The following is a 72,089-nucleotide window of genomic DNA, read 5'->3' as shown; positions in this document are numbered from 1 at the left end:
TAAAATTTAAGGTGAGTCTAGAACTAAGCCTGGGAAGCCAGGAGGCCAGGGTTAGGAGGGAAGGCTCAGGACTACTAGAGATGGAATGTCTTCCACAAGTATCAGCAAGGAGGCCAGTGTCACTGAGTCATAGAATATATAGAGGGTATTAAATTAAAAAAAGACTGGGAAAGTAGAAAGGGACCAGGTTGTGAAGGGCTTTAAATGTCAAATATAGGATTTAATATTTGATCCTGGAGGTAATAGGGAGGCACAGCAGTTGGGGGATGGAGTAGGGTGACATAGTTATACCTGCAATTAATGTAGCATCTATAGATCCTAGACTAGAATATTCCTACAAGCTAAGAACCATAAAACTATGCATCCCCTTTGATCCAGCAATACTAATGCTAAGTCTGTATCCCAAAAAGTTTTTAAAAGGGGGAGGGGAGGACCTATTTGTACAAAAATATTTATAGTAGCTCTCTTTCTGGTGACAAAGAATTGAAAATCAAGAGGATATCTATCAAATGGGTAATGACTAAACAAGTTGTAGGATATGATTGTGATTGAATACTGTTATGAAATGATGAGCAAGATGATTTCAGAAAAACCTGGAAAGACTTACATGAACAGATGCAAAGTGAAGTGAGCAGAACCAGGAGAACACTGTACACAGTAAAAGCAATATTATGTAATGATCAACTGTGAATGACTTAGTTAGTCTTAGCCATACAATGATCTAAGACAATTCCAAAGGACTCATGATAAAAAATGCTATCCACCTCCAGAAGAAGAACTGATGAAATCAGAATGCACATCAAAGGATACTGTTTTTCCATTCTGTGTGTATGTGTTTTCTTGGACCACATGACTATTATGGAAATGCTTTGCATGATTGCACATGTATAACCTATATCAAAATGCTTACCATCTCAGGAAAAGAGGATGGAAGGGAGGAAGGGAGAGAATTTAGAACTCAAAATTTTTTTTTAAAACCTATGTCAAAATTTGTTTGCACTCATAATTGGGAAAAATGAAATATTATTTTAAAAAATCAACTGAACTCTATGTAATTGTGTTCCCCAAGATGTTTGCCCCTGGAGAAAAATTGAGAAAAGAACACTACCATTCCCATACATACCCCGCCTTGGGGCACTATAGATGTAAAATATTACATCTACTATCAAACTCAGTTGATACGTTGGTTGGTTTTGCTGAACTGGTTTTTCCCCCTTTTAAAATTCTTTACTACAAGAGATGAAGAGGGGAGAGTGATACGTTCAGAAATGAAAAACTAGAAGCTGTCAATTAAAAAAATAATTTAAACATAGGAAGTGGCAAGGGGAACAATTGTCATCCTGAACCTGATACTGCCAACAAAGTAGAAATAATGGAAATCTGAAGGAGAAGGGGAGAAAGAGAGGCTGACTACTTAGAACTCATGATAAAGAGATGGTAGGAATAGTCTGGCATGTACCCCAGACTTTGGGAGCTTTGATTTCAAATGGATCAGTAAAAAGAAAGATTTGATCTGATGGCCTAAAATCCTTCAAGGGAAATTGGTACAGATTAGATGGAAAGCTCTCAAGGATGAAATTCTGATGATACGAATAGTAACAAGTCTGAGAAGACAAGGTGGAAATAGACTAAAGAGAAAGGTGTGGATGCTTGGCAAATTACCAATCAACTTAGATTTTTAAAAGATGCATGGAAGATGGAAGCAAGGGAAGGTCATTGCAGATCAATGCAAAGGCAGGAGTTGGAATCAGTTGGATCCAGGGTTGCCATTTACTAACCTGTGTGACCTTGAGTCTCAGCAGTTTCCTTTGTGAAGTGAAAGGGTTGGATTACATTGCCTCTAAGATTTCTCCTGCCTCTAACTCTAATCTATAATCTGATCATGGTCCAGCCCTGTAAAAATAGTGTCCAAAGAACAGCTCTAAATGTGCTGGTAAGCACAGCAAAAAGGGATTTTTAAAAATTGTGGTGGGGGTGGGTGGGGTAAAGAGGGATATCAGCAGAGGAAGGGGATGGGGACTCAGAGTGTCTGATATGATAGAAATAGACTACAGTGGAGTTCCTCCGTTCTCAGGTCTTATCTTACTGCAGAGAAGAATGATATATGGATTGAAAAGGATAAAATATCTGATAAGTGACTGAAATCCCAAATAAATCAGAAGATAGTAAGAAAGCTCTTTACTGCTCCGAATGAATTCAAGTCATGGAAATAGCCAGACCCAAATAAAGTACAACCCAATTTGTTGGGAAAAGTGACAGATATCTTTGCTGAGATATGGTCTTTGAAATATGGTGGAGGATAGGATCAGTACCATGGTATGGGAGAAAGGCAAATGTCCTTCTGATGCAAAAGTTCAATCAATGGACTGGGGACCCCTCATTAATTCCAAAACGAAAATAAAAAGGATGGGACAATCTCCATTTCTAAAATTCTGTAATACTGTGTGTGTTTTTGGTTTCTCCTGTATGCAACACTGGGTAGCCATATAATTTTCCATCTTTTTAAACACAGTGTATCAATGCAGAAATGTTACAAATTGCTTTTAATGTCCTACAAATAAAAACGTATTATTGTGGAACCTCCTGTCATCCCTTGTTATAGTGCTCATCCTCTGCTCCATCCAGACAAATTTAATTACAGTCCCCAGATGACTTGCCTACTGCTTTATGAATTTTTATGCATCACAAAAGGAAATCACTTTGACTTACCCGTTACTATGATGTTCTGATGATCATAAATGGGGCCAGAACTTGTTGAGAACTGCCTGGAGGTCAGAAGACTTGGAGGAGGGGGTCTTCTCCCTACTCCTCCTCTGGCCCCAAGCATCCAGACCCTATCTGGGAAAGCTGGGGAGGCAGGAATGCCCATCACTATGAGGCACCCCTCCCTGTGATCCTCCTCCCTTGCTTTTTAACCCTGATCCTTAAATTTACAGACTGTTTAACTGTTCATATGGCTTGGGTAAGATGGCAGTTATTCAGTTAATAAACATATATTAAGTGTTTACTATGTGCTGGGCACTATGCAAAGAAAAGATTAAAAAAACAGCCCCTCCCTGTCCTCAAGACTCTGTGCCCCCTTTGGGTTTTTTATTTGTTTGATTTTTAGCAAAGATACTGAAATGGTTTGCCATTTTCTTCTCCAGCTCATTTTTCAGATGAGGAAACTCAATCAGAGTTAAATAACCCAGAGTCACACCACTAGTAAGTTTCTGAGGCCAGATTTGAACTCACAGAGATGAATCTTCTTAATGCTAGGCCCAGCATTCTATCCGCTGGACTAGCTAGCTGCCCACTGATGAGTATTAACGAATACTATTAATGATAAATACTATAGATAATAATAATGAAGCAGATAATAAAGCAAATCAGAATAATATATTCTCTGTAATCCCAGGATAACAGCTTCACATGATCTAATATTCTGTCATCTGTCTTTATGGAAAGCACAAAAAGGAACATTAAAAAACACTATTCATGGATCTTATAAAATTGTAATTCAAAATATTGCCCTCTATGTCCTTTTCACACTAAAAGACCCATATGATGCATTTGTCTTTCTCTTGTCAGAAAATGACAGCTATGTAACTCAATATTTCTCCTTATTTTCTTTAACTGCCAAAATCATCAGTGCCCAATGTTGTACATAGCTGTAATATTCCATTTATCTAGTAGGTATAAGACTATAACAGGGCGTTGGCACATGCCCAGAGTACCTAAAATGGAGGCAACCATGTGGAAGATGGCAGGGACCTGCTTCTAGGAGACGTGGTCCTTTCTCCTCTGCCAGGTCTCTCTTGGGCATCTCTATTTTAGGTGATCTGGGCATGTGCCAAAGCCCTATTTCTTATACTAGCATTGATTCCAGCTGTTTCCTTCAGATGGTCTCTGTACTGTTTCATCCTTAAATATTTAATTTTGCACTGTGTTTTAACTTGTAAGCTGCCTCAAGTCCTCTTGAAAGTAGGCAGGATATAAATCTTATATAAATAAATAGTCAATGGTTTTTTGGATTTTACTTTTGGTTTGATACTGAATCCTTAAGAAGAAAATGATTAAACAGCGCTTCTGTGTGGGGTAGGTAGGATGGAAATGTTTGAACAGTATGAAAGGATAAAAATGACTTTGAATTTGGCCTGAAGTAATGTTGATACCTTGGGTACTTTTTCCAGTAATTTTTTTCCTCTTCTGGATAATTAAATACTGTGATGCCCTATTAGAAGTTGGGATATTTTATTCTCTGGGTGTTGGTAGGAGTGAAGAGTGGAGGATAAAAGGAGAAGTTTTTACCTGTTAATGATTCCAAATAGATTAAACAATATTCTTCCACCTAATGAAGCAGAGTTCAAAAAGAACTAAGCTGTTTTTGTAGTCTCTCAAGGTCATAAGTCTACATCTCCAAGTGATCAGTGATAACTTTTTCATATGTTTAAAGCTGCCTTCTGTCTGTATTAAAATTTCATGAAATCATCAATCTAGAGCTGGAGAGGGGAGGTTGAGATTTTATTTATCTATTTGGGAGAAAGGTATTTGGGATCACTTTACCTGTATATAAAAATGTTCTGGCACAGAGTAGGTACTTAATAAATGTTTTTTTTCCTTCCTTCCTATCTGTGATTTCATTTAGCATTAGGGAGTTTCCAGTACAGACACTCCCTCTGTTGTTGCAGATCATCAAATTGTCAGTAACTTAACATTTTTGATATTAGTCTAGGACATTAAGAAGTTAAATGACTTGCTTATGACTTCCTTCAAGTCCCAGTCAACATCTTACCTTCTAGTAGAAATCTTTCCCAATCCTCCTTAATGTTAGTCCTTGGCCTTTTTTGAGGATGCCCAGTTTATCTTGTCTATAGATAAACATAGCTCTTTGCATGTCATATCCCCCATTAGATTGTCCATCCTTGAGGGCAGGGTCTGTCTCTTTTCTTTGTATCCCCAACACTGACAGAAGAGAAAGTGGCGGTTAAGGTGACTGCTTTGTTTTAACTTACCTGGAACCTGCTGCTTTCTATCTCTTCTGTAGGGTGCTAGCTACTTCAGCTAGGCTGGCTTTGCTTGCCCCGCTGGTGACATTTGAATGGCTAAGATGACATGAAATAGTGACAAATATAAAGTCTAAAAATTAAGTTAAAAGAAGCAACATCACAAGTATAAGTGGAGTAAAGAAATCAAAGAAAAAAGGAAAGGACCCATATATACAAAAATATTTGTAACAGGTCTGTTTCTTGGTAGCAAAGAACTGGGATCTAAGGGGTTGTCCATCAACTGGGGACTGGTTGAATAAATTACAGTATTCCAACATGATGTAATACTATTGTGCTGTAAAAAATGATGGATGGTTTCAGAGAAAAGTAAGATGCTTTACATGAATTAATGCAGAGTGATGTGAGCAGAAACAGGAGAACAATATATATTGAAACAATATACTGAGTTTTGCTGATAAAGTTATTATTGATTGTGAGCCTATATCCTTTGCCTTCTTTTACTGTTTTCCAATCTCTTTACTTCTTTAAAGTGGTGGCTGCCAAATCTTGTGTGATCCTGACTGTGGTTTCTCAGTACTTGCATTTTTTTATAATTTCTTGAAATATGATGTCTAGGATCCTTTTTTTTTAGTCCTAACTTTCAGATGGTTCAATTATTCTTAAATGATTTCCCTTCAATCTGTTTCCCTGGACAGTTGGATTTTTTGGTTTGTTTGTTTTGTTTTTGCCTATGAGATACCTTCCATTTCTTCTATTTTTCACTCTTCTGATTTTCTTTGAATATTCCTTCTTTCATGGAGTCATCTATTTTGACAATTCTGATTTTTATGGAGTTTGTTGCTAGGGTAGGTTTTTGTACCTCTCATGCTGTCAACTCCCTTTCCAATTCTTTCTTCTGTAGAATTCAATTATTTTCTAATTTTTTTCTTTTAATACTCTCATTTCACTTGTTAAAAAAAAAAACAAAACATTTTAAATGAAAAAAATCACTCTTGCTTCTAGGTTTATGCCTTGAAATGTCCCTTTCAGTATAATAGCTTTTAAAATGGGATGCATTTTGTTGGTTTGTTTGTTTTCTCATTTTTTCAGCCATTTCCTGACTAGATTTGTATTAGGGCCAGCCAGGCTCTTTGCCCTCCTGAAGAGAATGACTGAGCTATGATTAGTCTTACTTTATGTCCTCTTGGCTCTCATTATTGCTTTCTCAGGGTACAGGACATTGTACTCCAGGATCTCAGACATAGCTAAGGTTAAGGTCCTATAAGTTTTTAGTATGCCCTCAGTAGTATGATCCAGGGAGAAGACTGAGCACTGCCCTCCTGGTTTGAGTTGTTTAAGTTCCTGACTGGGTTTATTATCCCCATTTTACAGATGAGAAAACTGAGGCTGAGAAGCTAATTGATTTGTCCAGGGTCACACAGATAATAAATATCTGAGACAGGATTTGAAAATTCTGTCTTTAACCTTTTAGACTCAGTTTTTCCTCCATTGTAAAATGGGAATAATAAAAGTAGCTACTTCACCAAGTTGTTTGTGAGAATCATTGAGACAGCCTATGTGAAGCACTTTAAAAACCTTTAAGCTCAATATAATTCTGGCTATTATTGTTATTAATTAAGGGGGAATACAATAGCTAGTTTCAAATATTTGAAAACCAATATTGTGGAAGAGGTATTAGCCTCCCTCACTTTGCTCCAGAGGGCAGAACCACAAATGATGGGGAGGAGCTGTAAAGAGGCAACTTTAAGTGAGGGAACAACTTTCTGACAAGTAGAATTTCCCAAAATGGAAGGGACTTCCCCCATCAGGTAGTGGATTTCCCATTTAGGATTCTGCAAGCCAGGGCTCAGAGGACCATTTATCCATTGTGGTGTAGAAGGGGCAAAGGAAGGGAAGAGAAGAAGCATTTTAAAAAATAAATTATTTATTCCATTAAATATTTCCCAATTACATGTAAAACACTTTAACAATTTATTTTCAAAAATTTTGAGTTCCAAATTCTCTCCCTTTCTCCTGCCTGCCCTTTGACCACCTCTTAAGACAGCAAGCAATATTATGTTAATGATACTTGTGAATTCATGCAAAACATACTTCCATATTAGTCATGATACAAAAGAAAACACACACACACACACACACACATGAAACCTCAAGAAAAATAAAGTTGGTTTTTTTTAAAGTATGCTTTAATCTGCATTTAAATTTCGTCAGTTCTCACCCTGGAGATGGATGGCATTGTTCATCATAGGTCCTTTGGAATTGTCTTGGTTCATTGTTTTGACCAGAGTAGCTAAGTCTGGGAATAATCATCCATACAGCACCTACTATGTGCCAGCACTATGCCAAGCACTTTTTATAATATTTACAAATATTGTCTCATTTGATTTACAAATATTATTTCATTTGGCATAGAGGGGGTTCTTTTTCCAGCATTGGTTATACTAAATGGCCACTGAATTCTCTTTCACTTCTGAAAATTCTGTAATTCCCAGTGCTAACAAAACAGGTCAGTGTTAGAATGAGAGAGAAGAACTGCGGACTGGGGGCAAGGATACCCAGCAAAGCATCCCAAAGAGGGCCTGGACTGTCAGGAGAATCAGGAGGGGTAAGTGTTACTACATAGCCCCAGGGCTTCCCATCATAATCCTGTCTCTAAACTTTATAAAAGAATGGGAAAAGGGAGACAGAACATCATAGGGCAGGAACAGTTACCAAACCTGACTGAAGGGGCCAGTCCAATTTTGCTGAGAAACAGAGCTTGTGGAATAGGAAACTAGGTAAATGCTGTCACCTGTAAAGAGAAGATAGTATTTTGCCTGCTGGAAGGCAGGAGGCTGGACCATAGGATTCTTCCGTTATGGTTTTTCAAGCTCTAAGTTCCATGATTCTGATTCCACTGGCCTGAACAATGATTTTTCTCTTCCTCAAAACCAACCTTTTGTTTTGTTTTTGGTTGATTGACGCATTTTACTTGTATGCATGTTTTACATCCTCAGAAAAGAGAATGCCAGGATTTTTCCTTCTGAGTATTTTCTTTCGCCTTGATTCCTTTCACAAGGTTGTAAGCACAATGAGATCCAGCTGATGGGATGGTAGACTGCTGCAACACTTTTCCAAATCTTTCAAATACAAACCAAATCTGGACCTGAAGATTCCTCTCTTGTTTAATCTGGTCCTGCAGTTCACAACGATTTTTCCTGCTCTATGGCCTTTTACAATCTCAAATTTGCCAGTATAGGCATGATTCATCATCACCGTTAAGAAACGGACAACTCAAGCGTGAGAACCCAAACTTTTCCTAGCTTCTCTCAAATTGTCGATTTTGGGGGGGATCATCAGCTAGGACATGCTGTGGCGACTTGGAAAGATGACGAGCGAAATGTTAAAACACATCATGACTTTTGTGTGTTTGACAAAAGTACACAGGAACACTGCAAAGCTCCCACTTGTAACTTGTGGATCTGTTTATTCAGGTCTAGGTGTCCTTTCAAAGTCACAGCTGGGGAAATGGGGAATACTTGCAGATGTCAGAGAATGTGAAGAATTAAGAATCAAGATGATTGTGGGCTCTGAGAGGGGCTGTGAGTCCTTTTCAAGTGTTTCTTGTTGTTCTTTTAAACATTAATTTTCATTTATAAGAATGCCCTGTTGTGAGAGGCTAAGAGAGCAGCATTCTCAAAGCTTTCCCTCAGGTCAGTTTAAGGATCTCAGTCTGTCATCAAACCAAGCCCTGGGATGGGAAACCTCCCTGCCCCATCCTTCTTCCTCTCAATGCTCCAGCAACTGTGCCACTAATAACTGTAAATAAAGACCACTGGGGATTGCTTTTCTGTCTGACCCTTTAACCTGAAATAAAAATAAAGCTAGAAGAATTTAATCCTGACTTGGGCCTCCTTCACGGACCTCCTTCTTCCCTTACCTGTTGACAGTTACCTGCCAGGCTCTCCCTGTTACCTTTGATTTCAAGGCAATGGTATTTCCACACTTAGCAGAGGTTTGGCTCCTAATCCTCTCTGAAGCTTAAGTCAATTTCTAGGGTAACCTGAGACACATTTCTCACTTCCATATGATGTCATTGCCTGTTAACACATGCCAAAATTACCACCAAACTATAGTTTAACATAGGTAGGCAGCAGATTATCTTTTAACTAAGTTTAAAAAAAAAGATTTTCCAAAACCAGGAAAAAAAACACATTGACACTCTTGGAGTATGTATGTATGTATGTATGTATGTATATGTGTGTGTGCGTGCTCACATATGTATATATGTATATACATATTATAAACTCATAAAAGTTATTACTATGTGATTCTGTCAATTTTTCTGCTCCCTTCCCCAACATAGATTTCAATTTCTCTGCAACAATTTGATAAGGTTGTTATGGCCAAAAATTTGATGTCAGTACAGCTAAACTGAGGCTCATCCTCAAACAGTAGACATATTGCTGGAAAAGCCAGATTCAATAAACTCCCATTCATCACATAGAAAACTCTGTGTGGGGGTTTTTTAAGTCCTTTACAACCTGGACCCTTCCCATCTTTTTGGTCTTTTTATATCATTTTCCTTTCCCCCACTTCTCTGATTTGTGGCACTGGTCTTCTTGCTGTTCCACAAGATACTCCATCTCCTGACTGAACACCCTCACTGGCAGTCCCTCATGCCTACAATTCTCTGTCTTCTCCACCCCTAGGCTTGCCTAGATTCTGTCAAGTCTCACTTTCTACAAAAACCTTTTCCCAGGCTCCCTTCCCTTGGAGATTATCTCCGGTTTATCCTCTGGAAATCTCATTGGTACATAATGGTTTGGATATTGTCTCCCATGTTAGATTGGAAACTCCTTGAGGGCAGGGATTGTCTTTTGTCTTTGCACCTGGAAAATGCTAGTTGGCTTATTTAAAATTGTGGTGATCCATCCACTCAGGTAATGATTGGTTACAGTGGCAAAACTCATGGAGGAGCATCTCATTGGGCATCCCATCCCATAGCACTTGTCTCCAGAGCAAATTTTCCCGGTCCCATTGAAAAGGACACAGTCTAACTTGGGTCTATGAGTAATTATTAGTCTATAAACCAATTTTTAAAAAAAGGTCAACCCTTTAGAGGTGACTGAATATGGTATATAAACGAGTACATAGACATGGATGTTGTTTGTCAAGTATCTACTTTAAAAGTTGGTCATCCTCTCGTGGTGCCATGGGACCAGCATTAAGTCATAGAGTTAACCCTCACTGGTTGTGCTTCATGGATATCCAACTGGCTGATGCAAGTAATGGGGACCATATATTAGAGGCAGTTGTGTCCTCATTGCCACGCTGCTCCTCCATAGCACCATTCAGATATGAAACAGAGTCCTCCAGGTACAGCTCATTCAAGACCATTGAATAATAAATAACCTCACCCCATAACCACCTGACAGTCAGCACATTCAATGTGTAACTTTCAAAACTATCCAGTGGGTCTATAACTCTTTCCAGAGAGCCAAATTCGTAAGTTACTTTATGTTTACAAAGCCCTTTCCATACATAGTTTCTTTTCATCCTCACAACATCCTTATCTCTGATTTGACTATTTTCAGTCATGGATTTAGAGCTGGGAGAAACCTTAAAAATCAACTAACATTTAAGTATCCACTGCATGCCAGACACTGTGTCAGTTCTCCCATTTTGTGGCTGTCCACTTGTTTCAGTCATGTCTGACTCTTCATGATCCTATTTGGTGTTTTCTTGGCAGAGATACCAAGAGGAGTGGTTTGCCATTTTTCTTCTCCAGTTCATTTTACAGATGAACTAAGGCAAACAGGGTTAAAAGATTTGCTCAGTCACTCAGCTAGTAAATATGTGAAGCTGAATTGAACTCAGAAGGATGTTTCCCTGATTCCAAGCCTAAGTGCTCCACCAACTGTGCCATCTGGCTGCCCTCTCCCATTTTACAGATGAGTAAACTGAGGTCCAAAGAGGCTCAAAGCAAGGTCATATTGTTAGAAATAATCAAGAATTCTATCTGGCCAAGAGTGAATTTAGAAAAAAAAAAAAAGAGGTTGGTTTTTTTTCCCTACATCTAAAATGACAGGGAACTTGTCCTCCAAACAGAGCTTGCCCCAAATTATGTTACACAAATCTTGTATAATTCATCCAGATTCAAATCTCGAGCCTTGAACCCCATTAATTAGCATTCCAGGATTCACTAAATCTCACCCCTTGATTAAATCTCCATTTACTTTATTCTTTAAAGAAATACTCTTAGTCCCTTCCCCTTTACTCTATAGCAGATAGCATGATAAAGGAGTTTCAGTTGCTAAGAGAGCGGACAAAAGCGTGAGTTTGAGGAATCCAACCCAGGTTATAAAGGATAAAGGTGGGTTTTTATGGCTCTCGCCTTATCCTAGGTGGATGAGAACTGACCAGTCTGTGGTTCTGGGTACGCAGAAAGAGGCCTTTTAGATTTGTTAATTTTCAGGCAGCCAAGCTCCCCCACTGCTCTCTATACAAGCATGACATGAGCCATTGGTATGAATGATCATTTTATATAATTTCTGTGGAAACAAAGTTTAACCATACCTTACAACATAGGTAGTGAGTAGCAGGGTTGGGAAAAGAACCCAGTACCTCTGCCTCCAAATCAATTGACATTCTCACTTCACCGTGCTAAGGAAAAAAAATGATTCTGAGAAATGAAGTGACTGGTCCAGATTCATGAAGTGAGTAAAGAGGAGCTAGAACATGAAGGGAAAGCATCTTTTGATTACAAGTTCAGTGTTCTTATTCTCTTTGGAGAACACTACAAACATCCATAAAGTTCAAGTAGTATAGTTTGAATACTGCAACTGCCTACTCAAACTAATTGTGCAGCCGATCATGCAGCCTTCTTGGATAATCTGCTTGAGGAAAATGTGATGTAGTGGAAAGAGAAGGCTGTAGGGCTCAAAAGAACTGGGTTCGAATCCTATTTCTACCTCTTAATGAGTAAATGAATGAAAAAGCATTCGTTAAGAGCCTGTTAGGTGATTAGCAATTCAATGAGTGCTAAAGTCTGGGACACAAATACAAAAAGCAAAGACAAAGCCCGTGGGGAATTTGTATTCTAATAAAGAAGACCACATAAAGACAGGAGGGAGTATTTTAAGATGGAAAGTAATGGGACTTTTAAGTAGGGGAGTGAATTGGAGCAACCCAGCTGGGAATAATATCTGAGTTAATTCAATCTTGGATTGTTCCTGAACTGAACATGGAAAGGTGGGAGGGGGAAAGAAGAGAAAAGAGCAGCTATGGAAAAGGTGGTTCACTCCCAGGAGTGGGATATGTGGCTGGGGGCTTTGCTGAAAACAGTAGTCTGGGAGGGGCAATCACTAGTCCAGAGAGTAAGGCTTTGTGGCCACGGGCAAACAATTTAATCTTTTGAGACTTTAATTTCTTCATCAGTAAAGAGAGAGAGAGAGGGGGAGAGGGAGAGGAAGAGGGAGAGAGGGAGAGGGAGAGGGAGACAGAGAGAGGGACAGAGAGATGGAGACAGAGACAGAGACAGAGAGAGAGGATTGAACTGGACTGCTTTGAAGGTCACCACAATTTCAGATTCTTGGATTTAGTCCAGAGATAGGGGAGTCACTGCCCCCATTCAACCTCTGAGTCTTTTCTCATCTGCAAAATGGTGACAACAGGACCATCTGCAGCCCAGCATTCTTGTGAGACAGTATTTGTAAAGCCCTTTGCAAATCTTAAAGTATTGTAAAAATGTTCCCCCTTCTTTCATTGTGAGGCAGCTCTCATTATTAGAAATAGTCCCTAACATGAAGCTGAAAACCTGCCTAGCGGTCATCCACCCCTTCATGATGAGCAGGTAGTCCTACAAAATGAGCGCATTAGCCTATGTTCCCTTTCAATTCCAACACTGCATAAATTAAATGAGATAGCACAGGTAAAGTGCTTGGCCAGCCTTAAATGAAACAATTCTATTGAAAAACAATTAATTTTAGGAGGCAAAAATTTCTCTATAACTGACTTGGGGAGGAGAGGCTTCAAGTCTACACTGGGGGGAAAACCAGTTTTTTAAAAAATTAATGTTTTTTCAATTAACCAGAGTCAACCTTCAGAAAAATCAGCTCCACAAATACAAAAGCAGGGATGTAGGGTTAGCTCATAATTTGTCTGACAAGAGGTCTTAGGCATTTTAAGAGGACTGCAAGTCAACAGTGTGATGTTAAATCAGTCAGTCAATGAGCATTTATTAAGCCCCAGCAACATGCCAAGGACTGTGCTAAGCACTGGAAAAACAAGAAAAAAGAAAGACTGTCTCTGCCCTCAAGGAACTTATATTCTAATGAAAGAAAACAACACATAAAAGGAATTGGAAAAGAGTAGTACATGGACTGGCACCACCGACAGAAGCCTGAAGAGGAAAGAACATATGGCTGACCTGGACATCCTCCTTAAATAGAGCTTCTGGGAGGAACCAGCCAATGAGAGGAAGAGGCTGCAGGCCCAGGAGCGCAGGGGTCTTTCAATGTGTGAATTATTCCTTCAATTCCTGCTCACTATTCATTCTCCATTTCTCCTCTGCCCTTTGACTAAACTCCTGAAAACGCCATCTGCACTAAGTGCCTCCATTTTTTCTCCTCTCAATCTCTCTTAGCCCCTTACTATCTAGCTTTCATCCTTTTTATTCCACCAAAACTGCTCTCTCCAAACTTACCAGTCATCTCTTAGTTGACCACTCTAATGGCCTTTTCTCCATCCTCATCCTTCTTGACCTCTCTGTAGCCTCTGACACTGTTGATCACTCTCTCCTCTTTGATATTCTCCTGCCTCTAGGTTTTTAGGACATCCCTCTCTCCTGGTTCTCCTCCTACCTGTCTGATTTCTCCTTCTCTGTCTCTCTTGCTGGGTCCTGTTCCACATCACACCCTCTAACCCTAGATGTCCCTCAAGGTTCTGTCCTGGGCCCTCTTCTCTTCTCCCTCTATACTACTTCACTTGGTGATCTCATCAGCTCCCATGAATTTAATTAACTATTTTATGCAAATGATTCTCAAATCTACCTTTCCCTGCCCCAGTCTCTCTGCTGACCTCTAATCTTTCATCTCTAACAGTATTGGACATCTCAAACCATACATCCAGTACACATCTTAAACTCAAAATGTCCAAAACAGAACTCATCTTTTCTCCTAGACCGTAAAACCACTCCCACCTGCCCTCTCACTGTGGAGGGAAATATCTTCCTCCCATCCCTCAGGCTCACAACCTGGAGTTCATCTTGGACTCCTCACTATCTCATTCCCATAGCCAGTCTGTTGCCAAGGCCAACCAATTTCACTTCTTCAGCATCTCTCAAACACATTCTGACCCTGCCACGCCACTCTCCTCATAGGTCCAAATCACTGCACACCTGGATTGTTCTAGTGGCCTGCTGGCGAGTCTGCGTCTCCCCACTTTAGTCTATCCTCCATTCAGCCACAAATGATTTTTCTAAATCACAGATCTGAGCATGTCATCCCCTCATGTTACTATCCCCCCACCTCAATAAATTCTAGTAGTTTCCTATTGCCTCCAGGATCACATACAAAATCCTCCATTTGATTTCCAAAGCTCTCTCCTATCTTTCCAGTCACTTGCCAAACCCTTTTCAGGGCTGGTCAATGCACCTTCAGTGTCCAGCTATCACCCCACTCTCACCTATAGCTCCAAGAAGCTGTAGCATAAGCAGCAGCCACACTCTAGTAAAACCATCTCAGTAGACAGGCTAAACCTGGTTGAGGGCAACCAATAAACCTCAATCTCATCGGTGAGTTATGGGGATGTCTACCCAGAGCATGTGAAGACTTACCCCAGCAGAATGGGCTGAGGAGAGCACTGTTTCAACAGCCATGAATGAGGCTGAAATAGGTGCTGTGGAGAGCTTAGAGCTTGGTTAAACAATGAAGATGCCAAGGTCATCTACTTCTTGTGGGGTCATCTATAGTTGTCTCAATTTTTGTCCTGCCACTGGACTTTGGTGACTGGAAAAGAGAGTGAGGCTCACCATTTCCCACAACTCTAATTCACTTAAATCCAGTTCTCACAAGTCAAGACACCCCCGTTATCCACTATTTTACCCCAATATTGTGATGTCATTGGTCTTTGAAAACATCTCACTCTTTGATCCAATGACACTGTTAAACAAGACATTCCATCTCTCAGTTCTGGGCACTTTCTCTGAATGTCTCCCACTCCTGGAATGCTTTCTCCCTTGTTCACTCCAACTATTGACCTCCCTGGCTCTCTTTAAGTCCCAACTGAAATCCTATCTCATGAAGGGAAGCCTTCCCTAATCCCTCTTAATTCCAGTGCCTTCCCTCTATTAATTATTTCCTATCTATCCTATATTTTCCATGCTTTGTCTTCCCCATTAATACAAGCTCCTTGAGGGTAGGGACTTTTACCTTTTTTTGCATTCCTGGCACTTAGCTCAGTGGCTATACAGGCAGGTCAATTAAAAGCACATTTGTGGGATAGGAGACTGGAAAGGATTAGGAGGATCATAGACCTAGAGAAGGAAGGAATGACAGGTTTGCAGCCAGAGAACCCAGGTTAGAATTCTAGTTCTGCTATTTACCACTCATGTGACCTTGGTCATTTAACTTTCATGGGCCTCAGTTTCCTTATCTGTAAAATTCATGAGTGGGATTTTATGATCTTCCTTTCAACTCTGCATCTGTGATTTTCTTAGCTCACCCTCCTAGATTAGTTTCCTCAGTTCTTGGTAGTTGAAGTTTTTTATGCAGGATTCTCCCGGGACAATTTCGGGATTCACGGTGATGGTTTTAGCTTCAGGAAGTCTCTGATTTTCCAAACTAGTTAGCCTGTCTGCACTCCACACTCCAGAATCCCTTCCTTGGGAGCTTTTATTCACTTAACCATTCTGACTCAGTCTCCCTAAATTGTTCTCCTGATTCCTATTCTCACTTTCAATCAACCTAAAAATTCTCCACTTCCTTCTGATTATAATATCTCTCCACTTAATTCATTACCTATGCCCACATCTATCTATGCCTTTTCTTTTACCATTGTCTGGGCTATCCATTATCCAATAAAAAGCTTCTCCACTTACATATAACATACTCTAAATAAATGTTACTATAGCAAGGTGAGATGCACAAAATACAGAAAATTGGTTGAGGAAAAACTATTTATCACAATGACTCAAAAATATAAAAATGAATGTTTTTTATTTTTTGAAATTTTATTGTTTGAAATTTAAAATAAATAAATACTATTGCTGTCTTTTGCTTTTACAAAATCCACATTTCCCCAATGATTTTCTCTCCTTCCCCTTCCTCCTCTGAGAAGGGTATAAAAGGAAAAAAAATTCAGGAAAACTAATCAACACATCCAAACAAGACTCACTCTCTCTCTGTCTGTCTCTCTGTCTCTGTCTCTGTCTCTGTAACTATATATGTATATGCACACACACACACGCACATATACACACACATATAAATGTTGATATTCCTCTGTCTTTGAAAAGAAAGGGCATGGAGAGTTGGGGGAGAGTTGGGAGAGAGTGACCTTCTTAAATCTCTTCTTTTGGACCAACCTTAGTCATCATAATTTCATAGTATCCACTTTGGAACGTTTTGACATTTTTTCTTAATTTTTTTTAAAGGAGCAAATTGTTGTGAGTGTTTTCCAGTTGTATGTTTTCTTATAAACAAAGATGTTATAATGCCTTTGTTATACAAACAAGTTGACTTGACTCTGGACTCATATATTCGGAATCCTTGACTGTCTTTCTGGACATCTGTTGGATTAATTTGCCTTCTTGACACCACAGGAATTATAGATTATAGAGGGACCTCTGGAGAGAACATCTGGTCTGGCCACTTGCCTTGAGGATGGTAATGTATCACTATCTGCAATTTACAAATGAAGTTATTAAGTCTGAAGACATTAAGTGAAACATGAACTAACCAGTGAGCTGTTGCTGTATTTGTTGAAATGGCCAAAAGTGGTGAATAACTATTCCAAGATTCCATTTGAATTTTTAAGGTTGCATTTTGTTGTTGGTCAGTCTTTTCAGTCGTGTTCAACTTTTCCTGCGACCCCATTTAGAGTTTTCTTGGCAAAGACACTGGAGGGGTTTGCTATTTCCTTCTCCAGCTCATTTTACACATGAGGAAACTGAGGCAAGCAGGATTAAGTGACTTGCCTCGGGTCACACAGCTTGTAAGTGTGTGAGGCCAGATTTGAACTCAGAAAGATGAGTCTTCCTGACTTCAGGGCTGGTCCTCTATCCACTTCCCCACCTAGCTGCCCAGTCAAATTTTTAGGTTTGAATTTTTAAGCACAGCCTGAAAAAAATTCATGGGCTGAAGTTAATTCACTCTTTTACGGTGGTAATACCTCCATTTAATATGCTTGAGTCCCATTTTGCCAAACCAGGAAAGAGAAGATTTAAACTTGCAACTAAGATAATGCCTAGTGAAGATGTGTCTTTTGGCTTTTGATATACTAAAGAACAGATGTGACCAAGTCATTCCTTGGTTCAGTTTTGTATTGCCTCTAGGAGAAAATGTGGACTCCACCAAAAAGCACTCCACTAGCTTCAGCCTATCTTTCTTGGTTTAGAGTACAGTAATTACCCTCAAGCAATCTACATTCCATTCAAACTGGTCTACTTCGCTATTCCCCAATGGAAATTCCATCTCCCATCTCCAGGTCTTGGCATTCCTGGAATTCAATTCTTCCTCACCTCCACCTATTAGAATCCCCAGTTTTCTTCCAGGCTCAACTCCAGTGCCTCTCCTTGGTACGATAGACCTGTCTCAGTCTCTCCAGTTGTTAATGCCCTCTCGGATCTGCAGAATGACTTTGTATATATTCTGTATTTACTTATCTGTGAAAATGCTGTCCATCTCCACCTCCCCCGCATTCCTAGAAGAATATAAGCCCTCTAAAGGCAAGAACTGTTTCTTTGTTTTCTTTCTCTAGCCTGGCACATAATAAGCCTTAAATGAATTCATGTTGGATGAATTAACAAATCAACACATCAGATAACAATTATATAATTAATTATATATTAATCAGTAATTTAATTAATTATATAATTAATATTAACAAATTACATAAATATTACAAGGAAAATCAATCAATGTATTTCTAAGCACCCATTCAGAGGCTAAAATTTTTTTTTTCCTGTTTTGGGGGGTTAAATATTCAGTTCAACAAAAAAATTTTTAATACATTTTCATGTTGATTTGTACTCATATCACTTCTCCTTCCTTCTCCTAATGGCCATTCCACATAACAAAGAATTCTAAAATTTATTTAGTACTTACTAGCCATAAGGCACTAGGGAGGCAAAGACAAAAATGAAAAAAAAGTTGCCCTCAAGAAACGTACATTCTGTTGGGGGATAAAATCTGTATGGACAAATGGATCTGTGATTTCAGGCTTTTGGAATTTTCGTCCAACAATGAAGATCCCAGATCACTCATACTCCTGTCAATCCAGAGTGACCCTTATCCTTCCATAAATTCAGCACAGGGTGTCCACCCAATTTTGGGAGACTTTCCTCATTTTCTCTTGACCAAGGAGTATCCCTATCAATTTGTTATCTCTTGCCCTTGCCTTGGGACCAGCCCATCTTCTTTTCTTATCATATAATTCCTTAATGCTGTGTATACAGATAAGGTTAATTTGGGTAGCACTAAGGACTGAGAGAATTGGAAAAGGCTTCACCAAGAGGCTGTGGTCAACTAAATTGGTTCTTAAAACTTAGAGCTGGTCTAAGAGGTAGAAGTGAGGAGAGAGTTTATGCACAGACCTAGAGATGAGTAGGATAAGGTCTGGTTCCAGAATTAGCTAGTAGGGCAAAATGTAGACGGTGTGAAAGCAGAGCTAATATGAAGTCTTGAGATAAGTCTTGAAAGATAAGTTGTAGTGAGAATACGAGAAGAAATGCTGGATAAGGAGTTTTTATTTTGTCCCTAGAAGTCAATAGGAAACCACTGAAAATTTTTAAGCAGGGGAGTTACATGGCTAGACCTGTGTCTTAGAAACATTAATTTGACAGATTTGGAGAGAATAGAGAGTGGAAGCTAGGAAGTCAATTACATTATTCCAGGCTGAATATTACTAAATGAGAGAGGTATTGAGGGTGATGTTCAAGAGAGTAGAGAGAAGGGGATGGATATTTGAAATTTTTTCAATTAAAATTCTTTTTCAATCAACAAAAATCCACTTTCTCTCCTTCCCACTACCAATTGAGAAAGAGAAGGGTGGGGAAAATCCTGTCACCAATATGTATTGTTAAGCAAAATCAACTCTTGCATCAGCCATGTCCAAACAAAATAACTCATTCTGTACTGAGACCTTCACCCTTCTATCATCTATAGGATGGAACATATTTTATCATGAATCCTCTGGAATCCTGGTTGATCATTGTTTCTAAGTTTTTCAAAGTTGTTTGTTTCTATAATATTCTTGTTACTGTATAATTGTTCTTCTGGATCTGCTTACTTCACTCTGTATCAGTTCACATGAATTCTCTTCCAATTCTTATTTTAAATTAAATTATTTTATTTGTTTTCAGTGTTCAACAATAACTTCCATATATCTTAGATTTTTCCCCCTCCCTCTCCCTCATTCCTCCTTCCCTCCCCACTCCCTCTCTAAGATGGCATACAATCTTATGTGGGTTCTACATGTACTTTCCTATTAAATACATGTTGCAAAGAAGAATTAAAATGAATGGTAGAAACCATAAAATAAAAGAAAACAAAATATAATACAAAAGAAAATGGTCTGTTTCTATCTGCAATCCAATTCCATAGTTCTTTCTCTGGATGTGGAAGACATTTTGCCTCAAGAGTTCATTGGAAATTTTTTAAGTCCATGCATTTCAATGAAGTACTAAGTCTACCAGAAAAATTCCTTGCACACTGTGGTTGTTGCTGTGTACGAAGTTCTCCTGGTTCTGCTCCTCTCACTCAGTGTTAGTTCATATAAGTCTTTCCAGGCTTTTCTGAAGTCTTCCTGTTCATCGTTTCTCATAACACAATAGTATTCCATTACATTCATATGCCAAAACTTGTTCAGCCATTCCCCAATTGATGGGCATCCCCTTGATTTCCAGTTTTTGGCCACCACAAAGAAGCTGATATCCAATTCTTTATTCTACAGCTTTCCTCTCTTTAAAAATATTTTCCTCTTTCACTTTCATTTCATTTATTGAAAAATTTTTAATGCCCTCTTTTGCTTCTTCCAGGAATTCTAGTTGAATTTGTGACAAAGCTGTGCTTTTATTACTTTCTTCTGGGTTTGTGACAAGCATCCCGGTCACTATAATAGCTTTCTATGTTGGGATTCTTTTTTTCCCTCTAATTCCTTTATCCTACTTCCTGACAAGCTCTGTGCACTTCTGGTGAGAATGGCTGGACCATGATTAGTTTTATTTTGTGTCCTTTCTCTGTTTTCTCATGGTATAGGGGATGGTATTATTCCAGGATCTTAGAGACAGCTCAGACTAGGGACCTGTAAGCTTTCAGGAAGCCCACAATGGGATGATCCAGGGAGGAAACTGAGCATTGACCTCCTGGGCTGAGTTGAGTAAGTTCCTGACCTGGCTTTGGGTCTAATCAATATACCTGTGGGTTTGCTCTAGTTGAAGTTCTAGTAGGCTGCTGCTGGATGCTCTAAGCCATCTAGAAAACTCTGCTAAGTCAAAGTAACAGAACTGCAGCCTCCCTTTTAGTCCAGGGTTCCTGCCCTGGTTATTCTACTGCAGGCTTCAGATTAGGCTGGAGATTGAACTGAGACCCTTCTCCACTCCTAGTGTCGGAGCTACTCAGCTGTTGTTTGCTTCTGAACTTGTTTTTTGTTCGGTACACAGTTTAGAGCCCCTGATAGCTCCTCATCTTGGATCACCATCACAGATCTAAATCTGTTCCTCAATCTCATTCTGGATCCTGGAGATGGGAAGTGAGTGATAAGGTTTTCAGTTGGCACCTGTTTCTGCACTCTGCACAACTTTGGGTCCCTCTGTGCTAGAATTGTGACCTTTCTTCATCTGGCATGCTGCCTGTCTTCTCTATGAAGTTCCTGGCTAGAACCCCTCCCAGAGTATATAGACTTCTTTATCTATCTCTCTTTCCTGGCCTGGCTTGGAAAATGACTCCTCGTACATTTTTTCCCTTAGATTTCCTGATCAGAATTCCATCTGGGGCATATTTAGATTATATGGAGCAGGTATGGGGTGGAGCTTTAGCAGTATTTCTGTGGAGGAGATTTTTGTGGAGATAGAATCTGTAAGATTTCACAGCTGATTGGCTATTGAGGTTGAATTCGGTCAAGAGAAGTCAACAAATATTTATGTGCCAGGCATTGTGCTAAGCATTTTACAATTATTACCTCATTTGATCCTCACAACAACCCTGCAAGTTAGATGCTGCTTTTACATTTGACAGCTGAGAAAACTGAGGCAAACAGAGGTTAAATAACTAGCCCCTGGTCACATAGCTAGTAAGTTCCTGGGAGAGGATTTGACTTGGGTCTTCCCATCTGCAGGCTCCACTGCACCACCTAGCTTCCTGTAAGGTATAAGGCATAGGGCCACATTACGGAGAGCTTTCCAAAGCGTGACAGACAAGAAAGACCCTGAGGTTTCGGATCTCTGATAAGTCCACTCAGAATGGCTTTTGATTTTAGCCACCTTCCTTATAGCCTTTCTACTTCTTTGAAGTTTTCTTCTGGTTTTGACACCCTGGTAGTTGTAGATGATGACCATGGTGGTTGGGGGTCAACCTATAGCCTCATTTTAAGATGGTAGGGGAATGAAACCTACCAGAAGATTCCCAGAATTTAGAGTAAGCATTTGGTCTGCCTCCCTCAAGTCTCTCCCCATTCCAATCCATCCTCCATTCGGCCTCTAAAGTGATTTTCCTAAAAAAACAGGAATCAGATCATGTCACACCCTCCACCCTTACTCAGTTAAACTCCTGTGGCTCCTGGACTTGTCCAGGAGCAAATACACAATTCCGTTTGGCATTCAAAGCCTTTCATAGCCCAGCCCCTTCCTCCCTTTCCAGTCTTCTTATACCTTACTCCCGAACACATACTCTTTGATCCAGTGATACTGGCCTCCTGACTCTTCCATGAAAAAGACTGTCCTCTCAGCTTCCTCTTTCCTGATCTCTAACTCATGGCTTCCACAAGTCCCAACTGAAGTCCCATCTTTTATAGGAAGCCTTTCCCAGTCCTTCTTAATTTTAATGACTTTCCTATTAATTATTTCCTATTTTATTATCAATGTATATCCCTGGAAAGTACACTTCCAAGTTAAGTGAGCTTATCCACAGCAATCAAAATTTCTCCATTTGCTGTAACCAATGATTCCAGGTAGGAATGGTATGGTAGTGGCTGATGGAGCACCTGCGTTTTCTTGATGTTAATTGTTAGGCCAAAATTAGCACAGGCATCAGAGAATTAACCGATCGATACTTAATTGCATTTAAGCTTCAGAGGCTATATTGAGTGTACAATCATCCGCAAACAGAAATCGTGCACCATCATTCCCTCTGCTCTGGTCTTGACTTGCAGTCTTTTCAAATTAAAGAATTTACCCATCAGTGCGGTAGGTAGCTGACCTTGATGACTATTTATTCTTTGTTTAGCATGTTTGTTTGTTGTCTCTTCCTGTTAGATTGTGAGCTCTTTGAGGGTAGAGTCTTTTACCCTTTTTGTTTCCCCAGCACTTAGCACAATGCACATAGTTTGTGCCAAATACATGCTTATTGAATTGCATTTTAGTTCCTTGGTCTCTGAGTCCCTGGAAATGCAAATAATTTTTCCCTTCCCAGGTCTGCTCTTGACTTTTCTGGACTGTGCCATCATGATACCCCAGCTACTATCTCACCCTGGAACATCCATCCCCCCTGCAGCCTGCTTACCCTGGACTAGTCCTCTACCATGCTGGCCTTCCTTTCCCATTGGTGAGTTCCTCCTGGGGCCTCTATTTTGGTCAGAGACCAAGGCTGGCAAGCCATCATTCCCCTCACAGCTCTGCTTCTGTCTTTCCAGATGTGGATGCCACACCCCCACAGTGAATGCCCTCATCATATGAAGTAACTTTAACAATATGGTACGTGAGCAGCTCCTTCCCCACAATCATGTAGCACACGTATTGTTGGTCTACCCCAGGGTACCCATGAGGGATGTGAGGTCCAGAGAGGGGCTTATTCAAGGTCACACAGTTTGTTTGTGGCAGAAACCAAACTAGAACCCAAGTCCCCTGGCTGGAACCCTGGTTCTCTTTCCGTAGTGCTACACCATGGGGACTGGAATGCTTATGCAGGCATCTTTCCAAGGCATCACTTTTTAGAGCAGCAAGGGAGATGTTTCCAATATTTTTGTGAATGATCCAGAAGGTTTCACAACCACTAATGAGAGGAAAAATAGGAAGAATTGAAATTCCTGATCTAGTGCCTGAAATATACATATCTTTATGAAAGATGTATTACATTCTGTGCACCATGCTAGGGGTGGGAAATACAAAGTTTTGTCTGGTTTTTTTTGGAGGGGAGAAGGCAAGGCAATTGAGGTTAAGTGACTTGCCAAGGTCACACAGCTAGTAAGTGCCAAGTTGTGAGGCAAGATCTGAACTCAGGTCGTCCTGACTCCAGGGCTGGTACTCTATTTATTCACTGTGCCTCCTGGATGCCCCACAAAGATTTTTTAAATGACCAAATCTTTGCCTTCAAGTAACTCACATTCTTGGGGATGGGTAGAATATGAGATAAATGCAGATAAGTTTAATTCCCATCTCCACTATCTTAAGAAAAGAAATCTGCTGTTAACCCTTTCATCTTCAGTTCCCATCATTCTTCTCTGTTTTGATTAAAAACTTCTTGGAAGAGTCCTGGCATTGGAAAGACGGATTAAAATTTGAATTCTGATACTTAGGAGCTATATCACCGTATACAAATTACTTTATCACTTAGATACAAAGTTATGTGCCTGGTTCAACCTGTGTTTTATTTTAAAATTGGATTTAATTTACATTTTTTTCTCTTCCTACCTCTTCCTCTATTAAAAACAAAAAAGAAAAGAAAAACTGTAGTAAAAAATGTGTTTAATTGAGCCAAACAAATGCCTATATTGGCCATGTCCAAAAAAAATTTTGCATCTCAATCTGCACCCTAGTCTACCGCCTGTCTGACCTGTGGTGAGAGGCATAGATCCTTCCATCATTTTGTGGATCAGAGTTCATACGTCTTTCAAGGTTGTTTTGCCTTCGCAATGTTTTACTGATTGATGACAATGTTATTGTTAATATATAAACTCTTTTCATTTCATTCTATTTATACAAAGCTTCCTGACTTTCTAAGTGAGGAAATTGTCATATCAAGAAGTTGATAAGAGTATCCAAGCTCATACAGGGGAGCAGAGGCAGATTTTGCACTTTGGCTGATTTAGGATTATAGATTTTTAGAGACAAGTCATTAATTATGATGCTTTGATTTTACAAATGAGGAAACTGAGGAACAAAGAGGTCACTAGGTTACACAATGAATATGACAGGCAGGATTTGATAGGTTTTCCTGATCCTGAGTCTAGTGTTCTGAGTTAGCATTCTTTTTCAAACTGCCAACATTTCTAAAACAATGAGATTAGTAATACCTGTAAACATACTTTGCAATCACTATGACTTATTTTCTTTGAAGTGCTTTGTATATGTCAAAACATTGTACAAATATAGTTATTATTAAGGTGAAAGTGGCAAAGTGGATGGAGAACCAGCATGGAAACCAGGAAGACCTGGGTCACTTACTCACCCAATGTGGGGCAGCTATTGACACACTGAATAGAGCACCAACCCTGGAGTCAGGAGCTCCTGAGTTCAAATCTATCCTCAGACACTTGACACTTACTAGCTGTGTGACCCTGGACACTTAACTCCCTGCCTTGCAAAAAAAAAAAAAATCACTCAATGCTCTAGGCAACTGGCTGAGACTTCCTATATAGGAAGGTTTTCACTGGCTATCCCCCATGCCTAGAATGCTTTCCTTCCTTGTCGCTTCCTGACAACTTCCCTGGCTTCTTTCAAATTCCAGCTAAAATCTCACCTTCTATAGGAAATCTTTCCCAATGTCTCTTCCTTCTAGTACTTTCCCTGTTGATTATTTTTCTATCTTGTGTATATCTTTTTGTGTATATTTGCAAGCTGTTTCTTCCATTAGGTCCTTAAGAGCAGGGACTATCTTTTATTTATCTTTGTATCCCCTGAGTTCAGCACACAGTGCCTGACACCTAGTAGGTGTTTAACAAATACTTATTTACTGACTAGACAATGTATCCTGTTGTTCGATAATGCTGTCTTCACACAAGACATTCCATCTTCCAAGCCCATGCATTTTCCACCGTATGCCCCCATGCTTAGAATACTCTCCCTTTTCACCTTTGTCTTTAGGCTTCCCCAGTTTACTTCAGAACTCAGTTAAAATCCCATCTTCCTGCAAGAACTCTTTCCTGGTCCTTCTTAATGTTAATGACTTCCTGACAAGATTATCTCCAGCTTGTCCTGTGTGTATTTTGTTTGCACTTTGTTGTTTGTATATGGTCTCTCACTTTAGACTTTGAGATCCTTGAGGGAAGGGATTGTTTCTGTCTCTCTGTACCCCTAGCACTAAGTGCAGATCCTAGTATACAGTAGGAATTTAATAAATACTTATTGACAAACTTGACTTGGAGGGTGGTAGTGCCAGAAACTGAAAGAGGGATTCTGAAAAAGAGGGGGAACTCTTTTTTGCATTCAGTCAATGGGCTGCACTTGAGGACCTAAAAGGCCACATGTGGCCTTGAGGCTTCAGGTTCCCCACCCCGAACTAGTTTATTGAGTAAGGGGTTAGAGTTCTCATAGAACACAATGCTAATTTATATAAAATATATACTCAGCATTCAATAAGTAAAAAGTCAAAATTGGGCATTACCTAATAAGTTGTGGCACTTCCCATGATTATAAAATTTTATTTCAACCCACACTTACTAAGCATTTACTATGTAGAAGAAAGACAACAGAGAGAGATATTGAGCCCATGCCTCCAATCCAGGAGGACATGGGTTCAGATACATGCTTTGTGACCCTGGGCAAGTCACTGGATCTCTCACTATTCTAAGCAGTTAAGACTAAGTTTAGAGAAAGTGCTGACCTGCGTGGGCAGAGGGAGTTTCCTACCTAGGAGTTCTTTAGACCAATGGAATCATAGGTCCAGTTCCTATCTCTCTTTATCTATAATCTCTTCCCTAAAACTTTCTACTGTTTGAACTTCCATATTATTGTTTAGAGATTTTTTAGATTTTTTTTTGTTTAGAGAAACCCCATCCTCCTAGTGACCCAGCCTCTCCAGTCAAACAGCTGCCATTATTACCTCTCACCTGAGCTGTTTCTGGTTGCTGTCCCTGCCTTAACTCTCACCCCACGCCATTTCATTCTTCACTCAGTTGCCAAAGTGCTTTTTCCAGAGGGCAATTCTAATCATGCCAATCCCGTAGTTAATAAACTAGTGGCTTCCTATTCCCTCTAGAATCAAATAGAAAATCCTTTGGGATACATGTAAAACTCTTCATACCCTGTCCCTTTTCTCCTTTTCTAGTCTTATACTTCATTGTCCTCTACCCATTCTGTGGTCTGGCTACACAGGCTTATTTGTTGTTCTTCCAACCTAGAACTCTTATCTTCTGTCTCCTTTTTGCACTGGCCAACTCTAATGCCTGGGATACTCTCCCTCATCATCGCCACTCCAAAACCTCCCTGGATGCCCTCAAGTCTCAGTTGAATGTCTCATTCTTCAGAAGGACTTTCTCTGTCATTACTGCTATGAATGTCTTCCTTTGTGAAATAATTTCCCATCTACTCGGTATCTATCTTTCATGTGCATCGTTATTTATATCTTGCAAATGGAGACATTAGAATGCGATTTTTGCCCTTTGTTATCACTTAGCAGAGTAACTAGCATGTAGCTACATGTACTTACATGCCTTTCAGTCCATCGATTACTATATAGAAAATGGCTAATTACCAAAAAAGATGAACTTGAAACAAATTACCTTCTCTGGTCTTAAATTTTCTCGTTCATAAAATGAGAGGCTTTAAACTAGATCATTTCCCAGGTTCTTTCCAGCTCTAAAAGCCTCTCATCCTTTACTCAAATATTCAAGTGGATCTCATCATTTTGGGAGTTTCCTCCAATGATGTGGATTTTAATCCATCTTTCTTTCTCATCCCTTGAGATTCTTCTCCATGTCCTTCCATAAATCCTCTACAGGTGATCTACTCAATATAATGAAGGTCTTCCTAGCTTTCTATTGACATTGAAAGTATACTTTGGAGTCCTTTGGGCTGGCCACCTGCCATCCCTTGCCCTTACCACATGACCTGCTCATCTTCCTTCACACATTTCCCTGAGAATAAATTGTGAGCATCTATGTGAAGCTGACTTGTAGATTCTCTGAGTCAAAGCCATCATTCCCTGTTCCCTCATACCTACCTATGTCAGTCCCATCTCCCTCAGTAGAATGTGAGCTCCTTGACTTTATCCCTCCAGGGCAAACATCTGCTACAGTACAGTCTCTGGCCCTCTGGTTAGAGAGGGTAGGGGTGGCCATCTGCGAGCTACTCTTAGACCTTCTGTTTAAGGAGGACACCCGAAGAATTCTCATTATTTCCCACCTGGCTGTTCTCCTAGACTTCATGATCTCCAGAAACATATCGTTCTTCAAGATGAATTCAACTCTGTAACTCATATCTCCTGAGATCATTTTTCACCCCAGCAGGAGGACTTCATCATGCTCCAAGGCAGATACACCCTCCCCATTTCAGCTTCTTTTAATGTGTCATCTTCTCCCTCTAAACTGTGAGCTCCTTAGGGGCAGGGACTGCCTTATTTCTTTCTTTGTATCCTCAGGGCTTAGCACAGTGCCTGGCACATCGTAAACACTTCATAAATGTTTATAGACTATTCGCTAATATGCTGGATAAAATGCTTGTTGAAAATGATATTGAATCAACGTCAGATTGAGAGCCCTAAGTTTTTTCTCCTGGGATAAACCCAAGTTTTCTCACCATTAGATTCAGGATAAAAATTATTTTCACTTACCTGATGAACAGGGATAAGGATTTCTAGGATAAAGACTCCTATTCTTCTGCAATCATACCTCCTCTACCCCTAGTGCTGACTTTGAGGTGAATGGGAGGGCGTGTGCTGGATTGCCAGAACTGGGGGTTGGTTAGTAGGCAGACAGATTCTCATTCTTCGTTAAGCAAAAGATTTCTTCTTTACAGGCACAGACTTTTACAGAACATTGAAAATTCTCTCACAGCCAAATGTCCAGCAAAACCTTATCTGTTGTTTGCCCAGCCCTTTCATCAGCTTAGAAAAAGAGGTCTTCTGATCATTCAGTTGAAACCGAAACTTTGTTGCAGGTACAACCACAAGAAGGGACAGTGTGAAAGTGAGGAGGAAACACTGGGAAAGATAAGAAGGTAACTCAAAACTGGGGAAAAGATTAAGGCTGATTCTGCCATAGGGCAAGGAGGAAAAGCTTGGTCAAGCCAGATGGAAATCATGTTTTTGCCTGGATTTTGTCTCCTAGGCAGTGGGATCATATGTAGTGGTCCCATTGACCAAAGTTTCAGTCAGAGAAGTTATAATCAACCAATTAGGCAATAAGGCTTTATTTATTAAGTGCCTACTATGTGCCAGGCATTATAAAGTATAGAATGCAATGATATAATTCTTCTGAGTGGATTCTAGTTATATTGATTTTCCATCATGATTTATCATTTGATGAGGAAAAACTCGAGAGTGAAGAATTAATAAGGTAGGGAAGATATGTACGAAATTAAATCAGCCGTAGAGAAGGCTCCTGACCATGGAGACTCTTGCTTCAGTTGCCTTCTAATAAATTGCAAATAATTTGAAATTTTATTTAATCAGAAAGAGGCGTTAGAGGAGAGGGGATAAGCATTTAGCGCTGTGCCTGGAAAGATCTGAGTTCAAATTTGGCTTCAAACATTTACTACTTGTGTGACTTTAGGCAAGTCATTTAACCTCTGTTTTCTTCAGTTTCCTCATCTGTAAAATGGGGATAATAATAGCATCTGCCTCCCAGCTCAGTGACATTGGATAGAGGGCTGGACCTGGAGTCAGGAAGATTAATCTCCCTGAGTTCAAATCTGTCTTCTAATGGTGTGACCCCAGTTAAGTAAATCTCTTAACCCATTTCAGTCTCAGTTTCCTCATATATAAAACTGGGATAATAATAACTATTATCCACATTACCCCTACCTGTGGTAGGGATCACTAATACATGTATATATAAATAAATATGTGTGTGTGTATATATGTGTGTGTATATATATATATACATACGTGTGTGTATACATATACACACACATACATAATATTTAAAGCATATATAAATATTTCTTTATTATATTTATATATTATATACATAAAGTAGTGATCAATGAAATTATATATGTGTGTATATATATATACATACATTGATATGTATGTGTTATATATATATTGTATTTTACAAACTTGAATTACTGTGTGCTAACAATCCTCATCATTCTCATTCTCACCAGTTAGTGAGTAGTGAGGCTGGATACTGCCCTTTCTGGCTACTTCTGACTGAATCACTGAAGTTATATAACAAGAAAAATCCCATTGGTCATTCTTCAGAGCCCCAGCCTCATGTAAATAACAATAGCTAATAAAGGTGCTTACTATGTGCCAGGCACTGTGCTAAAACAACTTTATAATTACTATTTCATTTGATCCTCACAACAAGGTTTTGTTCAGTCATTTTTCAGTCATGTCTGACTCTTCGTGACCCCATTTGGGGTTTTCTTGGCAGAGTTGGCCATTTCCTTCTCTAGCTCATTTTTACAGATGAGGAAATTGAGGCCAGCAAGGTTATGTGACTTGCTCAGGTCACACAGCTAGTGTCTAAGGCTAGACTTGAACTCAGGGAGATCGAACTTCCTGACTCCAACCCTCTATCCACTTTGATACCTAACATGTCCTGCTTCCCTAGGGAGGGGAGATCAGCAGTAACTTCAATTATTGTTAGGGTAAGCATACTTATAGGAGCTCATACTGTACAGAGGGAAGAGCTAGAATTCTGGAGTCAGAGGAACTGGGTTCAAATCTTGACTCCCAGGGCAAGCTGTTTAACTCATGTGCCTCATTTTCCTAATTTGTTAAATGAGGGGATTGAACTCAATAAACTCTAAGGCCCCTTTCATCTCTAGTTCTATGATCTTATATTTTATTTCCCCATTTCTGGTACAGATTGCCCATACTGATGAAAACACAAAAAAGAACCCAAGACTGAACACCACAGGCACCTCCAGCCCATTTCTCCTTCCCAGTATCTATTCAATGAATGAGCTTTACTTGCCCTCTCCTTAATGCTATATCTCAACATCCTCTGCCCTGACTCTTACTGGATACTCTCACTTGGGTAGTCATCTGCTGTTGGACTCTCTGGGACCCCTACCCCATCCCCCAGGGCCTTTCTTAAGCAGCATGAACCATGGATGACTCTTAGGGAGTGTGCAATGAGTTTACCACTAATGGTGCTTCCCACACCTCTTGACTCCAAGTTACCCGGGGTCTGTTCCCAGATGCCATTTGCCTTTTGTTTTTCCCAGCTCAGTGTTGGGAAGATATGAATGGCAGCTCTTTCAAAGTAGACACAAAGACTTCTCCCCATAGTATGGAAGAGGAGGAGGGATGGAGAGGAAGTAAGCCATGACCCAGATAATGAATTATCTAACCATAAATCCTAACTGTCCAGGAATCATCTTTGTTGAGCATGTAAAGAACATTCAGTGTGTTGTAATTCTTCATATCCAAGAGTGAGCCCTGAGCTAAAGAGATGGTTTGGATCAACTGGTCCAACACACAATCTTCTATCCTTGCCCTCTCTATTCCTATTCCTCCTACCATTCTGACATCTTGTGACCTGGTGTAAATCCCTTCACTTCCTTCAGCTTCATTTTTCTCATCTCTTAAATAGGTTTAATGATACTTACTTGACTTACTTTATAAGTGGCTTTTCTAGCCCCCAGAGAAGAAAAGTAAGGTCCAGAGATGTTATGATATTCATCCAACCTCACACTGGTAGTAACTGTCAGGGGTAGGATTTGAATCTGGGGCACCTTACTCCAGAGCCAGGCGGCTTTCTATTGTCTCCCAGGCTTAGATGAAATCATTTGTAGAAAGTACTTTGTAAGCATAAGGTGCTACTACTGAAACGTAATCTGTTATTAAAAGCTGTCATTAAAAATCATTTTCATTTGATGAAAAGTTTTTCAGTCAGTAAGGCCTTAATTTTTAGCCTCTTGAGTAAAGCAATTAATCTTGAAACAGTGCCAGAGGAAATCTAAAAGGAAGAGTTTTGTTAAGGCAATTTCCCAAACTATGATTCCCCAGAACCCTAGTACCCCACCTCCTATGAATAGGGATTCCATAAGACAATGTTGCTGCTAGAGATCATTTCCTGAAGATAAGAGGAGGAAAAGGAGAAGGGAAAGTCTTTCTCTTCCCAAATGAGAGAGGAAGGGCCAAAAAGCAGGGTAGGTTGAAGGGTAGGATGAGGTAAAACAAAGGGTGATCTTTTGTGCCTGGCTGCCACCCTAAGAGAAAGATGAGTTGGAGAGAGTGTGATAAGTCATAGAATGGGAAAAGGATTGTAGCTGAGACAGAGATCTCTAATCTTCCATCTCTGGTCCCTGGCTCCTTTCCCTGTCGCCTACAAACATGCCCACTTCTCCCACATCCTTAAACTTTCCCAAGAGCCTGTCATCCTTCAAGCTATCATTCTATATTTCTCTCTTACCCAAACTCAGAAAGAAACCATCTATACCCCTTTCCCCTACTGGCTCATCTTTATTTCTTTGCTCACTTCTCAAACCTTTAAAACCTAGCTTCTGACCCTACCACTCCATAGAAGCTGCTCTCTGCCTGTCCCCAGTGATGACCAATCTTAATTGCTAAATCTTGGGGCCTTTTCTCAAAGTCCATTTTTCTTGACCTCTTTGCAATGTTGTACCACTCATCTGGATACTCACTTCTCTCCCAGTTTTACAGGTTCTGCCCTATTTTTGCTTCTTATTCTACCCATCAGATGGTCCCTCCTCAGTCTCTTTTGTAGTATCTCTATGTATGTCTCTGCCCCTATGCATGGTTGTACTGTGGTCTGTCCTGGTTCTCTTCTCTTATCTGTCTTCACTCTCTTGCTTGGTGACCTTGTAAGCTCCCATGAGTTCATTTATCTCTGTGTAGATCACCCTCTCCTCTACCTGTCCAGCTATTATCTCACCTGAATTAGAGTTCCACATCTCCAGCTGCCTGCTGGATATCTCCACCTGGATGCCCTATAAGTATTTCAAACTCAATGTATACAAAACACAATCATTATCTTCCTGAGGTAATATTGTAGATAAAGTGCTAGGCCTGGAGTCACAAAGGCCTGGGGTCAAGTTCTGCCACAGACACATCCCATGTAAGTTTGGACATAAGATTATGGGAGTATATAGACTTAGATCTGGAAAGGACCTTGAGACCATCTAAAGGCAAAGTTAACATTTTTCTAGCATCTACTGTGTGCCAGGCATTGTGCTAAGCACCTTTTAAAAAAAACCAAAATATTATCACATTTAATCCTTACAACATCTGTGAGGAAGATGCTATTATAATCCCCATTTTACAAATGGGAAAACTAAGGCAAACAGAGGTTAAGTGACTTGCCCAGCATCAAACAGCTAGTAGATGCCCAAGGCAGGATTTGAACTCTATCCACCATGCCACCTACTTGCCACAACAGGTATAAAGGAATTTGTAAACCTGAAAGCATGCTGTGAACAGGAGTCATTATTAGTATTGTCCTTCCAGCCAGGTTTGTAGTGAGTTGTCCCCTACTTCTCATTTCTTCTCAGCCTTCAATCAAGAAACATTTATTAAGCACTTTTTGTTGTTCAGTCATTTTCAGTTTTGTCCAATTCTCCATGACCCTATTTTGGGGTTTTCTTGGCAGAGATACTGAAGTAGTTTACCATTTCCTTCTCCAGCTCATTTTATAGATGAGGAAATTGAGGCAGACAGGGTTAAGTGATTTGCTAATAGACAGCTAATAGGTGTCTGAGGCCAGATTTGAACTCAGGAAAATGGATCTTCCTGACTCCAAGGCCGGTCCTCTATCCACTGTGCCATTGAGCTCTGCATGTGTGTATGTGTGCATACATGCATGTATAAAAATGAAATTTATTTCTCTGTATACAAGTTATTTCTCCTTGTTAGAATATAAATTTCTTGAGGGCAAGCACTATTTCCTTTTCCCTTCTTATCTCCATGCCTAACACAGTATCTAACCAATAGAAAGCGTCTGGTAGAAACTTATTGAATTTAATCTAATTGAGCATAAAATAAAGACACTGCTGTAAGTAAAGTCAGAATAAAAGCTTTTCAGGAAGAGACAGGCTAAAATGAAGGATCAAGGAAACTGAAGCAAACCAGTCACTAAAAAGAAAGAAGGATTTGTGATGTTGACCCTTCTAAACCCAAGCGACTTGTGTGGACCCTCGGTCTTAGCCAAGTCACTCTTCTCAGACCTACAAGCCTAGGATGACCAAGGGCTATGCCAATCTGAGCCATAGGTAGTCAATCAGCTATTACTGTTGTTAATTATCATTATTATTATTAATCACCTATGTGCCAGGCACTGTGCTTAGACTGGGCACAGCCCCCAAAATGTCTTCTGACTTGTGTCAACAGTACTTATTCTTTGCAGCAAATTCTCTATGAAAATAGGATTATCGCCCTTTATTTTGCCCTAAAATTTCTTCCCTCACCTTTATCTGAGAGCATTTCTACATGATGGGGCTAACGAAGGTCAAATTCCCCAGATTACCATCTATGGTTTCCATCAATGTATTTCATGTTCTCAAGTATTCCATGGTCGGATTAATTTGGGAAACTCTGTATTTGAGTAGTATACAGGGTAGATTTTCACTGGAAAGGAAGGGGAGTAAGAGGAGAGATGTGGAGAAAGGCAAACACTTCAGATTTCAAGGGGGAATGGTATTTCTGCCTTGCCCTCCATGCTTTCCTCTCTTGACCCTGGGGTCTGTGATGTCCCTGATCTGGAGCACAGATCAAAGGGGGAAAGTAGCTTTGGATACAACCCTAACCTTTCAGGCTGTTTAAATTCTCACTTCGTGGAAAACATTTGAGCTTCCTTTGCTCTTCCTGTCAGTGCAGACAAGTGGTTGTTTAGAGGGCAGCTTTTCATTCTCTGGGACTGGTTTAAGTTACCTGAACATTTGAGAATCTCCTTAGACGTAAGTATCCATTTCTGAATGCCTCCTACAGGTTTCTAGAAAGCTCTGACTAGCTGCTGAGAAATGGGAAAAGGAGAGTGAGATGAAGTTAAGGTCAACACTTCCTTAGATTCCGATGTTACCAAGAGATTGAGTTTGAAAAAGTTTTAAGAATCATTTAAATGGTAAAATCATAATGTTTAGCTCTTTACAATGGTAGAAACCAGCGAAAAGAATCTGCCACCTTGTTTCATGGTTCTTAACCTAGGGTCCAGGGAACTCCACGGGATTTATGGATAGATTTAAAAGAGAGGAAAGGGTTGTCTAATCACAGAATTACCGAAAAGCAGAGAGAACACAAGATTTCAATGTGCTTGTTGCTTGTTAATCAATGGACTGTGAAAAAAGATGTGCTTTGGTAAAGCAAAGCACAGATTTAAAAGCTCATTTCCAATGAGGTATACCCATGCATGCATTAATGTCAAATGAGATTCCTTGAAAGATGCAATAGTGGTTTGGTGATTCTCTCAATTCAGAAGGTCTGGGTTCAAATTCAGCCTCTGATGCTAACTATGTGAAGCTTACTCTGACCTTTAGTAACCTCTCTTGGCCTTAGTTGACTCATCTGTAAAATGAAAGGCATGAAGTCAGTGCTTGATCCTTTGACCCCTATTAGTTTCCTCAGCTGTAAAAGGGGAATAATGATAGCACCCACCTTCATAAGGTTGTTGTGAGGACCCTTCCTTCTTCTGACTAAAGGGGCCATGCCCTGGCTACTTCTTAAACAGGCCTATTCAATGAATGGACATTGCCTCACCCTAAGTGAGTACCTGCAAAGACCTCGGCCTAAAGGGCCCAAGGTCTTCCAGTGAATCCTGGGTCATCTCCAGTCATCCTGATGAATATCTGGTCACTGAATTCAGGTGGCTCTGGAGGACAAGTGAGGCTGGTGACCTGCACAGCCCTCCCTCACTCAAAACAAAGTCAAGTGCAAGTCATGTCATCATTTCTCTGATGGCATGGTCTTCTTTGTCAACGAAGGACAAACATGAATATACAAAGGTAATATATAAGGTAATATACAAGATAATATACAAGTAATATGCAAATGATAGACAAAAGCAGCAGATGCTTTTCGATGGCTTTTACCATTTTCCCATTTTCATCATTTTCATAGGGTACATCTTTAAGAGCAGAGTCCAAAAGAAAGAAGGAGTCTCTCTAGATGGGAGCTTTCCTAGATGCTCCTGTTTATGGAGGATGCTGTGCTCATTGCGTCAAGTACCAGAGCACTGCAGAGTTTAATAAATGAATTAGCAGAAATGGGGATAGAAACTGGACCTGGGATGTTATTGGAATAAACAATTCCTAGAAAAGGAAATTCCTTCTACCAATGTAAGTCACCACCTTCTCTGCAGCTTAGTCTTGGAGAGAATTTCCTAGAGCACTGAGATGGGAGGTGAATTGCCCAAATCAGACAGCCAATGTGATTTCAGACTTATACCTAGCACATCCTGGCTCAGTGGTGGGTGGGCTTCCTAGGTTCTACTCCATATGGCCTCTGGAGCCCCAGAACATGGCAGAACCTGAGTGAAATCTATAATCATTCAAAAGGTTCAGTCTAATAATCCTCATAAGAAAAACCAAATGGATGAAGAATATTTCCTCTTCAAAGTAGGATACATGGTTGGATGGATAGCCTTGGATGGATGCTGCAGATGGGCAGGGATCTGGGTCCAGAATTAAACAAGAAGAGAGCAGCCTGGGTTACACTGAGGACCCAGAGAACTAAATTGCATCAGAGTTTTAGTGACTCCAAGCTTCTCCCTGTAACAACAACCAAAAAAAATCAATCTTTTAACCCCAGGACTCTTCCAGGGATGCCCTATGGGTATGAATTATGGAATACCTCATTGAACATAGAAATAAGTGGGAAGAGCAATTGAGAGACTCACAGTGGGTGGAAGTTAGCCTGAGCTCTAGCATATTACCAGTGACAAACTGTGAACAAGGAACAGCAGAAGACATCACTGCAGTGACACAAGATTTTTTTTAAATTTATTTATTTTTAGTTTTCAACATTCACTTTTATAAGTTTTAAATTTTCTCCCCCTGTCTCCTCAAGACTGCATGCAATATGATATGACTCTACACATACATTCCTATTAAAACATTTTCATGTTAGTCATGTTGCATAGAAAAATTACAAAAAATGGGAGAGAACATGAGAAAGAAAAAACAAAACAAAAAATAAAAAAGGAAAATAGTCTGCTTTGCTCTGCATTCCAACTCCATAGGTTTTTCTCTGAATGTGGATGACATTTGCCATCATTAGTCTTTTGGAACTGTTTTAGGTCCTTGAATTGCTGAGAAGAGCTAAGTGTATCAGAATCAATCATTGCACACTGTGGCTCTTTCTGTGAACAATGTTCTTCTGATTCTGCTCATTTCACTCAGCATCAGTTCATATAAGTCTTTCCAGGATTTTCTGAAGTCTGCCTATTCATCATTTCTTATAGCACAATAGTATTCCATTACATTCATATAGCACAACTTGTTCAACCATTCCCCAATTGATGGGTATCCCCTCAATTTCCAGTTCTTGGCCACCACAAAAAGAGCTGCTATAAATATTTTGTATATGTGAGTCCTTTTCCCATTTTTATGATCTCTTTGGGATACTTCCCTAGAAGTGATATTGCTGGGTCAAAGGGTATGTACATTTTTGTAGCCCTTTGGGCATAGTTCCAAACTGCTCTCCAGAATGACTGGATCAGCTCACAGCTCCACCAACAATGAATCAGTGTTCCAACTTTCTCACAAGTGATACAAGATTTTTAAAAAAGTCAATCCAGGAATAGAGCAAGAGGAATAGGTGAACAGTTTGTGTGCTCTATTGGTGAAATCCAAAGGGCAGACTCTCTGTGCACTGGATGGACACCCTGGGAAGGACTGATGGAAGACCATGGACCAACATCATGCAGGACGACAAGTGATAGATGAGCTGTGATCTGCATCATTAGAGGACATACACACAACAGTGAGATCAAAGACCCTTCAAAGTATCCAAGGGCTGTTGAGAGATTATGGGGCATAGGAGATAGAGCCAGCTTTGAAGTCAGGAAGACTTGGGTTCAAATTCCACCTCTGACACCAACTGATTTCATGACTGTGAGCAAGCCCATTAACTTTTCACTATTCAAGGCAACTCTCTATACATTTTAGAGGATATAATAATCTACCTTGGCAGAGGGAGTTTCCTCACCTGGAAGTTCTCTAGAGCCATAAAATCAAGGGTTCAATTCCCAAAGTGATGTTAATAGAGGTCATAGATTTGGAACTGATCATCTCTGTTCAAGAGGAAGAGTGGTGGGTGATATACAGTGTGGTGGGTTCTACATACAAACAGGATATTTGAATAGAAGCCAAGCACACACTTAAGAATTATTCCTACAAGTAATTGTAACAATGGTGTATTGTCTAATACTTGAAAGGCCTTTGATTTATTTTGTTGGTGGGGGTGGAAAAGTCCTTCCACCACCAAAAATCAAAACGTCTCGATGCTTTGGCCTTCCCAATTTTTATGGACCAAGGTTATCTTAGCTATGGTGCCTTGGAGAGATTGCAGGGTTTGGAGCCAGGCTAACCTGGGTTCAAATTCTAGCTTGTTTATTACCTATAAATTATTTTACCTCTTTGGGTCTCACTTTTCTCATCTATAGAATTACAGGGTTAGAATTTAAGGCAGGAGACTGAGTGGTACAGGGGAGAGGTAGCATACTGACTGTGATATCAGGAAAGCTTGGTTCAAATCCTGTTCTGGTGTTTACTGCCCTTCTAACTTTAGGCAGGTCTTCTCTCAGTCTTAGTGTCATTTTCTGTAAAATAAAAGGAGTGGGCTACATGGCTTCTGAGAGTCATGCAGGCTCTAGATTTGTGATTTATGAGATTTAAGACATTTTTGTAACCTATTATTTTATGATCACCTAGTTTTTAATATAACTTAAACATTATACATGTATATTTACTTACATATATGTATATGTGTGTATATATGTTACATATACATACATATATATTTCAAATAACCATTATTTTCTTTTCTTCCTACCACCTCCTTCCCAGTGGGAAAGAGAAAAAAGAAATAATCCTTATAGCAGATATATTTGGTGAAGTAAAACAAATTCTCTCATTGGTCATGTCCAAATATGTATGTCTCATTCCATATCTTGAACCTCTCACCCCTCTGTCAGGAGGTGGGTGGCAGGCTACATCATTGATCCTCTGGAATCATGACTGGTCATTGCATTGATCAAAGTTCCTAAATCTTTCATAGTTGTTTGAATTTACTATATTGTTGTCCTTGTATAAACTGTTCTCCTGGTTCTCACTTCACTCTGCATCAGTCCATACAAGTCTTCTCAGGTTTCTCCAAAACTGTCCCTTTTTGATTTCTTATGGTACCATAGTGTTCCATTACATTCATATTTTGAATTGCATTCATATGGTCATAATTTGTTCAGCTATTTCCCCTCTTGATAGGCATCTCCATTAGTTTCCAATTTTTTGCCACTACGAAGAAGACCTGTGCTATAAATATTTTATATTTATGATTTTGTATTCATGAAACACTTTTAAATCTAAAGTTTCTTCCTGTTGTCACTTTTAAATATCTACTCAGTTCTCAGCAATTAAGTGTTTCTGCATAGAAGTAGAGAACTCTTCATCATCACAGTGAATCATCATGGCCAAGGAGCTAATCACCCTTCATTTTATAGGCAAGGAAACCAAGATTCAAAGAGGGTAAAGGACTTAGAAAAATTGCATAGGGAGTAAAGAGTGGAGCCAAGATAGATTTGGGTCTCTTCTGTATAGGATGTGATGAATGAAGGAAAAGAAAGGAAAGAGAAGTATGTAGAAGGCAGATGCCCAAAGCTTGAGGGAACACACAAGAATTAGGGGCCAAGAGGATGAAGCAGAAGCAGTAAAAGAAACAGAGAAGGAATGTTCAGAGAAGTAATAAAATCAGAAAAACACAGTGTCTAAAAACCAAAGGATAGAGTTTCAAGGAATGGGTGGTAACAAGCGTCACTCCCATCCTCTCCAGCATATTGCCTCCTCCTTCATCTCCATGTTCTCACTTATCTTCCATTTCTCCCTGTCTACTGGCTCCTTCTCTGCTGACTATAAACATGTCCACATCTCCCTTTTCCTCAAAAAACCCTCCCTTGATTTGTCCATCCCTGATAACCAAGTTTCTCCTGCCTCTTGTGACTAAACTCCCTGAGATCTCCTAGGATAAGTGTTTCCACTTCCTTTCAGTTAATGAAGCCAAGTATTATATTTTAAGTGCCAGAGATGCAAATACAAAGGCAGGATAGCCCCTGGCCTCAAGGATCTTACATCCTTACATGGAGGAGGGGTGGTGACAAAGGAAAGGAGTTATGATTGGAGAAGTCACAAAAATAGTGAGTGCAACAGTAGGGCAGTCCCTTACCACAGAAGATGTTCATGATGGTTTGATTACAATTCTCCAAGCAAGAGGCAGGAAAGGATTTGTCGTAGTATTCTCTCTTTTTAAACTCTCTAGAAACCAGCTTCTGACCTCATCATTCCAATGATTCTTCAATTCCCAAATCTAATGGTCTTTTAAAAAATCCTCATCCTTCTTGACTTCTCTGCAACCTTTGACATGACCAATCTCTCTCTTCTCCTTGATACTCTCTTCTCTCTAGGGTTTTCTGATGTGAGTCTCCTGGTTCTCTTCCCACCTGTTTTAATGCTCTTCTCAGTCTCCTGTGGTGGATCTTCCTCCAAATCACACCCCCACGGCTCTGTCCTGGACCTTCTCTTTTCCCTCTATACTATTTCTTGGCGATCTCATCAGCTTCCATGATTTCAATGATCATCTCCAGGCTGATGATTCTCAAATGTACTCTCCAGCCCAAGTTTCTTTCCTGACCTCTAATCTCCTGACCCCAAGTTTCTAGTAGTCATCTTGAACTGGATGTCCAGTAGATATCTTAAACTGAGCATGGCTCAAACTGAACTCATTATCCTTCCCTCCAAACTTTTCCTTCTTCCTAACTTCCCTGTTACTATTAGGGGTACCACTCATCACCCAGGCTCACAATCTAGAAGTAATGCTCTCTCTTTTTCACCCTCCATATCCAAACTGTTACCAAGGTCTTTTACTTTTTACTATCTCTTTCATATGCCTCTTTTTCTCTTCTCACATTTTCCTCACCTTAGTGAAAGTCTTCATCGTCTCCTTCCTTGGCTATTGTAAAAGGCTGATGGTTTGTCTACCTGCCTTCCATCCTCTGCTCAGCTGTCAAAATCTTTCTAAAGTAAAAGTCTGACCATGTCACCCCACTTCTCAACTCCAGTGTCTCTTTATGTCATCTTCAGGATCAAATATAAAATAACTCTTTTTGGTGTTCAAAGTCTTTCTCTCTCTCTCTCTCTCTCTCTCTCTCTCTCTCTCTCTCTCTCTCTCTCTCTCTCTCTCTCTCTCTCTCCCTCACACACACACACACACACACACACACACACACACACACACACCATCTTTTCAGGCTTCTTACACTTTACTCTACTAACCAGTGACACAGGCTTCCATGTTGTTCCTCAAAAAGGACATTCCATCTCCTGACTTCAGGCATTTTCTCTGGCTCTCCCTTATGCCTGGAATTCTTTCCTTCCTCTCCTCTGCCTCCTAGCTTCTCAACTTCCTTCAAATGCCATTTACAATTCCATCTTCTACAAGAAGCCCTTCTTGATCCTCCTTAGTGGAAATGCCTTCCCTCTGAGGTTATCTCCAATTTATACTGTATATTATCTATCTGGTTAGAACATGGTTGTTTGTATGTTGTCTACTTCCATTAGTCTATCTTTGCTTTTCTTTGTATCCCCAGTGCTTAGCACAGGGCCTGGCACATAGTAAACTTTTAATAAATGTTTTTTGACTAACCTGACACACTGCAGAGAAATCAGCAGAGATAAGGATTAAGAAAAGACTACAATCCTACAAAATGGCTTTCCCACACTCAGGTTCATTTTTCCCCTTGTGTCCCTGTAATATCTGAACTGACTCCAAAATCTTTCTCACGCTCAGAAGAGTTTCTGGAATTGATGATGGTGATGTCTAAAAGACCATGGAGTATGAGACAAGTACCACTAGACCATAGCTGACAAATGTGGTTGAATTTTCAAAAGGGAAAAGGAGGTGGTTTTTCCAAACTATGGGGTAGTGAATTTTAAAGAGTGAATTTTCAAATACCAAATTAGAGAATCCAAATTTCTAAAATGTATCATGTGAAAGGATCAATGATATATTCAGTGTTACCCAATCTTGCTGTTTCTACCTTCACAGCACCTTATACATATGCTCCTTCTCTCTACTCACATGGCCACAGCCCTAGTTCAGGTTTTTATCACCTCTTTATCAGTCTTCTAATTGGTCTCCTGCCTCAAGTCTTTCTCTACTCAGATTTTTCCACTTATCTATCATTTATTTTTCTAAAGTGTGGCTTTGACCACATCACCCCCACCTCCACCTCCACCTCCCAGCTTACTGAGTTTCCATTGTTTCCTATTCAGTTTGGTATTGGAAGTTCTTCATAATCTAGCCTCTTCCTACCTGTCCAGTTTTCTTAACCTTTACTCTCCTCCATATATTCTACTCCAATCTGCTCTTTCTTACAAAGGACCCTTCAGGTTCCCTTCTCTGTGCCCTTGAATTAGCTACATCCCACTCCTGGAATGTTTCAACTCCCCTCTCCTCCATCCTTCTTTTTTTTTATTTCCTTCTGGACTCAGCTCAAATCCCACCCACTCCAAGAAGCCCTTCCCCATTGCTAGTCCCGCCCCTCACATCATCTGTCATCTGCTCCAGGTTCAAGTCTCACTCCATCTTTCCAATTTTGTTACAATCACTTTTGATTTATTGGGGGTATATTTTTTATTCACATTGTTGCAGTTTTTATGTACAGTGTGCTAAGGTTTCTCTGGGGGACTCTGCTTACTTCACTCTGCATAAGTTCATATAGATTTTTCTACGAATCTATTCATCACATGTCATTTCTTTGCAGCACAAAATATCCAATTACATTTATGTACTACAATGTGTTTAGTCATTCCCCTTCTGGGGGGTTATTTTTTTACCTCTATGGGCATGTAATTTAAAAAAGTAAACAAAAATAAATAAAAATTTTCCAATTAAATCACAAAATAAAAATTCTGAAAATTAAAGAAGAGTTTAATAAAATTGAAAGCAAAAAAACCTGCTGAATTGATCAATAAAACAGGAGCTGGTTGTTTGAAGCAAAAACAAGAACAAAAATCCGATGAAACAGACAAACAGCTAACCCTAGATTAACAAAAGAAGAAACTGAATTAGGAACTTTGAATTTATAACACTCCATTTTCCAATAAATAAATAGTCAAAGGATATGAATAGGCAGTTTACAAAGGCAGAAATCCAAGCTAATCATTATATGAAAAAAAAACAACTAAGTCACTAATAATTTGAGAAAACCACATTAAAGCAACTTTCAGGTTCCACCTTACATCTATCAATCTGTCAAAGATGATAAAAGAGGAAAATGACAATGATTGGAGGGGTTGTGGGAAAATAGATACAGGGCTTTTTAAACTTTTTCCACTCAAGACCTGTTCAGTGCTATGGGGTCACAACCCACAGTTTAAGAAGTGCTGCTGACTAGTATACTATTGGTAGAACTGTGAATTGATCCAGTCATTTTGGAAAGTAATTTGGAACTACATCCAGAAAGTTACCGGACTCTGCATATGCTTGACCCAGTTAAAGCACTACCGAGCCTATCTCCCAAACAAATCAGCAAAAGAGGAAATGAATTTACATGTAGAAAAATATTTATAAGAGCTCTTTTTGTTGTAGGCAAAAATTGGAAATGAAGAGTGAGTCCTCTTATTGGGCATGATTACATTGTGGCATTTGAATGTAATGGAATATTATTATGTCATAAGATAGAAGGAAGTGAACAACTTCACAGAAAATTAGGAAGATCTTTATAAACTGATAAAAAACAAAACTAGAAAAATGATTTGTAAAATGATAGAGAAAACCAACTGTGAAAGAATTTACAAATATGATCAGTTCTGTGCTATACCAGAAGTTCAAAACAATGAAAATGACTGAAAACAAATAAATTAATTTTAAAAAAAAAGAACAAAAATGAAATATACTCCTCACTTCCTGACAGTAACATGATAAAATGCAAGAAAGAGGCAAATATTTTTGGAAATGGCTAACGTGGGGTTTGGGTTTTTTCTGGACTATATAGCTATGTATTGAGGGATTTGTTGTTTTAAATTTGCTCAGAGGGAGGGGGAGTATGGGAGGGACAGATTCATAAAAATAAATACTTGCTACTTGAAAAATTAAAAAAAAATTCTTGTCAATTGAAAGGCAAAACAAAGAGCCTGAGGCCAAGGCTCTGGTCACCTCTTGTAAGGCTTAACTCAGTTTGGGTTACTTGGCTAATCAAGAAGTCTTTTTATAACTACATGGTTGGTGGACTGGAACCAGTTAGAGAGTGTCTTCATAAGTTCAAGTCTCTCCCACTTCCATTATGTATCCTCATGACTCTCCCATAAGCTGGCCCTCTGATCTCTCCATTTGGGGAGAAGTCATCATGTGCATATCTCCATTACACGTAAAATAAAGAAGTTAGAGTAGATGACCTCTAAGGTCCTCTCTAGTTCTCAGTCTTATGGTGACTATGAAAGCTCTTTGTAAACTATCAATCAAGCAGAAGTCCCTTGGACAAAGAAGAGCTGGATGTAGGAGATTACAGCAAAAGGTGGTTACTTTTCTACAAGAAGACACGTTTATTCTCATCCTTAAAAGCCTTCAGTGGCTCCTTCTTGCTTCTAAGTTCAAATCCTAACTCCTTAGACTGGCCTTTAAGGTACTCCACCATCTTGTTTCAACCTACCTTTCTGGCTCTTTTTTTTTTTTTTTTGGTCATTCAGCTCCCTTTGACACACTCTAAGACAAACTGGGATAATAGTCGTTGCCTGTTCTAGCCCTGCTTTCTTCAGTTCCAGCGTATTATTCACAGAAGCTCCCTCCCTTACTTTCTTATCTCCACCTGTTGAAATTCTCCTCATCCTTCAAGGCTCATCTCAGGTGTCATCTCCTCAATAAAGCCTTCCCTGACCCCTCCACCACACCCATCCAAAAGTGACCTCTCCCTCCTTCAGCATTCCTAGAGTACTTTGTCTGAATCTCTCGGTTCGGTTCTCCTTATCCCAGACTACCTTATATCACTCTTTGTGGATCTGTCATTACCAGCTCCCTCACCATTAGGCTATAAGTTCCTCAGAGATAACAAGCCACATCTTTATTCATCTTTTTGTTGCCAGCTCCTGGCACTGTGTCTAAAGGAGGCAATTACCAAATGTTTGTTTAAATAAAATTTCCCAAAGCCTTCCCCTTTGCAGATCTGAGTTCAGTTGTCCAAAGGTATCAGATGATCCTGCCTGGAGGATTTCAGGAAGGAGGAAATGAAATGAAGTTAAAAGTCTTAGTTAAGTGCTTTCTGTGTGCCAAGCACTGGGGAAGGAAGATGGAGCAGCACAGATGGGAGATAGCCAGGAAATAGCATGGGGGGCCAAAGATAGGGCAACATAAGGGGAAAGCTCACTATCCAGAACCAGGGTCCCTCCTGGGGTAAGAGAACACGTTCCTAAGGAAGAGGCTGAATTCTTTACCTTCCATTCTGTTGCAATTGCCAGAATCAGCTAATCCGAGGGAAAGTGGGCAATTGTCTAGTAGAAATCTCTCACTTTTTCCGTTCTCCCCTGTCTTCCTCCCTCCCTCCCTCCCTCTCTTCCTTCCTTTCTTCTTTCCTTCCCTCCCTCTCCCTCCCCTACCTCCTTTCTCTTTCCCTTCCTTCCTTCATTTCTCTCTCACCCTTCCCCTTTCTCCCTTTCTCTCCTCCTTCCTCCCTCCCTCCCTTCCTCTTTTCTTTCTTTCCTGAACTGTGCTTGAATTTGATTGAGGCTCAGACCATTCAAATGACTTGCCTGGGAGGTGGTGAAGCCCCCTGGGACTCAGGGTCTCTCCAAAAGCATGACTTGTAGTACAATACCCGATTAATTCCAGGTAATATGTAAGCATTCTCTTTGTGGTAGAGAAGTCATTGTACCCTGCAAGCATTCAATAAATATTGCCTGAATCAATAAAGGAACAAATACGTCAATGAAAGAAACAAGGAAACTAAATGTTGGCTTGGATTTTTCTCATTTCTTTTACTAAGACTATTACTATTCTGTTAGTTTATTACTATTAGTTATTCTTGGTTCTCTATCCCCAATGCCCTTATTTAATTAAAGTTCCTAACTATTTCTGACGCCAGTGTTGAAGAACAGGTGCAGGGCCATTTTGCTAAGTGTTTGCAAAAATGTTTTCCCAAATATTCTGCGGATAGCCCATTTTCAACGATGAAAGGTTCCCCCAGGGGCTTGATGATCACTCACGTCTTGAATGGAGAGAATTTGGGACAGAATCCTTCAGTAAGAGGATGCCTTCCCCCAACCCCCTCCCTTGAAGTTCTGTGCTATTAAGACCTACTAGGCTGCTGACCTCAAAATGACTGAATAATCCATCAACACCACCCCTGAAAGAAGATTCTCCCCTCTGCACTTTAGTCCAATGTGGTGATGGCAAGAGGACAGATCCCTTGGCAGATTACTCACTCTGTCCTAGGTCAGGCAGGGACAGAATAGGAGGGAGTGTCACTTGCTGATCACTCTGCCCTTTCAACATCTAAATGTGGCCTCAGCCCTGCACTGACCCCTACCTCAAGTCTCAAAAGACATTTGGAAGAATTGGAGGGACGTGGCAGAGGCACCAGCAGGTCATTTAGACCTGCCAATAATTTGCAATAACCCATGAGCAACCATTGCCAGTAATAAATACCTTTGAAAGATAACTTTCCCAAAGGACAGGTTTAATCATGTCATTTCCCCTCAGCTATTACTCCTTAGATCACAAGATCATAGATTTATAGCTGGAAGGAAACTCAGAGGCTTTCAAGTCTAACCCCTTATTTAACAGAGGAGGAAACCGAGGCACAGAGAAATCAAATGTCTTCATGAGATCATAGATGTAGAGGTGGAAGGGACTTCACAGATGGAGTCCAAACTCTTATTTCACAGATGAGGAAGCAAAGTGATGAAGTGACTTGCCTAGGGTCACACAGGTAGTATCTAAGGTGGAATTTGAACTCAGCTCTTTCAGACTCCAAGTCCAGTTTCCTAACCACATACTGCCACTCACATATGACGTCCTGTATTTGGTTAGCATTTAAAGCTCTTCACAACTGGATCCCCAAATACCTTTCCAATCTTATTACAAATTTCTCCCCTTTGTACATGCTGTGGTTCAGCTAAAATGATCTCACTATCCCTCACACATGATATTACATCGTCCCATCTCCACACCTTTGCGATGGCTGTGCCCCATGCTTAGAATGCACTCCCTCCTCAGCTCTGTCTCTTAGAATCTCTAGTTTTATTCAAGATGTGCCTTGAATCATCTTCTACCTGAAGTCTTTCTTATTGCCTGCGGCTCTTAGTGTCTTTCCCCCCAAATGATCATTTAAATATTTTTGTTTCTCCTGACTCCAAGCATTTTCACTGGCTGCTCCCGTTGGTGCCCATCTTGGCTTCCTTCCAGGCCCAGCTAAGAAGCCCGTCCTCATCCCCTTAATACTAGCACATTCCTGCTATTGACTATTGCCAATTTATCTTGTCTATGGCTTGTTCGTCCGTAACTGTTGGCGTGTCTCCTCTATTAGACCATGAGCTCTTTGAGGATAGGGACTGTTTGTTTGTTTGTCTGTCTGTTTGTTTTGCCTTTGGGGGCGGGTATCTCCAGCACATATCACAATAATCACAATGCCTGGCACATCTTTTTGTTATTACTCAGGTGTTTTACTTGTTTCTGATTCTTCCTGAGCCCATTTGTGGTTTTCTTAGCAGAGATACTGGAGTGGATTGCCATTTCCTTCTCCAGCTCACTTTACAGATAAGGAAACTGAGGCAAACAGGGTTCAGTAACTTGCCCAGGTCACACAGCTAGTAAATGTTCGAGGCTAGATCTGAACTCAGGTCTTTTTGACTGTAGGCCTGGTATTCTATCCACGGCATCACCTAGCTGCCCTGTTACGTGCTTCATCAATTGTTGTTAGCAAGTAAGTGTCTGAGGCCAAATTTGAATTCAGAACATCCTGACTCCAGGTCTAGTACTCTATCCACTTCATCACCTAGCTGCCTAATTGACCGAATTGCTTATGAAGGCACAGATTGTTTCCCAGCTGAACTGAAAACATCTCATGAGGAGAAATTCTCTCATTTTTGTCTTTTTATCCTCAGCACTTGGCACATAGCAAGCTCTTGATAAATGTTTACTAATTAATTAAAGCAGGAGAGACTTGACCAAAGTAGGAGCTCTTAACTATTTTTGTGTGCCTGGACCCTTTGGCAGTTTGGTGGAGCTTTGGGACCCCTTTCAGAATCACATTTTTAAATATAATAAATATAGAAGATAAAATAAAAATAAAATATATAGCATTACATACAATAAAATATATAGGATTACAAAGGAAATCCGGTTTTATTGGAATACATTATCAAAATAATTTTTAAAATAAGTTGCCAGACTCCAGTGAAGAACACCTGTGTGACTAATGCCTTGCTGTAAAATGGAAAGAACCCCAAATTCTCAGTCATTTTGCCAGCAGAGCACAAATTGTCAAGACTCAAAGTATGGCCCAGGTGTAGACAATCTCCCTATAGTTTGATGGTGAGAAGACCAGCCTCACTAAAGTATGGCAATGCTGACAATGGCACCAGGGTGGTGACTTTGTTGGTCACACAGGTCTACAAAGCGATAAAAGGGCTGCGAGTGGCCCAAGGGGAAGGCAGGACCCTCCACCCCCCCACCCCAGCAGGGAAATTATACATCTTCACAGTAGCTTTGGATTCTCTCTTTTCCCATATAGAAAAAAATCTCAGGAAGAAAACCATGCTACAGACCCAACGTGAGGAGGGTTTTCCCTTCTTTAGTCTTTGCTGTGTCCCAGAACTGTGGCTTCTAGCTCTCAACCTGCCACCAACCTGCACCGTGCCCCCGGGAATTCTGTCAACCCCTTCCCCATCCCCATTCTCCCGGTTCCCTGAGAACTGGTGTTCTTAAGCTGGGTTTCATGAACTCTTTTCAAGTATTCGCATAACTGGATTTCAATATCTTTGGTTTTCTTTATAACTCTGTGCATTTTATGTTATGCATTTAAAAACACTCTTCGAAGGAAAGGTCCCTTCCAGACTTCTAAAGGAGGCCAAGACACAAAAAATAGTAAGAACCCTCTCCCTAGAGTTAAATTTAACTTGAGGCCCTGTAGTGACAATTTTAGCTTATTGGACTCAGAGCCTATTTCCTCTTTTAGTCATAAATAAAAAGCTCTTTACCTTCCCCCCCACCCACCAAGATGCTGTACTTAATGACCTTTAGGAAGTTTCCCATCTGTTTCTGCTTCTTTCTCCAGGCTGTAGACACTAATACTCAGATTCCTACTTTCCCAAAATAGAGTCTCCCTACCTATGGAGAAGTCTGATTTCTTACCACGTCAACCATTGGGAATGCAGACGAAAACCGGAAAGTTATCACATTGTCTTTGCAGGAGAACTTTTCAGATTGTCATCATGATGGATGCCTTCCTCCTGATCTGTCTTTTTAAAATTCACTGAAAGTTTTTTATATTTCCTTTTTTCTTATGAACTTAACCATGAAGAAACATCCATATACAAGGAATAAAAAAGAGTTTAATATATGAAACCATGAATTTCTGTTACATTTTTTTAAGTGGAAGTTACACTTAACATGGCCATCACAAAGCTGCCCTGCTTCTACCTCTTTCTGAACTTCCGTTGTTTTCTTCTGTGCATATTTAATGTTTATTACTCTTGTTTTTTCCTTTGGTTCTCCTCTTTCTCTCTTTCTCTTCCTCCCTCCTTTTTTCTTCCTCCTCCCTCCTTTTTGTGTTTTTTTCCTTCCTTTTTTCCTTCCTTGGTTTCCTTTATAATCACTATAAATACTTAGATTTCAAGTCTGGGTGACTGGAAAGAGGGTGCTGCCCTCAACAAAAAGAGACAAGTTTAAAAGAGGGGAGGGCTTGGGGTGAAAGAGAATTAGTTCTTTTTGGAAATGTTTCATTTGAAATACCCACATGATATCCAATTTAAAGTGCTTTTCTTCCTTCTTTCCTTTCTTCTCTCCTTCCTTCCTTCCCTCCTTCCTTCCCTCCTTTCTGTCTTTCACATCTCTAACACTACCAAGTGACAGTCCTCCACCTCCAGCCCTGCCAAAGCCTTTCCCTGTAGCGATTAATGAGAGGCAAGAAGGAAAGTGGTCAAGCAGGATTGTCCAGTGGTAACAGGTTGGATGCGAGTCAGGAGACAAGGATTCATAAAGGTTATGGCATTTTGAACTGGAGGGGCCCTTAGAAATCACCTAATACAATCTCCTAAATTTACAAGTAAAAAAACTGAAGCCCAGAGAGATAGTGGCTTGCTAAACTTCAGATAGTCAGATAGGTCAATAAGCATTTCTTAAGCATTTATTTGATTCCAGGCATTGTGCTAAGGTTTGTAGCTATAGGGAAGGAAAAAAACATGGCCCCTGCCCTCAAAAAGCTCACAGTCTAATGGGTGAGGCAACATGCAGTCATCTAGTTAGATACAAGATATATGCAGAGCAGATGGAAGGTCTTCTTAGAGGTATTGGTCGTGGGGGGAGGGGTGCCCTGGAAAGACCCCTGGAAGAAGGTGGGATTTGAGCTGAGTCTTAAAGGAACATAGGAAAGGAGTCAAAGGGAAGGAGGAGGAGCATTTCAGGCATGAAGGGCTTGGAGATGAGAGCTACAGGATCATCTTTGAGAAGCAACAGCAGCAGCTCAGTGTTGGTAACTGTGGAGGATGTAGGGGTGAGTAAGCCCTCAGAAGACAGTAAAGGTAGAAAGGGGCCAAGGGAAGTCAGTCAGTCAACTAGCATTTATTAAGTGCTTTCTATGTGCCAGGCACTGTGCCAAGCCCCAGGGATGCCAAGAAAGGCAAATACAGTGTCTGCCCTCAAGAATCTAACAAAAAACTTTGCACTCTTCAGGTATATACAGGATAAATTGAGAGAGTGAGGCATGAAGTCTCCAGAAGGGTGTGGTCTGGAATTAAGAAGACTCATCTTTATGAGTTCGAATCCAGCCTCAGGTACTTAGCTGTGTGACTTTGGACAAGTCACTTAAATCTGTTTGCCTCAATTCTTCGTCTGTAAAACCAGCTGGAGAAAGAAATGCAAAGCTCTCCAGGATCTTTGCCAAAAAAACTTCAAAATAGGGTCAGGAAGAATGGGACAAAGTGAAGTGCTGACCAACAATCTCAGAGGGAAGGTGCTAAGATTAAGGAGGATTGGGAAAGATTTCTTGCAGAGGAGGTAGAAAGGATTTTAACTGTAACTTGAAGGAAGCCAGGGAAGTCAGAAGGTGGAGATGTGGAGGGAGAGGTTTCCACAGGCAGTAAGAATGCTCAAAGCTTGGAAATGAGGAGGCTTGTGAGTGTCCCTGGATCTAAGAGATGTGAATGTATTTGGAGGAGGGAGGAGTGTTTGTAAGTTCTAAGAAGATTGGAAAGGTAAAGAGGGACTGATAGGCTTTAGAAGCCAAATACAGGATTTTATATCTGATCTGGGAGGTAATGAGCTAGTTTTTGAACTGGAGGTGATACATTCATACTTGTGTTTTAAGAAGATCAAGTGGAGAGAGAGGAGACAGGGAGACTGATGAGCAGGCTGTCACAATAATCCAGGTGTGAGGTAGCAACAATCTATACCATGGTGGAGGCCCTGTCAGAGAGGTGAAGGGCACATGTTTGAGAGATGTTACAAAGAGAAAAATGGCAAGATGACAGCTGATTGCATTTGGAGGGGGAGACGGAGTAGACACCAGAGATGACAACTAGATTTCAAGTTTGGGTGACTGGAAGGAAGATGTTGCTCTCAATAGAAATAGAAGGTTCAAAAAGAAAGGAGGATTGAGGTGGGGAAGAAAATTAGTTCTCTTTTGGACATGATGAGTTTGAGATCCCCACAGGACGTCTAGTTTAAGATAAGCAAAACTAGCTGATGATCCAAGACAAGAGGTCCAGAGGGAGGTTAGCACTGAATGCAGAGAGTGTTTACAATCTCAGTGCAGTTTTAAGCTTATTAAGGGAATAATCATTTGTTAAATGCCTACTATGTGCAGGCACTGTGCTAAGTGCTTTACAAATACTATCTCCTTTGATCTTCACAACAAATCTTTGAGATAAATAATATGATCCTCATTTTATAGTTTAGAAAACTGAGGTAGATGGAAATTAAATGAGTTGCCCAAGGTTGCACAGCTAGCAAGCATCTAAGGCTGGATTAGAACTCAGATCTTCCTGACTTCAGGCCCAGTGCTGTAGCTACTGCTCCACCTAAAACTTAAAGTGCAGTAAGACTTTTGGGACACCCCATATATCAATTTGCAGAGAAGATAATTTAATTCATGAGAGGTAACGAGATCACCAAGAGAAACAGTATAGAGAAAGAAAGAGAGCTCAGGACAAAGCCTTGAGGGACACCTGTGGTTATTGGATGAAGAATACAGAGGAGGAATTTGCCAGGTAGGGGGAGAATCAGGAGGGAGCCATTGGAAAAAAACCTAGAGAAGAGAGTGTCCTAGAGATTTTCACAGGCTCCCATCCCAGGCTAGGGTGATCAACAGCCTTAACAGATGCAGGCAGACGGAGGATGAAGACTGAGAAAAGAATTGTAACAAGAAGCCATGGGTGACTTTTGAGAAGGTATTTGGGATGAGGTTGGAAGCCAGAGGAAGCAAAGGCAGCTTTCTCAGAGAATTTAGCTGAGAAGGGGACAAATGGGAAAATTGATCAAGAAAATGTAAAAGGATTCCCTTCCTCCAGTGAGGTCAGAGTTGAGATTATGTAACATAAATTTGTAGTGGACCCAATCAGCACGGTTTCCTAATTTTTTTCCCCAACTCTGTTTAATAACACATGCATAGAAGAAGACATATGAGTTATCCAAAACTGGGATTTGGCAACATATGATCAACAATAGGACAAAGCAGTAAGGGATTTGAGGATAGTATAATGCTGAACTGATTTACCAAAGGGACACAATACCATAAGAAAGATGTAGAAAGTGTGGTCCCTTCTGTGTGTGGTCAAAATAGGGGAATCAAAGGTGGGTTGAGGAAGTTGAATGTAATCCGCAGCTCAGTCTGTCTGCATGGAAGTCTCCTCATTGGTGATTTATTACTCAATACTCTACTCTAGCACGAAGGATGGAGTTGATTAAGGCTTTCGAGATGAGAGATTTTGGTAGGTTTTTTTCTTCCAATCTCAACAAAGAAGACAAAGACTTCCAGATTTTCTTCAGGGAAAAATCCCTGAAGGGAGAGAAAAAATCTAGGAAAAGCCAACATGTAGAGGAGCCAACCTTCATCATGTTCCTATACTGAGCTTCCTATACTAGAGACTTCAGGAATTTCCCCTAGGTAGAGATCTGAGACTTTCTCTCGACTCCTTTGAAATTCTACTTCCAGTGGGAGAGCACACACTTCTTTTTCCTGGTGTATTTTCAACCATATATTTTCTCTGATTTCTGTTTGCCAGCAGCTTGGATAAATGTATTTGCTGTTCACTTCACATGGTCTTTGTGAAAGTAGCATTTGGTGACAAAGGGTCAAGTCTGGGATATATATAACTTGGAACACTTCTCCTTTAAGAGAGGGAAATCAAGAATGGAGCTTGAACCTAAATTATTTCCTCTGGATTAACAATATTTAGAGAGGGAAGTAAAGAGATATAGTTTTAGCCTGATACCCTTTTTCTGAGGAGAGCAGAGTAGACCTCCCCCAATCTTCTGGTTCCTCTACTAGCGGGAGTCAAAGACTCTCTAGGAGAAGAGTGAACAGAGGAACCTCTGGAGATATCTATTCATGCCCTGTCTAATCCTTATCTAGACAGACCCATGTGTACACACATAACCCATATGGAAAACACAAGTACACACACATGCACACACACCACAAGGAAGGGAAGGGTTAGGATTTTCAAAGGAGCAGTCAGTCAAACATTTATTAAATTCCAATGTGTCAGGCACGGCGCTAAACACAAAGGATACAAAGAAAGGCAAAAGGCAAATGGCAAATCCTGCCCTCCAGGAACTCACAATCTACTGGAAGAGACAACCTGCAAACAAGCATGTACAAACATACTATATACAAAATAAATGGATGTAATCAACAGAAAGGAGGCAGGAGAATTAAGAGGAATTAGAAAAAACTTCCTATAGAAGGTGGGATTTTAGCTGGGACTTGAAGGAAGCCAGGAGGAGCAGATGAGGAGAGAGGGAATTCCAGGCATGGGGTCAGCCATCAGAAATGCCAGAGTCAGGAGACAGAGTGGAACTGAATGAACAAGAAGGCTAAGAGCCAAGTATTAAACATTTGAGGGAGGAAGGAGAGTATCCTGAAGACCCATATACTAAAGGATCAATGATACAGAACTGAAGAGGAAACAAAGATCTTTGGTGAATCTGAGTTGATTGTGTTTAATGGATCCAAGTGAAAATGGGAATGGCACTTGTAGGTCAGAGCCCTTGAGGGCTGGGTCTCAGCCCCAGCCCCAGGGAGGAAGAGGTCAAATTAGATCAGGTGAGACAGCTCAACTAATGTCATTGTTATTAGCAAACAATTATCAATCACTATGTGCCAGGCACTTTGCTAAGTGACGATGGATATGAAAAAGGCAAATAAAGGCGGTTTTCATATTAGAAACAAATACAAGCAAATAGCACTTGGAAGTAGGTAGGTAAAGGTAACTGAAGTCCAGATCTAAAACGTCTACCCCTAAAATCCCCATATTAAACATGTAAAAGATAATTCATAAAATGGTGCTGATATGAAATTTGGTTTTCAAACTACTACACATGTCCTCTTTTATTTCTTTTTTTTTTTGAAGGCAATCAGGGTTGTATGCTTCATTTATTTTAGCCTCAAGTTCTGGATATTTACTACATGCCAAGCATTGTGCTAAGTGCTGGACATACCAAAAAAAAAAAATGTAAAAGGAGTTCTCATTTTAATGAGAGAGACAACAGGTAAATAAATATTTGCATAACATAATAATAGCTAGTATTTATGTAGCTCTTAAAAGGTTTGTAAAGCAATGTGTGTATGTGTGTATCTATCTATCATCTATCTATCTATCATCTATCTATCTATCATCTATCTATCATCTATCTATCTATCATCTATCTATCATCTATCTATCTATCTATCTATCTATCATCTATCTATCATCTATCTATCTATCTATCTATCTATCTATCTATCTATCTATCTATCTATCTATCTATCTATCTATTTCTATTCATTTTATCTTCACAAAAACCCTGGGATATAGGTGCTATTATTACCCTCATTTGACAGATGAGGAAACTGAAGTAGACAAATTAACTGATTTGTCCAGGATATTGTAGCTAGTAAGTATCTGAGGCAGGAATGGAACTCAAGTTTTCCTGATTCCAGTATATTCCAGTGTTCGTCCACTGGCCTACTAAGGGATGTATAGATTAGTTGAAAGGTAATTTTAGAGGGATTGCAATATGTGCAAGAACAAGCTCATCTGGGAAAATCAAGCTTTGGATACTCAGAAGCATGGAAATTGAAACCAAATATTCCAGGCAACTGTTTTGAAAAACTCTTGTAAGAGGAATCCTCTCTTGTCCCAGCCTCTCTATGGATCAGTGCCTTTCCTAACGATAGGCCATTTGGACTATTACTAGAGATTAAGAATGGAAGGAATGTTTCTTAGAATGATTCTTTTTTTCTTTAATTATTCTTAATGCCATACTCTGTAGGCTTTGCATAAATATAAACACCATTTCTAAATTTTCATGTTCTTCAGCATTATGGATGCAAATGTAAATGAAAGGATAAGATTTATTTCTAAAACTTAACATTTAGAAATATTTTTAGAAAACATTAGAGTTTTGGTTTTTTTAACATTCATTATATCATTCAGTCCTCACAGCCCTGTTAGGTAGATTGTTAAGAGTATTTTTATCCCCATTATCTAGATGAGAAAGTCCACTTTGCCATAGACACCCAGCATGGAACCCTGTCTGCTGACTCCAAAGCCAATGAATGACCCAGCACAAGCAAGTGTCCACCTCCCTCCAAACAAGGGGATATTTCAGAACTGTCAGATTTATGGTTTTTCTTTCCCTCTTCCCCCACCTCTAAAAAGATGTATTGACTAAGTAAACATAGGCCCAAGATACAGCTTAAGCACTGGGGGGACACTCTGGCCCAGCCCACTGGGGCTTATTTATATTGGAAGAAGATCAATACCCCTGGCCTCCCTGGCACAAAGGCCTTAGTAATGTTTACTTGCAATCTGTGTGTCAGACTTTAAGGGAAGGTTTGCTCCTAATTAAAGGAGTAAGTGCTTTAATCCCTGGCCTGAGGGCTTCCCAGGGAGCATTAGGAGAATTAAGAAGGAAATGAATTGTAATCCCTTTAATGTAAGCCTGGAGTTTCACGTTTCTGAGAAGAATGTCCTTCAGTGATTTCACATCTATTAACATGCCCAATTTGCATACAGTGTAATGTGGAGAATCCAGCTTTACCTTTGTCTCTGATAATTAGCAGGATGAGCACCAACGAAATTCTGCAGTCAGTGGGATTCTGAAACCTTTGGATGTTCTAGCTGGCCGGAGCCTGAGGGATCTTCTGGTCCTACCCCCAGAGAGAGGGGACTTAGCCAGTGTCCCGGAGCGCCAGGCTCCTGACTCCCAGCCTCATCTCATCAGGTGACCTTCTCCCAGGTGGAGTGGCTTGGTTTTTGGTGTTTTGGTTTTTTTAAATTTTTCTTCTTTGCTTGCTTATTCAATCAATAAGCATTTATTAAGGCCCTGCAATGTGCCAGACAAGTTATGCAGGGGTGGGGAACCTGGATCCGAATGAATTCAATCAAAGGGCCGCCCTAGAGGGCCACATGTGGCCTTGAGGACTCAGGTTCCCCACCCCTATACGGGCATTAAGAATGGTTTTGTAAAACCATTATTCTATAACGATTTTTAGCTGCTGGTCATGAGTCCCTGGCAGCTAGGTGGCACAATGGATAGGGCGCCAGCCCTGGAACCAGGAGGACCTGAGTTTCCATCTAGCCTCAGATACTTACTAGCTGTGTGACCCTGAGCAAGTCACTTCACCCTGTTTGTGTGAGAAGGAAATGGCAAACCACTCCCAGTATCTCTGCCAAGAAAACCCCAAATGGGGCCATGAAAAGTTGGACACAAGTGAAAATGACTGAACAGCAAACAAAACACACATATACACGAATGTATTATATATGCATATGCGTAAAAAGTGATGAGAAGGTCATGCGATGCACAAGTCTTCAGCAGTGAATGACCATTGCTGGAGCTGTTTCCAACTGTATTCCTCCCTAGGACTCCCTGCCAAGTCTGGTAGTCTGAGCCTACTCTAGTATTAAAGTCATCCAGAATTATAAGCTTGTCCTCTTTTGGCCCATTGACGATAAGGGTCTCTAGGTCTTCATAAAATTTTTCTTTGACTTCATCAGGGTTCGTTATGGTGGGAGCACAGGCACTGATGGTGGTGGCCTAGTGTTTTCCTGTGAGTGGCAATCGCACTGTCATGAACCTGTCATTCACTCCTTGTAGCAGGCATACCAGCTTGCTGATTAGATTAGTTTTGACTGCAAAACCCACGCCAGCTTCATGGCACTCCCCTTCACTGCATCCACTCCAGAGAAAGGTGTATCCAGCCCAGACTTCAGTAAACTGGCCTTCATTTCACTCAGGGCTGCTATTTGGATGCGATATCTATTGAGCTCTCTTGCAATAAGAGCAGTTCTTTCAGGTCTACTGGATTTTGTGTTGTCTATTAGTGTGCCCACGTTCACAGAATAAATGAAAAATAGATGTATTTAACATAGAGGCTAGAAGGCCTGTAGACCACAGGTTCCCCACCTGTGAGCTAGGCAAAGGTCCAGGTGATGGGCATTAAGAACAGTTTTGTAAAACCATTTTTAGCCTCTGATCATAAGAGTCCTAATGGCTTGTCTTAGGAAAGGCACTGATGCACAGAGAGGCTGAGACAGGAGGCTCTCAGTTTACAAAAGGTTTTTTTAAAAACAGTTAGCTGGCCTAATTGGTATCAAAATAAATGTTTCTGGGTTTCCAAAGTCTGATTTTTCTTGATGATTTCATGCATACATTGCAAGTGCTTTTCCTCTGAGGCTACTTTCCATTTACTCAGTAGTTTGTGCGTGTGCATAGTTGTTTGCATGTTGACTCTGACTATGAACCCTTTGAGGGCTTTCTGTGTACTTAATGTAGCAACTGACCCATAGTAAGTGATTAATCAATTCCCGCCTGTTGATTGGGCCTTCAGTTATGTCATAGGGAACACCAAGTATTATTTATTGCAAACTCTGGGACTGACACTGAGATGGTGAGATACCAGTGACCAGTCACCTGATTCAGTTTGTCCAGGACTGGGCTGAGGCCTTGGAGGCCTGGGCTGCCATGAACCAAAAGGCACCATCTACATCTAAAGGACATATACAGCCTGTTGATTCACTAAAATTCTTTTACCTCATGTGTCTAAAGTGTGGGAATTCTAGTTTCTTTGGTTGCCTTTTAATATCAGGGTGAAGAATTGGCACATAGGCTACAGATGTCATTATGTCTCTCTTTTCTCATGGCCCACTGAGGATATTGAAGGTAGTTAAATGGCTCAGGAGAAGTGTTTTCTGAGGAGGATTTTTAAGAAACATGGCCAGTGTGACCCCCTGCCCCAAGTGGGGCTCAAGTATAAAAAGACTACCATGAACTCCTCAAAGGTTCAAGGATTTAGTCTTCCAAGTCCATGACCGTTAGGTCTTCCAAGTCCATGACCATTAGGTCTTCCAGGTCACATTCCATTGCCTGGTGGCTAGATCACTGTCCATCTTCAGAAGCAGAAATATTATGTCCCTAGTATGCTCTGGTCCTAGGGTACCCTGAGGAGATTGGGGGTCTCTCTTCTCTAAAGCCACTGTTTTCCCCATGTTCCCCTATTGTTAGCCACCAGTTAGTAATGCTCCATTTAATCAACTAAGATCAATTAGCTTTTACAAAGAGGTATTTATTTCAAAGTTATAAACAGAACAATCATACAAACTTTCCCCCAATACCTTGGGGACATACTCTTCCCTATCCCACATCTCCGCTTATCTCTGGGAGAGAAGGCTCATTCAACACCATGCCTACATAATCTTGATCCCACTAATTTCCTGACCAAACAAGCCTGGAATATTGGATGAATCTTGGTCTGAATTACCCTGGTCACTCTTTGTTCCTCTGGCCATCAGCACCAAACTGGCTGTAAAAATTCAGATTCTGGGATGCTAGGATGCCACTGTCCCTTCAGTTCAAAAGAAAGAACAAATCCAAAGCTGGAGAAGAACCAGGGCCACCTGGGAGCCTTGGTGAGGAGGGCCCAAGGCCTTTCTCCTTCCAGCTGTGTCTCTTACCATGTGCCATCAGAAGAGTCCACAAGATTAAGATCTAGTCAAAGAGGAAATGGCCAAAGAGACTTTGGGGCCAATGTCTAAGCCTGTTTGGTCCACAGAACAATTCTTTCACAGCCACTAATTAGCCATTGGGCATTGTCTCTTCAAGTAGACCAGGCCTAGGTAGCAGACAGGTACTGTCCTTGTTCCCAGCTAATTCTTGCTTCTCCTAAAACTACAGATCTGCTAAAGGGAAGAGGGGAAAGGAACAAGCATTTATTAAGCATCTACTGCATACTGAGACTGGGCTAAGTGCTTTTACATTGGATCCTCACAACAATACTAGGAGAGAGATGTTGTTATTCTCATTTTATAGATAAGGAAACTGAGTTAGACAGGTCAAGTGACTGGCCCAGGGTCATGCTGCCAGGAAGTACCAGAGGACCCCAAAGAGGAAGGAAAGGAAGAAAAGGCTTTCCTAGTTAAGTCCCCTCCCCCTAGATGCCAAGTGAGTGAGATCTCCATGACACGGTAATAGCAACCACTTGTGCACTGAAGGGAGAAAGGGCAAAAAGGTCTTTGTAGAAAAGCACACTGGGAGAGGGGAAGGAGCAAGTAGAGTTTACTGGTCCATAGTTTGCAGATACTGTCTTCTCTTTAAAAAAAAATTGAGATCCTGTAAATTTAATAAGAGCTAATATTCATACGATATTTTCAGGTATACAAAGCACTTTACATACATCTCATTTGTCCGCCCAACAAACCTGTGAGTTAAGTGCTATCTTTATCCCCACTTTACAGATGAGGAAACTGAGACTCATGGTGATTAAGTATTCAGAGTCACACAGTTAAGTGTCTGAGCAAGGATTCAAACTGAGGTCTTCTTGAGGCCAAGCCCAGTGCTCTAACCACTGCATCATCATGGTTAAGGTTGCCTTTTTGGATATTTGTGTTCTAAGTAAGGTATTGCCCTGATATCTTAAAGAGAAAGTAGCTCTCTAAGAACTGGATTTCTTTAAGCAGACTGCATCTTGTCACCTATTTATTTCCCAGCATTCTAGTGCCTCCATCTTAAAATCAGCAACAACTTTAATTTCAGGGATGTTATAGACTCCAAGACCAGGTGTCCCTTCCTCAGAACCTCAGAAGTGGGAGGGAAGCCCACAACAAGGCAACATTGAGTGAGAAAATTCCTGATCTGGACAAAGAACATGGGGAGAATTTGGGTGACTTTAGGCAAGTCACATCAACCCACTAGACTATAGTATCTGAAAAATAAGAGAGTAGAATTAAGTGATCCCTAAAGATCCACTCTATAAGTGGCTGAAGAATAATGAAGATAGACCCCAGGTTGGCTAGAGGACCTTCTAGGAAGCTGGACGTGTGCTTCGGCTCCTTGCTGAGGGATGGGCACCTCCGCTGGGAGGATACAGGAATTCTTGATTAGACCCAAGGCTCAGGAGTGGGGCAGGTTGAGGGAGGGGGTGTTTTAATAACAGTTCTTTCACCTCTAGTCACCATCCTTCTTCAAATTGTTGTCGTTCAGTTTTGTCTGACTCTTTGTGACCCCATTTGGGGTTTCTTGGCAAAGATATGGAATGGTTTGCCATTTCCTTCTCCAGCTCATTTTATAGATAAGGAAACTGAGGCAAACAGGGTTAAATGACACAGCTAGTAAGTGCCTGCAGCCACATTTGAATTCAGATCTTCCTCACTCAAGGCCCTACACTTTTTACACTACATCACCCTCCCTGTAGTTATGGGGGACCAATCAGGAGTTCTCTGTATTACTACAGAAAAGTACATATCCCTTACCAAGGATCTAGAATACACATCGAGATCCATGGTAGATGGCTTTATTACAGATTCCCTGGATTCCACCCCCCCTACCCCTGACACACACACACATACTCCTCAGAAATAACATTAAATGATGATGCTAACTGGCTCTTGGTGTTCTAGACACTAAACTTTGGCAAACATCCTGGATTCATGCAAAACCCCATTTTGTGCTATTTAAAAATTTTAAAATTATATCTTTATTTTATTGATGCCTTTTTTATAACCTTTATTTTTTGATATGGCTCCTCCCCCAGAGAGCTATTCCTTATAACAGAGAACACTAAAGAAAGAGAAAATAAACCAACATATCAAACAAGCCTAACAGCATCTGCAGTGTTCCACATCCATAAGCCCCCACCTCTGCAAAGAAAAGGAGGAAAAGGGATATAGATTAAATGTGAGCCATTTAGGATTTTATATATATTATCTCATTTGAGTCTGGAAATAATTCTTGGAGGAAAAGAGAACAGGTATTTTCACACCTTTTTAATAGATGAGACCTGGAAATGCAGACAGGATAAATCACTTGGTCAAAGCCTCCCAATTAAATTGCCCAACACTTTCTGAAAACTCATAAACCATAACAAATCACCATGAATTATCTTTGCCTCTTTCTTCCCTGTCCATCCCCATTTGCCAAGGCTGCCATTATAAATCATCCACCCACTCCACTGTTCTCCATTCACATGGCCACCACTCTGACTCATTATCTCTAACCTGGGCTATTGTAATAGTTTCTTAAATAAATCTCTGTCAAATAATCTTCTGAAACCAGAGGCCTGACTATGGTCACTCCTCTCCTCAAAAATCTTCAATATCTTTCTATTATCTATCAGATAAAACACAAATCCATCATTACACAGCTCCAACTTATTCCCTTCTACTCCCTTCACTCCACATTCTAGCCCAACTGGAGTAATACTTGTGTCCAAACATATCCTGCATTCTCCATGAGTTCTTACTGGTAATCTGTCCCCCATGCGTGGAACTCTTCCTACCAAAATCCTCTCTCCTATTGTAATTCTTTTCCTTCTTTTTTCCTTCTTTATTTTTTCATTCAGTACATTTATTTTAACAATCAGTTGAATCCTCAAGACCAACTAGATGCTGCAACAACTGCTCTCGAGTTTAGGTGTTATTCCATCATGGAATTCATTTTTGAATTGAAAATAGACAATTTTTAGGTGCCTCATTCAACCCCTACCAGTGGTGTTGTGTTGCTTAACCTTTGCATCCCAATTATACTTTCTCTTGCATTTAGCAGGATATCCACATTTACCACATGTTGACTTCCTCCTGCCACTGGGACCAAAGAGCTTTTCTTCTTTTTAAAATAATTTTATATTTATTTTTTGTTACATTTTGAGTTCTGAGTTATCTCCCCTTCCTCCCAACCTCTCATTAGAAAAGACCAATTTTTCATATATATCTGTGGTTGTTGTCCATTCTCGAAGAACACGTATATAAAATATGTATATATGTATGTATGTGTTTATATAGTGTGTATGTATATATATGTATGTATAATATATATGTGTGTATATGTATGTATGTATGTGTGTATATGGAACCATATAATACATACTTCCATATTTCAGTTATTTCTCTGAAGGTAAAGAGCATCTTTTTTCATCGGTCCATCACAGTTGATTTGAACGTTCATATTACTCAAAATAGCTTAGTTATTTGTGGTTATTCTTCCAACAATATTGCTGTTGCTGAATACAACATTCCCTTGTTTCTGTTTATTTCACTCAGCATTACCACATTCAAGTCTTTCCATACCTTTCTGAAATCCACCTGCTTGTCACTTCTTAGAGCGAGGTAAGATTCCCTCACAATCTTATACCACAGCTTATTTGCCATTCCTCAGTTGATGAACATGCCCTCACTTTCCACTATTTTAATTGTCAATCTTTCTCTTCTAGAGAGGTTTTGAATTTTGACAGCTACCTCACTCTTTGGAAAAAGGTCCGGCATACCTCAATCAAGGCAACGTCTGTAAAGTGCTTTGTAAATATCTGAGTTATCATTAAGTCATTATACATTATCATATGTGTCATGATATGATATATTATAATTAGACAAGTAGGTGAATAAATGTTAAACCAAAAGAGAGTAGATTTTAGGTTCCTTGGCTAGTTAGACTGAAGAACAGAAAGGAATTTGAAGGGAACACAAGCATTAATGAGTTTCTTTATTGGGGAGCACCATGGAGAAGAATCTACACATTGACATGAAAATTGGAAGGGGGTGCCCCTTCATGGGAGATGGAAGTTGTGAGCAAGTGTTCAGTAAAGCCTGTCTGAGCCTGTTTAGATTTAACAGAAAGGAATGACTAGTGATGTCAGGCTAAGTTTACTGTCATGATTCAGTTTAGTTTTGTTTTAGTGGCTTGGTATTTTTCCAGTGTTTTCAAATCAAGTAAATAGAGGAAGGAGAAAAGAGATTTACCGGAGTAACACACCATTTGTTGTCAGTTGTTTAGGCTGCAGGTCGTAGGAGTCTGTTATGTACACAGCGCTTTGTACCGTTCAGGGGTCTGAACTCCCATTATTTTCTCTGTCTGATGTCATAATGCAAAGTTTGTCTTTGTCCTGGGTATGGCCTCCTGAGGTCAGCAGACACCACCGTCTCCTTGGAAAGCTGTCACACCTTGCCAGCCAGGTAGCCTTTCCCATCCACCCACAGACTTCCACAGAGCCAGGCATTCCTTCTATGGGGATTCTCCAGTAGCTGACCCCTGATTCCAGGCCTGGTCTTTTTGGGATCCCTGGTTCAGTTGGCTCTGCCTAGTAACACCCATTGTAGCACTTTGGTTTCCTGGTGGATTAGATGGGCAGTATAAGCATTACATAGAACAAATCTGTGTCAAATCTCTTTGTTCCTGGTCACTGCCCACAGTTGTCTGCCCCTGCACCAGTCTTCATCACTGCCATGGGCTGGACCAAGATGAAGGGGTTTCCACCTATCATCCCACTTTCTGATGCCAGAGCTGGAATTCTGCCTTAATACCCAACACTTTGGCTACAGGCCTTCTAAGGAGGTTTGTCTCTGAGCCCCAAGATTTTGTGGCTAGGTTCCTTCCTGCTGCCTACTGCCCAACTCCCCTGAGGCTGACCACCCACCTGCCTGGACCTTCTCCCTTTATCTCATGGGTAAAATGGTAGAAGGTAGATAGTGAAACAGCGAAGCCAGGGAGGGTTTGCTTAGCTGGGATGGAGGTGGTCAGTGTGTGGTTTTCCCCCAACCCCTGGCATCTGCCTACTTGCTACAGCTAACTTATCTTCTTCCTAGGGTTTCCTGTACATCATGAAGGGTAGGTTGTATCCTGGTCAGGTGAGCTGCCAAGACTTTCCTTTACATTTTTCTCAGACATCTTAAGGATTGATCACTGGGATGTAGCTTCACATCTTACCTAATCCTTTCAGTGGATCCTGAAACATTCATCTACAATTGATACATTTTATATCAGGCAGGAAAATGGAGATTAATACTCAATTATGGGGACCTTGGTCAAATCCTTTGACTTTTCCAGACCTCAGTTTACTCATGTGTAAAAAGAGGCTTTTTTGGATGAGTAGATATTAATAGATCACATTTATTTAACACTTGAAAGTTTGCAAAGCGCTTCACAGATATTATCTATTGAGCCTCACAACAACTCTGTGATATAGGGGTGCTACTATCCTCTCTTTCAGATGAATAAACTGAGGCCCAGAGTCATACCACTAGTAGGCGTTATGATTATCCTCCTTCCCCCTTTTTTTAAACTAGAGCCATATTTTCATCAGGACCCTCTCTTACTTTCATAAGTAATTTCTCTTATTCTGCAAATTGTAGTTTTAGAGCGTTGCTTAGAGCCCCAAGGAAATGAGGTGACTTGACCCAGGTTACATGTGTCACAGACAGAATCTGAACTCAGGTTTTCCTGACTCCAGCTCTCTAGCCACCACTCCATGTAGTCTCTCTGTAAGTACTATTCCCTAACATTTGATGGCCTTGCCAATGGTCATAGGAAGTTATATAGTAGAAAGAACTATGGATGTAGGATTTGGAATTAGATGATCTTAGTTTGAATTCTGGCTTATTAGCTGTCAAGTCATCTAGCCTCTATCTCCTAGAAAAATGAGGGGATTAGATTGGATCAGGACAGTCCCTTCCAGCTATAATCAATCATTCAGCAAACATTGATGATGTGTTTATTAGATGCCAGGTACTATGCCAAGTCCTGGGGATACAAAGAGGCAAAAGACAACCCCTGCTCTCAGGGAGCTGATCATCTAATGTAAGTTAATAATAAATATTAATTAACAAATCAATGGTTTAAGGGTCAGAGACAGGAGATAAGTGTCAGCAACAAGATTTAAATCCAATTCTCCTGAGCCTTTTTCCACTGTACAGATTATTTCTTAGCGGTGGGAAAGGAAAGCATAAACATTTATCTAGCACCTACTATGTGCCAGGCAATTTACCATTATTAACTCATTTGATCCTAACAACTGTGGAAGGTGCCATTTTAAAGTTAAGGAAACTGAGGCAGACAGAGGTTAAGTGATTTTCCCAGGGTCACATAGCTTGGCATGCCTGAGGCTGGATTTGGACTCAGGTCTTCCTGATTCTTGACTCACTGCTCTATCTATTGAATAGGCCTAGGATAAATGATGGTTACAGTGCCTTCTGGTTTCCAAACATTTAATAACTGTTGTATCATTCAATCCTCACATAGGAGGATTAGTAGTACAGATATTCTCCCCACTCTACAAAGGATGAAACTAAGACCCAGAGCAGTCAAGTGATTTCCCTAATGACTCATAGCTACTAAATGACCAGGGCCAAGGTAGGAATATAGAACTCACAATGGAGAAATCTTTACCCTATGCTATGGCCACAGCTAGGAGGCACCGACAATAATCAGAATCTGATCTGCCAGTAAATAAAGCTGGCATTTCCAGTCAATGAAGAAACATTTATGAAGTGCCTACTATGTGCCGGGCACTAAGTGCTGGGGAGACTATCGGGGGCATTCTTCTTTATTTATTTTATTTCTTTATTGAATTATCTTTTTATTATATATTTGCAGGTACCTGTGTCTTTAAGTATGTACAAAAGTTCCTACACAACCGACTTCAAGGACTTCACCACGTACACACCCCATCTGGAAAATCCTGAGGAGGTATAGGGGACATCCATGGGATTTGGTTCCTCCTCCCATCTATTCTTTCATTTCTTCTTTTTTCATTGAAATAACTATCTGATCTTCATCTCCTTAGGAACAGGAGAATATTGCAGATCACCATTGTGTGGCATTGGGCAGTCTACTTCAGTAGCATGCAGAATTTAATTGTGTGTGTGCATACACTCACCTGCATGCATGCACACATACCACACATAGAGGATTTCAGGAGCCACAGCATTCCCAAGTATTCTCCATAACTGGGAGAGGTTTAGGCAGTAGCAGGGCAGGACTGAGGGGAAACATTGGTACTCAGAGGACATAGAAAGCTCTAGGTATGAGACAAATGATCAGATGAGAGCCAGTCACACAACCAATGAGTGGCAGGTTCTCATGAGTATCGTGGTACCCCAGGATTCAGAATGGGAAGGGACCTTAGATATCATTAGATTCAACCCTTTACTTCATAAAGGGTGAAAAAAATGACTTTGACAGTAATCTGTCAAGTCAGTTGAGTCAAACGCTGATTCATTGCCCACTAGATGCCGACTACTGTGCTGTTGCTAGGCATTAGAGACAAAGGGCCAACAAAAAAATAAAGGAGCTTGTATTCCCTTCCCTCAAGGAGCTTGTATTCCAACTCTAGGGTTGAAGTCTGGGGACAGAATTAGAAATGAAAGATGGGAAAGATTCAACTTAGCAGCACAACCCTGAAGGAACTAGGGTGCCTGGAAGAAAGCCAAGTCAGGCACTTGGGCACTGAAGGTCAAACTAAAAGCCAATTCATTGGTACTGAGGTGCAACAATCTGGCTGAGTCACAGACTGACAAGTCCAGAGCCTTGGAAACAGATAGGATGTGGGGCAAGGCTGGTGGCCCAAATTGGGAGCTAGTGGATATTCTCATGCCTAAGAGGAGTTTGGTCTCCAAGTCTGTGACAGGTGGCAGTGAAGGGGCCCCAGTCACAAAGGTTAGAGGGACAAAGAGCCAAAATGTCACAAGAACACAAGGTTTTGATCTGAAAGAGCTCTTAGGGGACATTGAGTACAATTCCTTCATTTTATGCAGGAAGAAACTAAGACCCAGAGAGGCTGATCTGACCCCTATCACATAGCAAGCAGCAGAACTAGGTAAAACCATTTGGGTCTTGGAACTCCAAGTCCCAGGCCCTTTAGATCCAGATCATAACATACATAATAGCTTAATTCAACCTTAGAGTTACTATATTGGAATCAACTGGTCATGATCAACTGAGAAAGACTTAGTTATTCAACTCAATACAATGATCCAAGAAATTCCAAAGGACTCATGATGAAACATCATCCACCTCCAGAGAGAACGGATGAATTTTGAATAATGGAATATCATTTTTTTCATTCTTTTTTTTTTGCAAAATGGCTGATACAGAAATATACTTTGCATGATTTCACATCAATAATTGATATCATGTTCTGTCTTTTTTATAATTCAATTCTTGATAAAAGTTTTTAATTTAATTTAATTTTTAATTTATTTTTTTGTTACATTTTAAGTTCCAAACTATCCTCCTTCTTCTCCACCCCATACACCATTTGACACAGATTACATATATGTATGTGTAAAATCATACTATGTATACTTCCATTTATTAATTCTTTTTCTGTAGGTATATAATATCTTCATAGGTCCTTTGTAGTTGATTTGAGTATTCAGAATAACTTAGTCATTCACAGTACTCTTCAAACAATATAGCTGTTACTGTATATAATCTCTTGGTTCTGCTTATTTCACTCTTTATTATTTCATTCAAATATTTCCATATCTTTCTAAAGTGAACAAGCTCATCCTTTCTTACAGCACAGTAGTATTCCAGGACAATCACATACTACAACTCGTTTTTAACCATTCCCCAATTAACGGTTAGGTGAGGGACTGGAGAAAGGTAGAGAATCTGGAGCTCAAAGGTTTTTTTAAAAAGGAAGTGTCAGTAGGTAAGTAACGTTTTTTTCCTTTAAGTCATATTAAAAATAAATATATATTTTTAAAAGACTGAAAAAGTTGATCAATAAATATTTATAAAATGCCACTATAAGGATAAAAATAAAGCCATCATCCCCTTGCATAAAACCCTTTCCGCTCCATGCTCTCTACAATCCAGCCATACTGGTCTACCTGCTGTTCCTTAAATACAGTGTTCTACCCCTGTACCTTGGTACTGCCTGTCCTCTCTGCCTGGAATGCCCTCTCCACCATGAATTTTCTCATTGTAATCCTCGACTTCCTGTAAGACCCAGTTCAAATGCCACCTTCTGCAGAGAGCCTTTCCCAATCCTCCCAGCTCCTACTAGTGACTTCTTTTCAAAGGTTAACTTCTAACTGCTCTGAGTTTATTTTTTTTTAAAAAAACTTTTAAACAATTTTCAATGAAAAAGCATTTACTTTCTCTACATCCCACTTCTGTTAAGTGCAAAAAAAATAGAAGAGAAAAAGAAAAAACCCTCATGACAAATATACATAGTCAAACAAAAATTCCCATATTGACCATATCCAAAAATAAATGTCTCATTCTTACTTGAATCTATCACCTATCTGTTCAAGGATGGGTAACACTATGGGTCCTCTGAAAATGGTTATTGTATTGATTAGAGTGCTTAAGTCTTTCATGGTTGTTTGTCTTTTCAACATCCTTTATAGATTGTTCTTCTGGGTTTGCTTACTTCACTCTGCCTGAACTGGTACAGATTCCTCACCCCTTCCTCTGTCCCTTCATACCTCTGTCCCTTCCTTCCTTCCTTCCTTCTTTCATTTCTTCCTTTCTTCCTTCAAGGCCTAAGTCTGAAAGAGCCAGGGTCTCACATTACATCCTGGGTCATCTCCAGGTATCCTGATGAATATCATGCCACTGGACTCAGATGGCTCAGGAGAAGAAGAAGAAGGTGAGGTTGGTGATCTTGTATGGCAGCTCCCTCTCACTCAGATCAAAGTCATCTTTAAATCATGTCATCATCTTGATGTCATGGACCTCTTTGAGAATGAAGGACAAACACAAGCCTTTCTTCCTTCCCTCCTTTCTTCCCTTCTTCTCCCTTTCTCTCCTTCCTTCCCAGGTTTCTCTGCACCCATCCCTTTCATCATTTAGCTGGGTCAAAGTGTATGCATACATAGTTTGGTAGATTTATGGGCATAGTTCCAAATTGCTTTTCAGAATGGCTGTAACAATTCATAGCTCAACCAACAGGGCATTAATGTTCCTTTTTTTTTTTCTGATGCTCCTCCAACATTGATCACTTTCCTTTTTTATCATTTGCTAATTTGATGGTTGTAATGTATAGAACCTCAGAGTTGTTTGAATGTGCATTTCTCTAAGTAGTAATGATTTGGAACATATTTTTTTCATTTCTCTGTTGGTAGTTTGGATTTCCTTTGAAAGTTGCTGTTCATATCTTCTGACCATTTCTCTATTGGAAAATGGGTCTTATTCTTATAAATTTGAATCAATTCCTTACATATAGGAAATGAAAACTTTATCAAAGAAATTTACTGCAAAGATTTTTTCCACGGTTAACTGTTTCCCTTCTAATTAAGTTGCATTGACTTTGTCTGTGCAAGCTATTTTAATTCAATATAATCAAAATTGTCCATTTGATATGCTGTGATCCCTTCTAACCTTTGTCTGATCATGAACTCTTCCCTATCCATAGATCCAAAATAAAATGCCTTCCTTGTTTCTCTGATTTTTTTTAATCATGTGATATTTTCTATCTAAAGCTCAATCAATATCCATTTGGAACTTATCTGGTTATATTATATGAACTGTTAGTCTAAGCAATTTCTGCCAGACTGCTGTCTAGTTTTTTTTAGTTTGGGTTTTTTAGCTGTTTTTAACAAACAGTAAATCCTTACCTAAGAGCCGGTATTTGGGTGTTTATCAAATGCCGGATTACTCGGTTTATTTGTTTTTGTACGTTGTGTACCTACAGTTTCCACTGATCAATCTATTTCTCAACTAGTGCAAAATGACTTTGACGATCATTGCTTTGCAATATATTTTGAGATCTGGTGCTCCTAGCATTACTCTGTTCTTTTTTATTACTTTTCTTAAGATTCTTGACCTTTTGTTTGTCCAGATGATTTTATTATTTTTTCTCATGCTACAAATGAATCTTTTGATAGTTTCATTAATATGACTGAATAAAGTTGTGCAGTATTGTCATTTGTATTATATTGAGTCAGCTTGCCCATGAACAATAAATATTTCTGCCATATTTAGACCTGTCTTTTTTTCTACTAAAAGTGTTTTATAGTGGTATTTATACAGTTTCCCATGTGTTTCTTGAAGGGGAATAGATCCTTCAATGCTGTATACATGTTATTGTTATTTTAAATGGAATGTCTCTATCTCTTCAGGCTGGGTTTTGTTGGGAATGCACAGCAATGTTGATGATTTTTGTGTATTTATTTCATATACTGCAACTTTGCTGAAGTTCTGAATGGAGTTGATATTTTAGTTTACTTTGGTGTTCTCTAAATAAGCCATATCGTCTGCAAAGAAGTGATCACATTATTCCTCCTCTGTTTATGCTTATCCTCTCCATTATTTTCCCTTATTGCTATCATGACTTTATCTTGTATATGCCTATTGGCATATATGTTTTTTTCTCCGTTAGAATTTGTAATTTTCTTAAGGGCAGAGACTATATTTGCTTTGGAACCAGGAAGACCCTGGGCAATCTGACCCTTTATTAGCTGTATGACCCAATCAACCTCCCTCTATTCCAGATGAATCTCTAAAGTTATGCAAGATATAAACCTGCATTGATGGAGGAAGGAAATCAACCTTCTGGTTGAACCCTTTCTTTCAGAGATGAGGAAACTAAGGCTCAGAAAAGTTAGTGACTTGGCCAACTTAGAGCATAGCTAATTAATTAGAACAAGGTGATCTAGACTTCAAGACTCTTGGTAGTTCCATCATGACATTTTCCCTCTTTGGAAACCAAGGTGCTGATTTCTAAAGAGAGGTCAGACAGATTCTTGAGGAACTTGTGAACTTCCATCATGAGAGGACCCTTTCTCTTTTTTAAGCTCAGTCAGTCAGTCAACAAGCAAAGGATTGATTCCAGGCATGGCAAACAGCCTGGGCAAAAACTCAGAGGTGAGAAATGCCCTGCTGTATTTGAGAAACAGCAAGAAGGTGGGTGACAAATGAATTGTGGCATCCTGGAAAAAAAAAATATGAAGTGGGTGACCCCTTCCTCCTCTCAGCCCTTGATTTGTGTCTGCTTTGGTTCCACAGCAACAGAGGGTCGAAATCCAGTTACGGCAAAAGCAATTTTGCCCAAATCTTCCCACGTCTGCTTCGATGCTGATGAAAGGATACCCAGCTTTCAAGGATTCCCAAACAACAGCAGGAGACCTAGAGCCCTGTACCTTCTCTCAAGAAGTGGCCCAAAAGGCCCTTCCGTCACAGCCTATGGTCTGTACCAGAGAGTGCTGTCCTTGCTTGAATCCCCAAAAGAACCCAGAATTCAACACTAGTTATGAGTATAAGAGACTTCCAAAACCTACAGAACTTAATTATCCACTTCCAAAGATTGGTGAACTCAGGGACCGATTGACACACAATTCCCTTCAGATCCGAAACCTATCCCGTTTCGATAGAGTCCCTTAAAACCATTTTACCTATACCAACCTTGCCAATGGAAAGCCAGTAGGAGGGGATACTATGCAACATTCACCGTTTTACTCTCTTGGAGGGCAAGGGTCACAATTTAAATAAAATATGAAAGTGCAGCTCACAGCCCTGTCCTATATTTCTTTATCTTGCCTCATTGAGCTATTGCCAAGTATACCATGCCATGATGCTTATCACTGGGGGAGCACTAATAAACTGGGAGGCAGGATGTTGCATTGAAGAGGTCTGTGTTTCAAGTACAGGAGTTCGAGTCTTGCTTCAACTGTCTGTTTAACCTTAGATAGTTGCTTTACCTCTCTAAAGACTCATCTATAAATGGAGTTGTACCATATGAATTCCAAGTCCTAAATCTATGAGCCCATGATTTGAAGACTAA

At 40.1% G+C, this 72,089-nt stretch overlaps 1 protein-coding gene and 1 long non-coding RNA gene across 3 annotated transcripts; both read left to right on the top strand.

Annotated features, from left to right (window-relative positions):
- The first annotated feature begins 51,337 nt into the window (after positions 1-51,337).
- Positions 51,338-56,323, top strand: LOC140528589 (uncharacterized). Its single transcript, XR_011975217.1, has 3 exons — positions 51,338-51,485; positions 54,460-54,598; positions 56,151-56,323. It is a non-coding gene; the product is annotated as an uncharacterized lncRNA (long non-coding RNA).
- Positions 56,324-63,475: 7,152 nt separating this feature from the next.
- On the top strand, positions 63,476-71,818 carry SPMIP9 (sperm microtubule inner protein 9). 2 transcript variants are annotated; one of them, XM_072636899.1, is made up of 5 exons: positions 63,478-63,534; positions 63,772-63,913; positions 64,165-64,206; positions 65,951-66,043; positions 71,315-71,818. In XM_072636899.1, the coding sequence occupies exons 2-5, from the start codon at positions 63,854-63,856 to the stop codon at positions 71,687-71,689; spliced, it is 570 nt and encodes a 189-aa protein (XP_072493000.1). In that variant the 5' UTR covers positions 63,478-63,534; positions 63,772-63,853; the 3' UTR covers positions 71,690-71,818. The 2 variants fall into 2 exon arrangements, with proteins under 2 accessions (XP_072493001.1, XP_072493000.1); XM_072636900.1 differs by lacking the exon at positions 63,772-63,913 and having other exon boundaries at positions 63,476-63,534.
- Positions 71,819-72,089: the final 271 nt, after the last annotated feature.

The sequence above is a fragment of the Notamacropus eugenii genome, chromosome 1 (genome assembly GCF_028372415.1).
Source record: "Notamacropus eugenii isolate mMacEug1 chromosome 1, mMacEug1.pri_v2, whole genome shotgun sequence".
Lineage (NCBI taxonomy): Eukaryota > Metazoa > Chordata > Mammalia > Diprotodontia > Macropodidae > Notamacropus > Notamacropus eugenii.
The sequence above is the reverse complement of the archived record's forward strand: the minus strand, read 5'-3'. Positions and strand labels throughout refer to the sequence as shown.

What these genes read in the sequence shown, in the direction of transcription:
- SPMIP9 (XM_072636899.1), top strand. Translation starts at nt 63,854, where the DNA reads ATGCCAGAGCTGGAATTCTGCCTTAATACCCAACACTTTGGCTACAGG. An exon ending in GCTACAGGCCTTCTAAGGAG is followed by an intron (nt 63,914 to 64,164) that starts GTTTGTCTCTGA and finishes TCTTCTTCCTAG; the next exon opens with GGTTTCCTGTACATCATGAA. An exon ending in ATCTGGAAAATCCTGAGGAG is followed by an intron (nt 66,044 to 71,314) that starts GTATAGGGGACA and finishes TTGGTTCCACAG; the next exon opens with CAACAGAGGGTCGAAATCCA.